This window comes from Sorex fumeus, unplaced genomic scaffold (assembly GCF_029834395.1).
Source record: "Sorex fumeus unplaced genomic scaffold, SorFum_2.1 ptg000029l, whole genome shotgun sequence".
In the NCBI taxonomy this organism is placed as follows: Eukaryota; Metazoa; Chordata; class Mammalia; order Eulipotyphla; family Soricidae; genus Sorex; species Sorex fumeus.
In genome coordinates, this window is record NW_026606086.1 from 9,099,840 (window position 1) to 9,171,556 (window position 71,717).

The following is a 71,717-nucleotide window of genomic DNA, read 5'->3' on the forward strand; positions in this document are numbered from 1 at the left end:
CCTGGCTCATGCACTCGGGAATTATTCCTGGCGATGCTCAGGGGACCATATGGGATGCTGGGAATCGAACCCTGGTAGGCCGCATGCAAGGCAAATGCCTTCCCCGCTGTGCTATGACTCCAGCCCCGAGACTTAGAGGTTCTTTGTAATTCTTTCTAGGAAAATCTTTAATGTTGACGTTTGCTCCCTGTAATTCTTTCGTGCATTGGGGGCTGCCTCTTGAGTCCCTGACTGGGAGAAGGTGGGACAGATAATTTTATCTCCAAACCTTACATCACATTTACACGTCTTTCCCCTCCTAAAATGCCCATAAAAAGTGGCATCTCCCTTGAGAGACTGGACAGTGTATAATGACATTGGCATCCTTAGCTTCCGGGTCCTTGAGCTTTTCTTGTTTTATTTTCCTCTTCAACTTGTCTTTCCTCCAGGGTTGGCAGATGAGACTTGATCAAGTGCTGCCATCTACTGGCCATAACAATACATATGCGTCGAGCCATCAAAAATTGCCTCCCTTTCGTTTCCAAAACACAGTGCTGTGCTATAGTTACAAGTCACTAGGTGGCTGCTTTTCACTTTATTCTCTTAGTAATCTTATTCCTAAGCACAAAGGAAGGGACCACAACTGTTCTTTCAGGAGGAAATTACTGGCATGGTTTTTAAAAAGTTTTTTTTAATTGTTTTTTGGGCAAAGGAGCTGTGCTGGTGATTGAGGGGGTGTCCCTACATTACTCAGGGGGATTCTGGGTGCCAGGATGAACCCAAAGCAAGAGCTCTAGCCTCCTGAGCTAGTTTTTTCAGCCCTGGCAAAGCTGTTTAAATCACTTTTTGAAAATTTCCACATTGAAATAACTTTGGACTTAAAAGTTGTACAAGTAAGACAAAGAGTTTCATTGTCCTTTATACAACTTTTCCTGATAGAAACATCCAGTATAGCCAACTTTAACCGTTGAAACCATAAATTATCTCTACAATACTTCTGTCTACTCTACAGACAACCTGAACCTTTTTTTTCCCTATCTTATCGAATCACCGTGAGATACAGTTACAAGCTTTCATGTTTGAGTTACAATCACACAATAATCAAACACCCATCCCTCCACCAGTGCACATTCCCCACCGCCAATCTCCCCAGTATACCCCCTTTTCCCACTCTCTCCCTGCCTCCATGGCAGACAATTTCCCCCATACTCTCTACTTTTGGGCATTATGGTTTGCAATACAGATACTGAGAGGTCATCATGTTTGGTCCATTAACTACTTTCGGCACACATCTCCCATCCCGATTGATCCCACCAACCGTCATTGACTTAGTGATCCCTTCTCTATTCCAGCTGCCTTCTCCCCCAGCTCATGAGACAGGCTTCTACCTATGGGGCAATCTTCCTGGCCCTTGTGTCTACTGTCCTTGGGTGTTAGTCTCATGTTTTGTTATTTTATACTCCACAAATGAGTGCAGTCCTTTTATGTCTGTTCCTCTCTTTCTGACTCATTTCACTTAGCATGATACTCTCCATGTCTATTCACTTATTAGCAAAGTTCCCTCCTAGCAGCTGCATAGTATTCTATTGTGTAGATGTACCAGAATTTCTTTAACCAGTCGTCTGTTCTCAGGCACTCGGGTTGTTTCCAGATTCTGGCTATTGTGAACAGTGCTGCAATGAACACAGGTGCAGATGTCATTTCTACTGTGCTTTTTTGCAGCCTTGGGATATATTCCAAGAAGTGGTATTGCAGGGTGATATGGAAGCTTAATTTCTAGTTTTTCAAGGAATGTCCATATTGTTTTTCAGAAAGGCTGGACCAGTGGGCATTCCCACCAACAGTGAAAGAGTGTCCCTTTTCCCCCACATCCGTGCCAGCAATGGTTGCTTTTGTTCTTTTGAATGTGTGCCAGTCTCTGTGGTGTGAGATGATACCTCATTGTTGTTTTGATTTGCATCTCCCTGATGATTAGAGATATGGAGCATTTTTTCACGTGCCATTTATATTTCTTCTTTGAGGAAGCTTCTGTTCATTTCTTCTCCCCATTTTTTGATGGGGTTGGAGGTGTTTTCTAGTGTCTTGTATATCCTAGACACCAATCCCTTATCAGATGGACATTGGGTAAATTTTCTTTCCCATTTTGTGGGCTCTCTCTGTATTTTGGTCACTGTTTCTTTTGAGGTGCAGAAGCTTCTTAGTTTGATGTAGTCCCCTTTGTTTATGTTTATTTCCACTAGTTTCAACCTGAATCTTTTTGTTGTTGTGGTTGTTGTTGGTAACTTAGGATAATGTGCAAACGAGACATGTGGCAAACCACAGCTCCACCCATCCTAAATTTTCTTCTGAGTGTGCGGCTACTGAAAGTACTTTGGGAACTGTTTGGTAACAAGTACCCAATCCAGGGCCCCCATAGGCAAAGCATGCCCCCAGGCCTTTGAGCTGTCTCCCTGGGTCCCCATCCTGAATTTTCACTTTCCCCCTGAACATGCCCATTCTCTTGTTCAGGATCCAATTCAGGAGTTCACACTGTCATGGCTCATTCTCTTTAAAGGTGACAGTTTTGCCGCTGGAGAGATAGTACAGGGATTAAACTTGCCTTGCAGGATATGGACCCCAGTTTGATCCCCAGTATTGCGTACAGTTCTCTGAGCACCATCAGGAGTGACCTCTAAGCACAGATCCAAGAGTAAGCCCTGAGTATGGCTGGCTGTGGTCCCCAAATCAAAACAATAAATAAGGGTTTCTAAAAGTGAGAGTTTCTCAGTCTTTTCTGACCTTCTCTGACTTTGGAAGAGTAAGAGTTGGTTAGCTATTTTATATATTCTCCCTGTGATGTTTTCTCAAATGAGATTGAGAAAAAGGATTTTTGGCCTAGGAGAGAAAATGTGATACTGCTATAATTATTTATAAATAGTGGGGTTAACTTTGATCTTTTATACAAGGAGATGTCCACTGGGTTTTTCTGCTGCAGTTACTTCTCCCACTTTGGCATTAATATATTCCTTTTAGGGAAATATGCTTGAAATTTTACACATATCCTACTTCTCATTATGGCTTCACTTAAAATTTCTCACTAGGGGCTGGAGGGAGAGATGGTACAGCGGGTAATGGGCTTGCCTTGCATGTGACCAACCTGGGTTGGTTGAATCCCCGGCACCAAAGATGGCCTCCCAAACCCTCCAGGAGTGATCCCTGAGCACAGAGTCATGAGCAAGCCATGAGCACTGCAGGATGTGGCCCCAAGCAAAAATAAACATTTTTAAGGTGATTATCTTTTTTTCCATCTCTCTTGCACTTTTGTGTTAGAAATCTGCAGTAAGGAAGGGTTATTTGAGTATATATCCAGTTATGTATTTATAAAGGTATGTATTATAAACATAAACATAAAATTATGTATTTATAAAGTTATGTATTTATTTTTTTTGCTGCAGATTATAATATAATATCATTAGTTTTGTTACTTAAACTGTCTAAACAGAGGCCTTTGGTAGATCTTTTTTTTTGGTAGATTTTTTTTTTTTTTGGCTTTTTGGGTCACACCCTGTGATGCACAGGGATTACTCCTGGCTCTGCACTCAGGAATTACTCCTGGTGGTACTCAGGAGACTATATGGGATGCTGGGAATCGAATCTGGGTCAGCTGCACAGAAGACAAACAACCCTACCTGTGCTATCACTCAGCCCCCAATTCACTCTTTTAAAGTGTATCACTTAGCATCTTTTAGTATACACTCAAAACTTATACACTGTCACCACTATTTCTAGAATATCCTCATCACCCCCCCCCCCCAAAAAACACATTTATATAGCATCACGCTATATATCACCTTTCCCTCTGCCGTTAACAGTCAATTCCTCTACTTTTTCTGTGGACTTGTTGGATTTGAACACTTTACATAAATGGAATGGCACAACACGTAGCTTCTGTATCTGGCTTTTTTTTTTTAACTTAGCATAGTGATCTTCATGTTTATTCATGTTGTAGCTTGTATCAGTGCTTTTCTTCACTAAGCAAAAACCTTTTATTCTCTGCTTATTGAATCACCGTGAGATATGTAGTTACAAAGTTGTTCATGATTGGGTTTTGGTCATACAATGTTCCAACACTCATCTCTTAACCAGTGTACATTTCCCACCACCAATGTCCCCAGTTTCCTCCTGCCTATCCCCACCCCCAGTCTGCCTTCATGGCAGACACTTTTCTTATCTCTCTCTCTCTCTCTCTCTCTCTCTTTCCCTCTCTCTCGCTCACTCGCTCTCCATTTGGGCCTTATGGTTTGCGTTACAGTTACTTTACCAATTTTCAGCACTCAGTTCTTGTTCACAGTGATCATTTCCAACATCATTGTCATAGTGACCCCTTCTCTATCCTAACTGCCCTCTCCCCCACTATCACCACTTGTGGCAAGCTTCCAATGGTGAATGGTGGGCTGGTCCTCCTGGTTCTCATTTCCACTGTCCAGACTAATAGTCTCATACTATGTTTCTAATCTCCCACAGAGGAGTGTAATCATTCTATGTCTGTCATTCTATTCCACTCAGCATGATACTCTTCATGTCCATCCATTTATAAGCAAATTTCATGACTTCATTTTTTTCCTGGTGACTGCGTAGTTTTCCATTGTGTAGACGTACCATAGTTTCTTTATTCAGTCATCTGTTCTCAGGCACTTGGATTGTTTCCAGTGAATAGTAATCTCATGTGTGGACATCTATATTTTGCTTATCCAGTTATTCAGATAAACTTGTTTCTACTTTTTTGTTATTCTTGTTAATGCTGCCATGAACATTTGTGTACAGGTTCTTGTGTGAATATATTTTCTTTTGCGTGTGTGTGGAGTGGGGGTGGGGAGGTCACACCTGGTGATGCTCAGGGGTTACTCCTGGCTCTGCGCTCAGGAATTACTTCTGGTGGAGCTCTGGGAACCATATGGGGTTGAGGGAAATGAATCCTGGTCAGCCACGTGCAAGGCAAGCACCCTACCAGCTGTGCTATCTCTCCCAGCCCCCAGTGTTTTCACTTCTTATGATTGTGTGTCAAGATTTAAGTGGAATTGCTGTACTAAATATCTATGACTAATTTTTTAAAAACTGAATGTTTTCTAAATTTTTTTAATTAATTTTTTCAAAACTAAATGCATGCACCTTTCTACATTTCCACCAGCAAAATGTGAGGGTTTCTTTTTCTCTACATAGATGCCAATATTTATTATTATTCTTTTTATTATAGCAAACCTAAAGGGTATAAAAGTAATATATCCTTATGGTTTGATTTGCATTTTACTAATAACTGATGCTGTTGAGAATGTTTTCATGTAAACACATCTGCCTATTTTATTTAATTTCGTACATAATTCCCTTCAACAATTTGTTGAAAATTTTAGTTAGTTTCATTCCAAAATATGTTAATCTTCTGATGCTAGTGCAAGTGGAATTTTCCTTTAGTTTCATTTCGTAGTGTTTGTAGGTAGTGTAATATGATTATAAACGTATATAAATGTGTTTATATATTTAAATTTATGTGATTCTCATATAAACTTATACATAGACACAAAATTAAATATATGTTGTAAATATTTAAATGAATTTATAAATAAATATGGAGCACTTTTATCACTTGTAATTCCATTGCTCATCAATTTGCTCGAGTGGGCACCAGTAACGTCTCCATTCGTCCCTGTCACGAGCTAGTGTAGTTCCGTGGTGTCTGCTCGCTCCAGGAACATGAAGAGCATCAAACTGTTCATTCAGGGTCTTGATGAAGAAGTCCGACCATCTCGTAGGTGCGCGGCCACATGTTCTTTTGACTTCCCGTGAAATCCAGTTGGTAATGGCTCTAGTCCAGCAGTCGTCTCCAAATCGCATTATGTGTCCGGCCCATCTGATTTTTAACACCTTGGCAAAAAAGGCAGTGTCCCTGATCCGTGATCGTCCCTGATCCTTGGCTCCAGGACTTCTCAGGAGGAAGAGAGCAGCATGGAACGCCTTCAAAAGCCTCGAAGAAGTTGTTAAGAGGACAAAGAAACTCCGGCTCCAGGCACATCTTTTTGACTCCACCATTCTTCCTGCACTAACATATGCCTCAGAGACCTGGGCCCTGCAAAAACAGAATGAGAACACTATTTGGGTCTCCCAAAGAGGAGATGAAGAATCACTAGTTAAAGAAATCATAACTAGGAAGTTCTCAGAATTGAAAGTGCATGCACCCAGATCCAAAGGCCCAAAGGGTCCTAGCCAAAAAAACATTACCCAAGTAATGTCAAAAGCCAAATAAAGAGATAGAATATTGAAAGCAGCAAGATCAAGAAGGAAATTACATACAAAGGGTTCATCCTTAAGATTCACAGCAGATCTATCAAGTGAGACTCTATAGACCTGAAGAAAATTGTGCAATGTTGTAAAACAAACAAACGAACTCCTCATTTATATGAAAACCTACCAAGAGACCATGAGTTGCCCCCCCCACAAGTGGCTCTCCAGTTCTGGAACGGCCATGATCCCAGCGGTGCACAAAGCAATATGGGAACCCAGTGGCTTTTGGCAGAAATGTGTCTGGACTATGCATTAAGCTACAGCGCCGTGCCCCCACCCCCCCCTGAGTGGGAAAGGGTGTTTGTCCCTTCCACCTTTTCCCCCCTGGCGGCATGGTGATTGCTGCCTCAGAGACTATTGGACAGCTAGGTATGAGCCAGTGGTGATGGGGCACTTGTGGTCTCATGGGATGGAGGGGGAAATCGGCCCATCCTTTCCACCCTGCCAAGACCATGAGTTGCCCCCCATGAGCAGTTCTCCAGCTCCAGAATGACCATGATCCCAGAGGCACACAAACCAATCTTGGAACCCAGCAGCTTTTGGCAGAAATCCCTCCAGACTTAATTAGTAAAATATCAGAAATCCAAAACCATAAATCAGAATCATAATCATAAATAAAAATATCAGAAATCAAAATATCAGAAATACAATATGATATGCTCTTCATAAAATCATAAATCAAAATATCAGAAATCTAACATCATATGCTCTTCATAACCTGCAATAGAAAACAAATTATCTAACAATGCCTTTTAAGCAGGTCTGATTGTTGGGGGAAAATTCCAAATAAGAATGGTGCATCTTTTGTCGAAATAATGAATGTAATCAAAGTAGAGAGAGAGTTAAGTGGAAATCATCTACCTCACAGGCAGGGGGAGGGGTGGAATAGAGGGTATACTGGGGTTCTTGGTAGTGGAAAATGTGAACTGGTGAAGGGATGGGTGTTTGATCATTGTATGACCGAGACTTAAAACTGAAAACTTTGTAACTGTTCTCACGGTGATTCAACAAATAATTAAAAAAAAAAAAAAGAAAACCTCACCAAGAATACCCAGCAAGACAACTACTCATATTTGAAGGAATGATACAGAGCTTTATGGAAAGTAACAGTGCAGGAATTTCAGAGCATTGAAACCAATTTTTCAAGACTTATTAAAGGGATGTTTAACATTTTATTAAAAATTGCTTTTGAAAAGCTCTTTCCCACTTTAGTTAAACACCACATTTGCAAAGTTTACAAAGTTGCTCACAATGCATTTGTTCCAGGCATTCAATATTCCAACCCCTATCCTACCAACATTGTCACCTTGCCTCCACCATTGTCCCCATTTTTCCAACCACCCCTCAACCCTGCATCCATAGCAGTAGGTCCCAAATAATTTATTTTATGTTGCTTGTTAGCACTAAATGACTAATGGAATGCTCCCAAAATACTTCAGTAAAAGAAAATTTGTAAAAATTGTTGTTTCTCAGAATGGGGACATTAAGTTCTTATCTGAGGGTTTACTAAACTGTTGTTGCTAGTTGAGTCTTCTGTGTTAATGTTTTTGTTGCTCGAGCGGGCCCAGTAACGTCTCCATTGGAGACTTTGTTGTTACTGTGTCTGGCATATCGAATACTCTCGGTAGCTTGCCGGGCTCTCCGAGAGGGGCAGAGGAATCGAACTCGGGTCGGCCATGTTGGCCGCTTGTAAGGCAAACGCCCTACCCGCTGTGCTATTGGCTTCTACACTCAATCTGGCGTGCTCCTACTGGGATGTTAGTATTGTAGAGTTTGGAGATGTGGTCCCAGAAAACCCAGAACATTTAATCGGGCAGTGAGCTTACATGGCAGGGATGATGGGAAGTGGGTGTGGCTGCAGGCTTCAGGAAGTGTGGGGAGGTGGGGGGTTGGTCACCCACCTCGACTCTGGATAGGTCCAGAGTTTTCAGCCCCCAAAACATGGTGTACCTGAAATTTTTGGCAGTTTGACACCCCTGTGGAGCTCAGTCATGAGGTGGTAGGGTCCAACCATGGCCATGGTGGTAGCTGTTGGGGTATGAGTACGCTGCCAGGGCTTTGGCAGGGAAGGAAGTTGGCCCAGCCAGTTCCGGAGATTGCTATAGGGCTTTTTAAACGACAAGACAAACTTCACAAACAGGTATAACTTCTACAGAATGATGGAAAAAAGAACAAACCTCCTCATGCCAACTATCCCAGTCAATGCCCATAGCCTTGTAAAATGATTTGGGGGGAGCAACAGGTCAGTGGCAGAGGGAAGTAACACTTGTGGAGGCAGTGCTGCTGGAGTGTTTTATGCAAGAAACGTTGCCACTAATGATTTTCATGGTGCCTGAAATAAAATGAAAAAAAAAATTAAAAGAAAATAAATTGCATAAATTAAAATGAAAAAAAATTAAAAGAAAATATAGAAAGAATAACAAATGAAGCTCACAGCAAGTACAAGGAAGAAAATAGTAAATATTTGAGTAGGTATAACTAATATAGAGATTAAAAAAAACATAAAAGAAGGTCAATGAAGTCAACAGCTGGGTTTTTAAATTTTGCCCTGGTTGTTTGATTTTTTGGGGCCACACCCAGCAATGTTCAGGAGTTTCTACTGGATCTGTGCTCAAGGATCACTCCTGGCAGGACACAGGAGACTGTATATGGTGGCAGGAATAAAACCTGAGTCAGTGGTGTGCAAGGCAAATACTCGCCTCCCTGTACTGTCTCTGCAGCCCTCAACAGTTGTATTATTAAAAGAATAAGCAACACAAGAAAACCCTAGATTCATGAAGAAAAGCAGAAAGAAAATTATAAAAACTTGAAAGTGAGAAGTTCAAAAAATATTACAGAAATATCATGAGAGATTACAATAAAAAATTTTATGCCACTACATTGGAGAACCTAGAAGAAGTGGACACATTTCTAGAATCATGCAACCTCCCAAAGACTGAATTACGAGGAAGGTAAAAACCTTATTGTATTTTTTTCTCAAGGCTGACTCACAAATTATGTTGTAGATGGAAGAATTGGCTCTCCAAAATAATATTATTTGGCTGCTCGCAAAATTGTATAGCAGATTGCCTGACTTCTGGCTGTGTTACAAAGTGATGTAGGTGACTTGGGTGAAGTGGGAAGCAAGGCAGGTAGGAGCCTTGAGAGAAGTGTGCTTTCACCTCCCTGCTTGACTCACTGTGATCAACTGGGAACTCCCTATAGAGGGTTAGGGCTGACAAAGTTCTGAGCACTTACCCATAGTATCTGCCCAGCATGGCAGGGGCCGTGTCTCACCAGCCCCACTAGAAAGACAGCAGGCTGTGCCCTAAGTTCATTTGATCTACATGACATGGAATCTACCCAAGTTATTAGGGCGCTGTAAACTCAAGCTGGAGTGAAGAACCACTTGGCAAGAAAATGAAAATCAGTCTCAACCTCTGCTTAAATTTTCATTGATTTCTTTCCTAGAAAAGAATTTCAGGAGAAGAAGGGCTTCTGCAGAGCAGAGAGAGCCAAGAGCTGAGAGTACACTTCTCAGGTTGAGGTGTGGGTGAAAGTTCATATAGAGAATGCCCCTCTGATGCAATAATTTTTAAGAGTATTGTGCTCTGATACACAGATTATTTTCCTTCTACCTGATTTAGTGATTTGTTTATGCTCTCTTGTATTTTTCCAATTAATTCATTATTTCCTTCTGCTCCAGAATTTTTGAGTGACTTTAAGGGATATTTTATCAAAGCACTTTGATTTACAAAGTTACTCACAGTTGAGATTTATTTATTTATTTATTTTCTAATGTAGGAGTACTGCTATTTATTCAGCCACTGATTTATTTAGCTGACTGAAGCCAACATGAATTTTTTAAAAAAATTGAATATCCATGAGATAGACCATTCCAAAGCGGTTCATAATTGGATTTCAGTCACACAATGATCTAACACTCATCTCTTTATCAGTGTACATTTCCCACCACCAATGTCCCCCATTTCCCTCCCACCATCCCGCAAATCTCCACCCACCACCCCCACCCTCCCTCTATTTTTGTGCATTATAGTTTGAAATACAGGTGCTAAGAGGTCATCATGTTTGTTCAGGGCATTCAGTATTTTTATCAGTGCGGTAAGGCTGGAGTAGTTTTTTAACTGGGTGTCAGTTTTGGGTGTGACTGCTGAGGCTTCCGGAAGTACAGGGAGGTGGGGGGAGGTAGCCCATCCCGACTTGGAGAAAACCTGGAAATTTAAGTCACTAAATCTGCATACCAGAATTTTCAGCATATTATAGCTCAGTCCTGAGATGATAGAGTCCGGCCCAGGGCATGGTGGTGATTTTGGATTATGGAAGCAAGAAGCTGCTGGGGGCTCTACTTAGGTGGGTACCAGGCTAACCCATCCCTGCTCCAATTTACCCCAGTCTGTTCAGCCTTGCGTGGATCCAAAATTAACTGCTACTTTTGCTCTCTTTTGAGATTTAGTTATGGGTCTCTGAAGCAAGGCCAGCAGAGGCACTGGAACTGGTTCATGGGGGTGACTACCAGTGCTTCCAGGAGTATTGAGAAGTGGGGGGAAGTAGCCCATCCCAACTCTGAGAACGCCTAGAGATTTCAGTTACAAAACCTGAATATCCAAACTTTCAACAAGCTAATATCTCTGTGAGGTCCATCCTGAGAGGGTGGAGTCAGGTCAGGGGCATGGTGGTGACTTTGGACTGTGGAAGCAAGTGGCTTCCAGGGGCTCTGCTTGGGTGGGCACCAGACTAACATGCCTCCTCTAATTTATCCCTGTCTTCTCAGCCTTGTGTGGGTCTGAGATTAACTGCAGCTTTTGATCTCTTTCGAGAATTATTTATGGGTCTCTGAAGCAGGGCTGAAAAATGAGCCTGTATAGCTGAGCCAGAGGTAATTTGTGGGATGATATGAAAGGGAACCTGGGAACATTGGTGGAGGGAAACTAACAGTGGTGGTGGTGGAATCAGTGCTGGAACAGTGTATGTCTAAAACTCAACTATGTGGAGGTAGGTGCTGCCAGAAGGTCAACTTGTACCTGCGGGTGAGTGCATCAGCAGTCTGATGGTGCCTTCAGGCTTCCTGATACCCCCAAATTGCCACTGTGCCTCTGGCAAGACCCCAACAACTTGGGACCAAATTTCCTGAGAAATTAAATGGCCAAAAGTTAGGCATGTGCCCAGAGTCCCTTCCATATTATCACTCCCCCCGCCCCCTGACCCCCAACCTCTGGCAGCCTGCTCTCTTGACAATCACCTTTTTAAGCTCAGTTGTTAAAATTTGGCCTTGCAATTTCAGCGTTGTTGACTTGTCGTTTGGATATTTGGCTTTATCATCCCTTAACACCACTGATGTACCTGAATCCCCTTGACCTGTCCCCTGTTGCTTCTTATCTTTCTCTTCTCCCCCTCGCTTCCACTCTTGCTGCATTCCTCCCCCTCTTTTATTCTGGGACCAAGGGTATACTCTCCCTGTTGAAATACACTGCATACCTTCATCCAGTTATTCTAAATGCCACATGTAAGTGATACTATCCTATGCTTATCCTTATTCTTCTGGTTTACTTCATTTAACATACTATCTTCCAGTTCCATTCATGTTGCCCACTATCACTATCACTATCACCCTGTTGTTCTTCAATTCGCTCGAGCAGGCCCAGTAAACGTCTCCATTCGTCCCTGTCAAGTGCAAGTGTAGCCCGATGACATATTGGGGGCTCCTTCAGTGTCAGGGGAATGAGTACCATTCATTGTTGACATATTGATACTACGGTATCTTGTCAGGCTCTGCTGTGCGGGCTCTGTTGTGCGGGATACTCTGGGTAGCTTGCTGGGCTCTCCAAGACGGATGGAGATGTTGCCCACAAATTGCATAATTCAATCATTCCTTAAAGCAATGGAATACTATGCAGCTGTTAGAAAAGATGAAATCATGAAATTTGCCTATACCTGGATGGACATGGAGAGTATCATGCTAAGTGGAGCTAGTCAGAAAGAAAGGGACAGACATAGGATGATTGCATTCATTTGTGGAATATAAAGTAACATATAGGAGACTAACACCTAAGGACAGTAGGGATAAGTGCCAGGAGGATTGCTCCACGATTTGGAAGCCGGCCTCACATGCTGAGGGAAAAGGCAGCTGGGATAGAGAAGGGACCACCAAGTAAATGATGATTGGAGGGATCTCTCAGGATGGGAGATGTGTGCTGAAAGTAGACTGTGGACCAAACATGATCGCCTCTTAGTATCTGTATTGCAAATCGTAACACGAGAGAGAGAGAGAGAGAGAGAGAGAGAGAGAGAGAGAGAGAGAGAGAGAGAGAGAGAATATGCCTGCCACAGAAGTAGGGTGTGGGAAGGGATGGGGTGGTGGGAGGGATACTGGGAATGTTGGTGGTGGAAAATGGGCACTGGTAGAGGGATGTGTGCTCGATCATTGTATGACTGAAATGTAATCATAAAGTTTGTAAGCCTGTAACTGTATCTCATGGTGATTCAATTTTTTTAAAAAGCTGTGCAGTATTCCAGCTGGAGCGATAGCACAGTGGTAGGGCGTTGCGTTGTGCGCAGCTGGCCCAGCCAAGCTGGGTTCGATTCCTCCGCCCTCTCGGAGAGCCTGGAAAGCTACCAAGAGTATCTCATCCACACAGCAAAACCTGACAAGCTACCCGTGACGTATTCGATATGCCAAACACAGTAACAACAAGTCTCACGATGGAGACATTACTGGGCCCGCTCGAGCAAATCAATGAACAACGGGAGGACAGTGACAGTGACAGTATTCCATTGTGTATATATATCACATCTTCATAGTCCATTTATCTGCCATTGAACATTTAGGTTTATTCTAGATTTTTGCAATTGTACTGAATATGGCATATGTCCTTTTGAATGAGATTTTTTTTTCTTTCTTGGGGATAGATAACCCAAGTGGAATTTCTGGGTTACATGGCAGTTCAATGCTGAATTTACTGAGAGCTCTTCATACTGTTTTCTGTAGAGGTTGAACAGACAACATTCAGTGGTTCTTTCATATTCTTGTTAAAATTCTAATTTTGCTCATATTTTGTGTTCCTGCTTTTATTGAATTTATTTCTGTTTTTTTAATAGTTCATAGAGTTTCTTCAAATACTTATTTTGAATTTTTGTTGCATGTAAAGTGCAGCTATCAATGTTTTTGGAATTGCTTATAGGTGTTTATAGACAATCATTGTGATTCTTTGATGGTGTCAAGTTTCCTGATTTTTTTTTTGTTGTTGCTCCTTTAACTCTTACATTTCTGTCTTCACATTTAAAGTTACAAGCCAGAGTAATAGAACAGGGGTTAAGGCATGTGACTTGAATGAGGTTGATCCCAGTTTCAATCTCCAGCCCTTGTACATACCTTGCCCTGGTGTGATCAAAACTGATATCTAACTCCTCTGAGAAAAGTGGGTCCTCCTCAAATCTGTTTCTAAACAAATGGCTAAAGTGTATGTGGAGTGTATGGCGGAGATGGCTGGAAAATCTGCCTGTGGTGTATCCTGTCTGGAGGGACAGACTGACCTTGCTCTGCATGCTGTTTGCTATAAAGGTACCTCCAATCCTCCAAATCATAGGGTGTGCATATGTGAGGGTTGCTGTGACTGATCATTGATGTCGATGCTGTAATTTGTCTGGCAAAAATCCCTAGGTTTTCTGTCTGTTTGCTCATTTTGGGGTCACACCTGACTGTGTGACCCCAAAACGAGCAAACGAGCACACCACAGGAGTAATTCCTGGTGATGTGCAAGGAGCCATATGGGATGCCAGGGATCGAACCTGGGTGAGCCACATGCAAGGCAAGCACCCTACTCACTGTATCCACTCTGGCCTGCAAAGTCTACCTGCTCTGGCCCCAAAAGTTTACCTGCTCTGCCCCTCAAATCCATTTTTTAAGTTATAAAAACCTGACATTGCAAATGATCAGACATGGAGGTGGTGGTTGCACCTATAATCACGCCAACAGTCCCAAATCATCCCTAGACTCCGTTCTCTGGAGCCTTTATGTCTTACCCTTGCCTGCCATATACAAGGTCAAACTTTGAAAGATCTCTTTTGCTTTCCCAAGAGTGTCGTGAAAGCTTAAATCTGTGGTCTCTCCTGGGATGGTGGTATGTTCAGAATAAATTTCATAGGTGTTTTCCAAAGCTCTTTCTCACTGCCGTTGGGGGAACACACAGAGTTGGGGCTGGAGGGGTTTTGAGTCCTTACAGCTGGGGGAATCCAGAAGGGAGGCATTCCCAGGGGATTCTGAGCTTTGCTTTTGGTAGTGGAGAGTTGGGCCACACCCAGTGGTGCTCAGGGTTTACTCCTGACTTTGCACTCAGAGATCACTTCTGACAGTGCCTGGGTGATTCAGTGTGATTCTGGGGATCAAAGCAGGGTCAATCACATGCAGGGCAAATGTCTTAACTCCTGTCCGACCTCTCTGGCTTGACCATGAAGTGCTGAATGAAGTCCCTGGCACAGCTAGTCAGATCCGTATGTCTTCAATGCCTTCTGAGAATCCTGTTTCTATTCTAGCCACTATGTGCTCCCACTATCCGACCTATTTATGACTCAGTACTCTGGAAAGGGTCAGAAAGAAAAGGGACTCTTCAGCAGTGACTCGCACAAGAAGGGTGGGAGGGGGGAGCTGAGTGTTCACTCACATGGGGGGCAAACCACGGGCTAGGAAGATCTTTCACGGTTCTGAGCTTTGCCTCCCTGACAGAGGGACAATGTGGGTAAGTTCCTCCTACCTTCTCTAATGAATCCAGTGTGTGTGTGTGTGTGTGTGTGTGTGTGTGTGTGTGTGTGTACTCTTCAATAGTGCTCTAGAACTTCTCTCTCTCTTTCTCTCTCTTGCTCCTGAGCTTCCATAAAGGCTATCTTGCCCAAAAATAATTGTCCAAGAGGATGTTTGACAGAGGCTGCTGGCCAAGGCCAATGGACTGGAGTCACTCATAATCTGTGGCTGGGGCCACACAGAGACCACGGCTGACAGTCTGCATGCTCACTCCCCATGCATGGATGAATGAGACTACTCCTAGGTCCCACTGGGAATGGTACTGGTCCCTGCATACCCAAGTGGCACTCGTGCCCCTGAATGGATTCCACATTGTTGCTACTGAAAAGGAAATAAGCATGATGAACTGCTCATTCTCTGAATTTGCTGATGAGACTCTGGGGAGGGGGGTTGGGAGGGGAGGGCAGGGGGGCGGTCAGTATCAACAGCTGTGCTCTGAAGCTGCTGGTAAAGATGACGTATTTGATGACTGAAATTCTTCATACTGTACAGAGATAACTTTTGAGATCTTTTGAGACCTTTCCTTGTAAAAGCAAAAACCTTCAAGATGAAGCCAGAGGCAGCCTCCTCCTGCTTAGTATTCTCCTCATAAACACTAGATTGTTCTCACCATGGGCTGGAGTGATAGCATAGGGGGTAGGGCGTTTGCCTTGCATGTGGCCAACCTGGGTTCAATTCCTCCGCCCCTCTTGGAGAGCCCGGCAAGCTACCGAGAGTATCCCACCCGCACAGCAGAGCCAGGTAAGCTCCCTGTGACATATTCGATATGCCAAAAACAGTAACAACAAGTCTCACAATGGAGACATTACTGGTGCCTGCTCGAGCAAATTGATGAACAATGGGAGGACAGTGCTACAGTTCTCACCAAGACAAAGCAATCAACTCAAATGGAGGCGATCTAGTAACCTGGTTGTGCAGACTTTTTGTGGGCTGTAGCCGAGAGCCACACCTGAGAGGGTGAACTCTCTACCATCTCCATGCTAGGAGCATTGTGCTCTCTATAAATGCAGCTGCTGCACACCCCTAGAGTAGAAACAGGAAAAAAGTTTAAGGGACAGAGACATAATTTAGTGAGTAGAGCACTTGCCTTGAACATGTTGATCTGAGTTTGACTCACTGTACCACATAACTGATTCCTGAGCACAGAGCCAGGACTAAGTCCTGAGCACCGCTAATGTGGCCCCAAAACCAAATAATTAAAACAAACAACAACAAAAAAACCAGTTTTGGAAGCAAAACACTTTACATTTATTAAAACTCTACCATTTTTTATTATGGACAGCATTTTCAATACTTGAATGAAAGAGAAGAACAGTCAATTAGGGAAGGTATATCTGCTCCCAAATTCCTAAGTTCCCCTAGGTTTCCCTTGGGAAGTTTTCCAAGTCAACCGAAATTTGCATTATCACTGACCTCTTCTAAAGACCCCAGGAATGGAAGCCTTTAGGGGATAGTCTGAGATACAGTCTCCTTCCCTTGTTGGGTTCAAAACTAGTCTCTCCATCAAAAATTTTTTCCAGGGCTGCAGCGAACAGAACAGTGTGGAGAGCTCTTGCCTTGCACGTGGCTGACCTGGCATCCCATATGGTTCCTGAGCACTGCCAGGAGTGATTCCTGAGTGCCAAGTCAGAAGTAACCCATAAACATCACTGGGTGTGACTCCCCAAACAAAAGCCAACCAAACCCAAAGAAACAAACAAAGACCTTCTTCCAGGCGGACCCAAGCTTGTGCTTTCTGGCATCCTGCTACTTCATCATGGAACTGTAGATTTTGACAAGGTCAGTTCAATGCCCACTTGTGAAGTACCCACTCCTGTTTTATTCCACATATTTTTCCTCTTGCTTCTAGAGAATATGTTGTTCCTACTGGAATTGTTTCAAGAGAGAAGCCCTGCTCTTAATATTAAAAAAATTACATTTCTGGTTTAAAAATTAGTGATTGTAATTGAAAATAAATAGAAAAGATCCACATTTTAAGATATTTGCTAGTCTTAAAAGATAGCTTGAAGGTGGGAGTCATACTTTGCATTCTGGAGACCTTGAATTTGATCCCGGCGCCATATGGTCCCATGAGCACCACCGGAACTAGCCCTGAAGGTCCCTGGGTGCTGGGAATGGCCCCCAAACCCCATAAGCACTTCCTGAGTCTCTTCAATAGTTAATATCTTATCAAGGATTTGTCATGCTAGACACTGTGCTAAACTTTACTTAGGTTTAATTTCTATTCCTTACAATATTTCTGTAATATAGATAGCCCCATTTTACAGAAAGGAAACAGATTTGGGAGAGTTAAATAATGAAAGGCATTTGCCCAAAGTCGCATGGTCAGTGAACACAGAAGCAACTCAAGTCTTAGTTTCCTCCTCTGGATCAATCACTGTACAACCAACAAGGAAGAAATGACTTTCCTGGCTCTCCCCCAGCTCCACAGACATAGATGGACAGACAGACACACCCTACTACTAGCAGTTGCTATTCTACTGGACAGGACTTTTAAACGCTATCCTTGTAGGCCAGAACAGTGGATAACGCATTTGCCTTGCACTTGGCTGACCAGCATTCAATTCCCGGGACTCCACTTAGTTCCCCTCACATCAGGAGTGATCCCTGAGCACAGGGCCAGGAGGAAGCCCTAAGCACCACTAGGTGTGACCCAAAACCAAATAAATAAAGGTCATTCTTATTAATATTTTTAAAAATTTCTTCCAGGAGTTAGCAAAATTAGTGTCAAAATGGCTGAAATCTACAAACAGAATATCCCAAAGACCTCCTTCTTTCTTTTTTCCTTAATCTTTCTTTGAAAATTAAAAAAAAATTTTTTTTTTGTGGTTCCAGGGATTGAACCCAGATCTCACACATGCAAGACATGTGCTTGCCCGCCAGCCACATTCCCAGTCTTAGTTCATCTCTCTTTAAAGCATGATTTTGATTTCAATGTTCAGCTCCTAACTTTCTTCGCAGAAAATCCATTAGCTATTCTTAGTATGGTGGAGAATAAAAACAAAACAAGGCAAGAGTGGTCTAAATGTAAAGTGCTGGAAAATCCAACATTTTATTTACTACATTTTGGTGACTACATGAATGCTGAAAACATTTTAACACTGAAAAGCATGATGTCGTCATCACTTGATTTTTTTTTTCTTCTTTTTTTTTTTGCTTAGCAAACACAGCAGATGATATTGCACGGCATAAAATGAGAACAGTAGTAAAGCTTAAAAAAATGGAAAGAAATCTTAATGTAGTACAGGGGATACTCGTAAACAAACCAGAATAATGCCTAATGCATTACACTTTTTGTTCTACACACAGGAATACAAAAAAAGCATTGGACAGAGAAAGAGAGAGAGAAAGAGACAAAATATCAGCAACCAACCATAATTGGGTACAATACTTATTTAGTCTGAAATGTAGATGCAACATATAAACTACCACTGCTTTCTAACTCACAAGAAAAATGACAGCAACATTGTCTTTTATCAAAAATCTTCTAAGCCCCCATGGTTAGGTTTTGAAAATTAATTATGCATTTACCTTCCCTCCCTCCCATCCCCAATGCTAAAGAAGAACTCCCTCTGCTCTTGGAAGATTTTCTACTCTACGAACCTTTTTTTAAATTTCATTTTTAATTATTTACCTGATGATTGTCTTAGGCACCCTCCTTACATAATAAACCATCAAGCTAAGTGGAACAGGGGGCTAAGTCACACTGAAACAAAAGCTCGGGTCAGAGGTACACCGACCTTAGCAGGGCAGGGCAAGGGACACGTCTAAGTGAGTGGCAGATGGGCTGACCCAGAAGGGACAAGAAACACAGGTAGATATGAAGCAGTGGAAGACAATGTTTCAAAGTTTATTTAACAAAAAATAGTTGTCACTTGATTCAGACGGCAAATCTAAAATGACCCCACAGTGATTATGTAATAAACGCAGAACATACCATCCCCCAAATCAAGATGAACATAGAAACAGAAATTATGAATGACCTCATGATACAACCTTGTTCAGCTTTTCATTGCTGATGGTAAAAGTTTACTCCCTCAGCCATTTTTTTCTGGGCGTTCCAGAACTCTGCATAACATTTATATTCAAAACAAATAATCAATGTCGACCAACAGAGCACTGGATGATCCTGCAACTCAGAGCAGATTTATTGCCCTTAATACTTAATTGCCCTTAATACTTAACGAGTATAAAAATGCTTCTAAGAAAACTGTAACATTTGACTCAAAGTCTAAGCCCCCCTTTCCTTCCCCACCCAAATATCCCTGTAAAAGAAAATATGGTAAAATTCTTGTCTTGAAAAGGAAAGGTATTTACATCTACGGACTGATGCTGTATAGTTCAGTAAAAACAAAACAGAGGCCACCAGTTCTTCAGAGCAGGCCACAAATCAGTGTGTGTGTGTGTGTGTGTGTGTGTGTGTGTGTGTGTACACGCATGCGCGCGTGCAGACACGCCCACATTCGCTAACGCGAGCCTGTTCTAGCAGCCTCCACAAGAGGGTACAAGGAAAAATAAGGAGTGGGAGGACAAGATAAGGAGTGGGAAGAGGAAGGATTAAAAGCATCCGATCCAATCCAAAAAGATCTGGAGCACATACACTGTGGAGACGTTTTGATACTTGCAGATCATCTAATCTGGGAAGGTGAGTGAGGTGGAAGGGGGTAATTGTGAGCAGGAGATTTGAAAAACATCCTACTCTCCCGTGATAGGGAAGGATATGTAACTCTGAGGCATTTCCCTTAAACTGGGCGCTGAGCAATCATATCTTGGGTTGCTTAGACAAAAAGGGACCAGGCCAGCTCCTCTCTGTCTCGAAGTCTGTGAAGGCAAAAGACATCACTTTACTGTCTTGTCAGTTCTGCAAAAGAACCCACCTTCATGCTCTGCCCTTGCTTGGAGCAGTTCTGAAACTTGGGGAAGGATTTTCAAACCTAAGCCAGCATGTTTCTTTGGAGATTTTAACACTCTTTACTTCTCAGACCTGTGTGAATGCTTAAACAAACAAACAAACAGAAAATAGGGAAGGATTTCACAAATGCCCATGCATTCACACACATCAAACAAGTCTCTAACTCTCTGGAATTTCAGGTCTTAACCTGCAAAGCAATATTTTCTAGGAAATTTAATAAGTTAAAGAAAGAACAAACGCAATGCCTTTTCTCCTAAATAACAAAAAGGACCACTTTGAGACACTCATTTTGGCGTGTACAAGTTTTGGGATGGGGAACCTGGCAGTGTTTACAACACACATTGAAGTGCCTTTAAGAAAAAGCGGAAGATACAGCCTGCAGTTAGAGAGAAGCTCTTGCCTTCAGCTTGTCTTAGCATCAAGAACAGATTGCAACAGAAAACTTTGGCCATTTAAGTTCTACTATATACATTAAAAAGAAGAAACCCACACAGTCATAAATTAGAGTGGTGATTAAATAAGTTCATATAAAATAGAATTAAATTAAAAAGAATCACAGCACATTACAGAGAAAAACAAGAACCAGTTTCACAAAACAAAAGAGATTACACATATATTCATATTTATATTTACCCTGTGGAAACAAATTTACTATGAAACTCAAAAACTTCATTAGTAATCATCAAAACAAAACTTCTTATTCAGTTCTTTCATTTTGTAACAACCTTTAACCCGCCTGGGGGAATACTTCCAGAAATTAAGTCTTCCTTGAGCAACAGAGCAGTTCCGTTAAGAAAATAAAGCCCAAACCAAAGTGGAGGGGAGGGGGGCATCTGGGGGGCGGGGGGAAACACCTCGAACATACAATCTACAAAATAAATAATAAGAATTATAAAGTTTCTTTTAAAAGTAACCTTAACAGTTATCAAACTAGTAAGTTCTGCCTTATCACATAGACTCTCTATACAACATAAGCCTAAAACTTTATTACTATGAGGTATTTGGAGGAATTGGTACAAGTGGTGCACGGCCTGCCTGGGGTAGGGGCTCGGTGAAATTGGGAACACCTCGAGAGGAAAGAGGAGAAGCTTTGGTTTATCAGCAAGAAATTGGGGGAGGGGGAAACGTCATCCTTTGGTATCAAAGAAAGTTTCATTGCATGGTTGCACGGAAAAAGCACCACGGTGAATAATTATTCCTTTTTTTTTTCATTAGTGGCCTTTCTAAGAGGCTGAGGTATTCAGAGTATAAGGAGAGAGAGGTCAACAGCGGTTTAACACTTTGGTTCAAGCAAGGCACTCGTCCTAGGAGTTTATAAAGTTTGCGACATGTTTGCCTAGAGATTTACAAGAACTAGCAGTAGGAAGAGAGTATTTCCTAATGTTGTTGTTATTGTACCATTATCATTAAGAATGAAGACAAGTTTACACACGGAGTGAACAGTGAGAAGGGGAGGGGAGGAGGTGTGTGTGGGAGAGGAAGGGGTGAGTTCCCTCCGCAGACCAGGCCGTGCACGAAAATATCTTTGGTATTCTTTGGTATCATCAATGTGATTAAAATCACCAATGGAATCGAGTGAGGTAGCGTCTTTGGTTCACACTATAAATAGTAGATCTTTACACTTTTTTTTTCCTTTTTTCTTTTTTTCCCTTTTTTTCTTCTTTTTCTTTTTTTTTTTTTAACACATGGAAGTTGCTAATTCTTACCTTTGCTTCTCTGTCTTAACTATTTAGGAAATAGTTACAAATTGTACTGTAAAGCTAACCACACCACAGTAATAATCCAGAAGGCCAAGCTGTTTCAAAATGGCCTGCCAACCCCCTGGGGTTTGAATGCACCCTAAACTACTAGATAGGAAATGGAGTAGTGCTTTCTCTTTGTTTGCTAAATGCATAGTTTTCATCCTTTATGTACAAAGAAGGGAGGCCCTTTCTTAGGGAAAATGCCTTTATAGCTCCTGTGAAAATGTCCTAGGACTCTTTGGTATAGCAAAGTTTACATTTAACCTGCAGAGACAGGTTGTTCACCTGGGATAGCAAAGGGAGTAGCATGAGTCCAAAAGTAGCATAGTGCTTTTATTAATTTCTTCCTAGAAACTTAATTACGATTTTTTTTGGGGGGAAATGAGTGACATATTCGGTTAGAACTTCTGAATCTACCCACACGTTATTTTTGAGTATGGGATTTATTAGAGGTACATCCAGGGACTGGGGTCCACAGTTCCTCACATCCAGAATCCTTTGACCTGAACATCAAATAGCATCTGGACTTTTGTACCCTCCAGACACTATCTCCCACTCTCTCCTTTGGCCACTTTTCAGGGAAGCTTCTGGACATTAGAGAACGTGACTGAGTTAGGGCCAAAAGAATCTTAACTTCCATTCAAAAAAAAAAAAAAGCTCATTTGAAGTGCAGTTTTGGCATAAAAAAGACATGAATAAAAGAGTATGATATATTTTTAGGTGAATTTTCCTCAAGATTTGAGAACTGGGAGGTGAACAAAGGTATATGATATGCCCCATTTAATGTGGCAGGTTAAGAAAACTGAGGTGTAAATTAATGCTATACTAAATGGGAATGGAAGTATCTTCCTCTTTAGGTGCCAACTCAGAAGCAAAAAAAAAGGAATGTTTTCAGATGATGGAGCGATAGCACAGCGGTAGGGCGTTTGCCTTGTGTGCAGCTGGCCGGCCAAGCTGGGTTCAATTCCTCCGCCCCTCTCGGAGAGCCCGGCAAGCCACTGAGAGTATCTCGCCCTCATGGCAAAGCCTCGCAGGCTACCCGTGACGTATTCCATATGCCAAATACAGTAACAACAAGTCTCATGATGGAGGCGTTACTGGGCCCGCTCGAGCAAATCGATGAAAAATGGGAGGACAGTGCTAATAAACATATTGCTTGTTGAGAAGTGGAGCTTGTCTGTAATAATTCTAAAAAAGCAAAGGTTGTAAGGATGCTGAAAACAGGCAAGTAAAAAACTTCCTTTTCAGGCTCTATTTTGTGCATCTGTCTGTGAGAAAATATATCTCTAGGCCCTGAAATTGTACAATGGTACAAATTCAATGCTGGTATAAAAATTATCTTTGGTGTTAGCAAATAGGGTCACTGGTTATTTTTCCAAAAGCCACTATGGTTTGGGGTATTTAGAATGTGGTAACGTTCTTTGAGATGATGTCAATCCAGTACCAAAATAACTAGCTAAAAATATAAAATAGAGCTGGATAAATTTGAGGGATAATACAGATAATAAAAACAAAAGCGAATAGAAACAAACCATGGTTGTCTGAATTCAACTTTTGCTTTTCTTGGGGTATAGAATCTGGTACAACTGTGTGTAGACACAACTTGAATTTCCCTGCATTTAAAATTGTCACGCTTTAAGTAAATAAGGTTCACATTCCCCTGAACTATAAATACATTATGTAGCTGTATCCATAACCCTCTCCAATTCTGGAGAGAAGAGTTAATAATTTTCAATTTTTTTTGTTTGTATCAAGATCATATTTTTATAAAATCTCCCAGGACAGCCATTTAAATGGTCTTCCCTTAACAGCTCAACTATACTTGTGCCGTATTTAGAAGATAAATTTTAAGCTAGAATCTGGGGTGAAAAAAATATGAATATAAAATATGCCAAGACAAACGTGCTATTTCATCAAAGGAGAAGTGGGAATTTGGCTTCCTTTTATTATTTACAGCAGCTATGAAGGAGATGCAAGTGGTTGGTTTGTTGTTTAGTTTCTTCTTTAGTGTTCAGTTTTCTTATTGTTTAGTTTCCTTTTTCATGTTTTGTCTTTTCTAGACTGATATAAGATGCTGAGATTTGGTCCTAAATTTTTTTTTTATGATATAAGAGGTTTAATTGTTTCCTTTAGTGTTTCAGTGAATCTCAGCAAACAACTTATTGTTGAGATGGCATTTAATTTTATGTTTCTAGTTACATGTGGCAACTAACCAAGGGAGCCCAATTATTGACCCAATAGTACAAAAGGCATGAGTTCAATTTAACTGTATTCTGAGAGAAATTTTCTGGGAATCAAGTGATTCACTTGGGTATCACTAGTACAACTGTGTGTTCTGAAGTTCATCTCTAAAGCTGTGATTGAATGACTAGAGAAAGAGAAATGAAGATTTTTGTTTGGAAGCTCTAGTCTAGTCTTTCATCAGTTCTTGTTGGGAAATAGACTCCATCATAAAACTTCCAGATTAATGCTGCAGCAAGAAAGAATGCAGTATGCTATTGAGGCTCCATGTGGTGATACAAAAAGCTTAATCCCTGTCGTACGTCTGTCTTCCATTAGAACTCTGACTTTCTATTCTCTTCCACCAATCCTGCCATTTCTAAATTTCACCTGCTATTTTGATTGATGTCCAAATTGTACAAATGTCTGGGATCGGCAACAAAGTAAATTTGATTGCTTTTTCAGGCTGATGACAAAATTTGGATAATAATGTTGTTGATCTGTTCAACTTTGTGTGTTTGTAATGAATTTTAAAGAAGTAATTGGTCCCAAATGCACACATAAAGTAAACTTTACATCAAATTAACCTAGTGGCATTTTACTGTAAAACAGTACTTTCAACAAATTTTCTAATTGAGTCAACATCCCAGATGAATTAGTTTCCTGGTTTACAAACAGGATCCAATTTTGGAAGAATACCTAGGTCTTCTCAGCTAAGAATAGGTTATGGAACCGTGTCTCATATGTCTTCTTAAGTGACATTTATGCATCCTGAAAGAGAGTATGCCATCTGGATGTACAAGCATACTGCATCGACCTCTGTGTTTTGATATTAATTGCTTCCCTGAAGCTACATTCTTTCTTGCCAGTTCTGAAAACTAATATTTCAAAATGCTTCAAGAGTCATAAGTAAGAGTCAGGATTCTACATGGCATGTGTATCATTAGCGAGATAAGTTCATATGTATAACTTTATATAGTATCTTGTGTAAAAATAGCTTTGGTTATTAAAATCATTGCAATAAAATACCTGCACTATAACACTGTGTTCTTTGGTACCTAGGTAATTTTTTTTTTCTGAACGGATGGACTCTTGTTTAATTTCTTAAAAAATATCTGAACATTTCTTAACAAACAAAGAGAATGCACTGGTTTAGGTGTCATTCAAATTTTCTTTGCTGGGTTTGAATCTGCATTTAGGTTGTGGGCCTAGCAGGTTCAAACACTAGGCTAACTGCTCAAAACCACACCCCTAATCCAAGAAACTCAGACAACCCCATACTATGTTGGTTGCACTCTTACAGCACAACTCTTCCTGAAGACCAGCCCTGCCCGAGTCCCTAACCACTGGTGGTGGTGATGGTGGTGGTGGGGTGTGTGGGGGGTGTGCAGACCTGTGTATATACATAGGTGCACACACACATCCACACACAGTACTGAGACTACACCTTCATGGTGCAGCAGAACTTTGTGAATCAAGAATCACTATGCTCCACACCGGTAAACAGCCGAGCACAGTGAGAATGATCATGGATTGAAGGTGTGATATCCAGTGGTGTAATCCTGCTCATAAGTTTTCTTGCTAAGTCATCACACTGCTGAAGTGCGTGTCTCCAAATAAAGTCAGAATGCAGGTTAGCTAAGTCTTTGGTTTCTTTGGACTATAAATAACACTTTTTTTCTTCAAATATTTCTAAGAATAAACCTGCTATCTTGAGGTCCTGGTCATTAAAAAAACATTTCTTTTTTTTTTTTAATTTAAAGCTTTTCCACCGAGGTTTGAGTTTGTGGTGATTCCTTCATGCTTTGGTACAAGTGCTTGATGAAGAAGATGAGTTGCCTGAATTGGAATTGCCCTCGTCCTGCCATTTATCCAGACTCCTCCTCCTCGCATTCATGAAGAAGTTGCTGACGGTGCTCAGCTCCAACCCCAGCTGCTGGGAGATAGTGATCTGCAATTCTTTTGATGGGCGCTTATTCTCCTTGAATATTGCATGTAGAGTTCGACGCTGGACATCGGTGAACACTAGCCTGGGCTTCTTGGGTGTATTGCCTCTATCCTTCCCGTGTTCTTGCTCTTTTCTTTTGCAGGCTACAAAGAAACAGAGAAGATATTAATGCAGACTGTCAAGGAGAAGTAACAAGTGTCAGGAGACAGAGACGAAAGCCAGGAAAACAAGAGTCATAGGTACGAACTTCTCTGGGAGTGTGGAATTCAAGTTATCTCAGGGATCTGGGGGAGTGGCAGGAGTGGAAATTCTAAGGAACAAAGATGGGGAATGTCTTTATGAGTGCAGTAGTCTCTGCATTTGATCTGCTGGGCACTCCTACAATTCAGCAGGTTATATGGGGCCTGGAGCTCAGAAGAAAAACGTCTGGAAGATGAGAAGGGTTTTAGGGCCCTAGACAGTAAATTTCACAGAATATACACCTATCAGAAAGCCAATAACTCAGCATTGGGTACAAACACAGCTTATTTCTTCTTCAAAAGGCTATTTCCCACATAAACAGGATGAATAACTTCAATGTGTCCCTTGGTCTTTGGAAAGAGAGTGGATTCAGTTATCCTTGAACCAGCATTTTCCATATTGTGTAAAAAGAATGATACTATCTCTAACAGGGGTCCCTTGAAAAGCTTGCATGTCATTTAGAAAACACACACACACACACACACACACCATTTAAAATTGATATGTGGGGCTGGAGCCATACAGTACAGTGGGTATGGCTTGCCTTGCCTCAGTCGAGATTAGATCCCTGGCCCCCTACATGATCCCCTAAAGATCCTCAGGAGTGATTCCTGCATGCAGAACCAGGAATAACTCCTAAGCACCTCCGGGCATGACCCCCAAAACAAAAATAAAGTTAAAACATTCGTTTTCTAAGTTTATTAAACCATAAGCTCTTTTAGATGGGGACAGTCTATTAATTTCTCATGTAGTATTAATCATAGAGAGAAATGTGTAAATATATGCTTCTCGGAGAGCCTGGAAAGCTACCGAGAGTATCCCACCCACACAGCAGAGTCTGGCAAGCTCCCCATGGTGTATTCAATATGTCAAAACCAGTAACGATAACAGGTCTCATTCCCCTGACCCTGAAAGAGCCTCCAATCGTTGGGAAAAGATGAGTAAGAAGAGGCAGCTAAAATCTCAGGGCTGGGAGGAATGGAGACGTTACTGGCGCCCACTCAAGTAAATCTACAGTGATACAATGACAGTATTAATAGGCTGGAGAGAAAGCACAGTGGGTAGGGCATTTGCCTTGCACACAGCCGACCAGGGTTCGATTCCTCCATCCCTCTCAGAGAGCCTGGCAAGTTACGGAGAGTATCCGCCTGCATGGTAGAGCCTGGCAAGCTCCCCATGGCATGTTCAATATGCCAAAACCAGTAACAACAAGTCTCACAATGGAGACATTACTGGTGCCTGCTCAAGCAAATCGATGAACAACGGGGGGACAGTGCTACAGTGCAATAGTATTAATACTGGGGAAGCAGTTTGAGAGTTCTTGCTACAATCACTCAAGTATTGTGGATGTTAAATGTCAGGACCTGTGCTGTGAGATTCTCCTACAGCGAGGAACCTGGTTGAGGTCGTGTGTTGCTGGTCCACTCTGTCAGCGTGTGTGAATATAGGCTGAGGCTGCCCAGTACACAGTTTCTCAGCATCTGAACACTGGGTTGGGGTTTTGTAACTAAATGCATATCACTATATCTGGAGAGAACTTGGCAGAAGCTGTAGTTGTTGAGTAATATCTAGCAGAGAAGTCAGGAGAATGTACTAAATAATGTGGTGGATCATGGGTGAGCTCAATAAAGAGAATGGGAGCAGCAACCCACAGAAATAAAATCAGAGTTGTAGAACTTTGTACAGAACCACACTTACGAGCATTGTTAGAGACTATGAATGAGTTGCAGGAGCTATGTAGTACAGTGGGTAGAACGTTTGCCTTGCACATGACCAATTCAGACTCAATCCCTGGCATCCCATATGGTCCCCCTGGGCCATCACCACGAGTAATTCCTGAGTATATAGTCAGAAGTAAGGCCTGAGCATTGCTGGGTGTGGTCCCCAAACAAAAAAGAGACAATGAATAAAATAACAGTTTATTATTTCCACAGGATCCATTTCAGAACAGAGATTACACAATACAGGAGGAAGCTACCACAACCTAAATGTCCAACAACAGATGAATGGATAAATAACCTGTGGTACATATACTATGCAGCGACTAAAAATAAAGAAAGATACAAAGTCATGCAGTTCACAGCAACTTAGATGGAATTAGAGGGCATTGTGCTGAGTGAAATAACTCAGAGGCAGAAGGTCAAATACAGGATGATTTCACTCATCTATGGTACATAGAGGAAACAAATCAAGGGTGTGAACAATACCAATCAACAGTATTGTACACGGTCACGGTCACGGTCCTCCCGTTGTTCATCGATTTGCTCAAGCGGGCCCAGTAACGTCTCCATCATGAGACTTGTTGTTACTGTATTTGGCATATCAAATATGTCACGGGTAGCTTGCCAGGCTCTGCCCTGCAGGAGAGATACTCTCGGTAGCTTGCTGGGCTCTCCGACAGAGGCGGAGGAATCGAACTCGGGTTGGCCATTTTGGCTGCTTGTAAGGCAAACGCCCTACCGCAGTGCTATCGCTCCAGCCCATTGTACATTGTCACTGTCACTGTCCTCCCGTTGTTCATTGATTAGCTCGAGCGGGCCCAGTAACATCTCCATTGGAGACTTTGTTGTTACTGTGTCTGGCATATCGAATACGTCACGGGGAGCTTGCCAGGCTCTGCCGTGCGGGCGAGATACTCTCGGTAGCTTGCTGGGCTCTCCGAGAGGGGCGGAGGAATCGAACTCGGGTCGGCCATGTTGGCTGCGTGCAAGGCAAACACCCTACCGCTGTGCTATCACTCCAGCCCATTGTACATTGTACAATGTATAAAAAAATAATATTTTTTATAATCAGAAGCTACCAAGGAAGTCAAGAGAGTCCATATATACATCTTGTATACTGGATTACAGACCAGTTGATTGGAAATAACACAGGAACTTGAGAGAGGGTATCCAGCACAAGGTGATGCCAAGGGAGGAGGAACGAAACCCATAACTGCCAATCAACAGATAATGGGGTGAGGGACGGGAGGGAAGGAAGGCTGGACTGGAGGTGACAAAGGGGCAGGTGTGGGGAAGGCTGTAGGCAACATAGAGGCAGGGGTCTCGGGCACAACAGTGATGTCAGGCAGGTGTTCGTGAATCTCTAAATCACTAGAGCGGACAAAAATGTAAGCATGAGAGCAAATTACAGCAATTAAACCAAAAAATGTCTCTGTTAAGAGGTAAGTTGGGAACTCGGGAGGGGAGGAGGGAACGTGGGGGACATTGGTGGAGGGATGCGAACACTGGTAGTGGGATTAAAATTAGAATATTTTATGCCTAAAACTCTATTACTGACATCTATATAAATCACAGTGCCTAAATAATATTTTTTATAATCAGAAGCTACCAAGGAAGTCAAGGGAGTCCATATAGGTTTGTAAAAGTAAAGAAAGAGACAAGGGGCAGGGGTGGAGCAACAGTTCAGTGGGTAGAGCACCTGCTGTGCATGCAGTCACCCCAGATTCTATCCCCAGCACCCCATATAGTCCCCCAAGGCCACCAGGAGTGATTCTTTTTAGTACAGAACCAGGAGTAAGTTCTTAGCACAGCCAGGTGTGGTCCAATCCCCCCTAACACTGGCCCTTCAAAAAGAGGCAAAGTGAAGAATGCCAAGAGGTACCACTGCACAGGGAACAATACAGATCTGTTATCACTCTCATCTTCTCTCTGATTTTTCATTATTTTACAACATTACATAATTTCATGAATATAGTTTAGTATTTCTCTACATGTGTAGAACTCACCATTCCTACCACCAAAGTAGCCTCTTTCTTTACTCATTCTCCCACCTTTTTTTTTTTCTCTTTTTGGGTCATACCCGGCAATGCACAGGGGGTTACTCCTGGCTCTTGCTCAGGAATTACTCCTGGTGGTGCTCAGGGGACCATATGGGATGGTGGGAATCGAACCCGGGTCAGCCGCATGCAAGGCAAATGCCCTACCTGCTGTGCTATTATTCCAGTCCCTCATTCTCCCACCCTCTCCCTCTGGTTAGTACCATAGTTTCCATGGATTTTAGGAGTTAGTTTGGTTTTCTTGCTAATTTGTTAGATTTGTTAATATTTCCCACATGAGTGAAATCATCTGGAGAACTGTATTTCACTTCCTTGTTTATTAGCCTTATCACCTCAACTTCCGTCCATTTAGAGACTGGGGGATGGGAGTTCCCAAATAGTGCTCCGGGGTCCCAGGGATGCTTCTTAGCCAACTGGGCAAGTGGATCAATGTCAGGGCATAAGGATGTGGTGATGCTTGGGACCTTTGGTACTGGGGATCACATGGGCCACTCCAGAGACTAGAGGTTTCCAGAGCCGCACCTGGCAACATTCAGGGACCACAGGAAATGAAGAGGGGTCAGCTGCATGCCAGACGTGCACCTTAATCCAAGTGTCCATCAGCCTAACCTCATCTCAGGGAATGTGAATCAGAGAAATAGAGAGCATGGACTGCACAGGGATTAAGATGCTTGGCTGGCACACAGCCAGTCCAGATTCAATCTCTAGTACCACATGAAGGCCCACGAGCCCTGTGCAGAGTGATTCCTGAGCAAAGAGCCAGGAGTCAGCCCTCTGCCCCACTGGGTGTGGCCCCCACATCCAAAACAAACAAAAAACCCATTGATTTAAATTTAAAAAGTGAGAAAACACTATGCCTTTGAGGGCACCATGAGACTGTGTTGCCATCAAGAGAGAGATTATTAAAGTTTGAAAGGGTGCGGCTGGAGACACAGCACATTGGGTAGGGCATTTGCCTTGCACGCAGCCGACCCGGGTTTGATTCCCAGCATCCCTTATGGTCTCCCCTGAGCACCGCCAGGAGTAACTCCTGAGTGCAGAGCCAGGAATAACCTCTGTGCATCGCCAGGTATGACCCAAAAAGCAAAAAAAAAAAAATGTATGAAAGGGAGACCCCATGTCTTTATCTAAAGGCCAATGCTGGTACTTGTAGCTGCAATCCACAGAACAGCTAAGCCTGTAATGTCCCCAATGATTCAGCGGGGGTCTGGCCACGACCTGAGAGATGAAGGTATAGGTAATGGCTAAGTCCCTTAGCTTCTTGCTGCTCTGGTGTCCCAAGGACAGATTGGGTACCCTGGCAAGGAACACCCTGAATCTCGATGCCTGATGACCTGGCGGGCTTGTCCTTGCACACTCTTATAAGGAAAGTTTAGAGCTCTGGGCCAAAGAAAGAGTACAGCAGGTAGGCACTTGCCTCACGTGCTGCTGTTCTGGGTTTGATTTTGGGCATCCCATACAGTCCCCTGAACCCTCCCAAGAGTGATCCCTCAGTGCAGAGCCAGGAGGAAGCCCTGAGCACTATAGAGTGGGACCCCCCCCCCAAAAAAAACCCACATTTCACTGGGAAAGGGAGAAACTGCAGTAAGTATAAAGTTCCTGGGAGTGGGATCGGGAGAGAATGATGAAAATGCTGTAAAAGAGATTTCAGCTCTTTGTTAATAGTAAAAGCCACTGAACTTCATACTTCAAATGAATAACTAGCAAAGTATGTAGATTCTACCTCAGTAAAACTGTTGAGAAAGAAGTGGCTGGATGAGCTACTGTGTGAGCTCATCTGAGAAGGACCAGTTGGGAACAGTGCCATCTCCCAAGTGTCTTCTGACCTGGGGGATTTTTTTTCTTTTCTGGTTGTGACTCAAAATCTCAAAGGCTCAGAGCTCCTAAAAACGATCTTGATACCTACCTTCTTAATAGATTTTTTAAATTGAATCACTATGAGATAGCCCCTTAAAAAGTTGTTCAGAATTAGGTTTCATTCATATAGTGTTCCAACACCCATCCCTCCACCAATGTACAATTTCCTGCACCAGTAAAAACTGTAGCACTGTCCTCCCATTGTACATCATTTTGCTTGAGTGGGCCCAGTAACGTCTCCATTCTGAGACTTGATGTTACTGTTTTTGGAATATCAAATACCTCATGGGTAGCTTGCCAGGCTCCCCGTAAGGGACGGAGGTATTGAACCCAGGTTGGCCGCGTGCAAGGCCCTACCCACTGTGCTATTGCTCCAGCCCAGTACAAACATATACATTTTTTTAACAACTGTAAATTTAACTTCTCCTTAAGTCAGTTTCTACAATTAATTTCAAATTAGTGGTTCTGTTTGCATTCCTCAAATTACTCTGTAGAGTGGACTGACAAATTTCACTATTCTCCCAATGAGACTTCAAGGAGACTTCAAAAGGAAAGTGAACCTCAAAAGGAATTCTGAAAACTCGTGAGAAGAATTCTGAAAACTGCGGATGGCAAATTGGATTGTTAATATTAGGACCTTGGCCATCTGACCCCAGGCACACTTCCCACATTTCCTACCATACTTCCACTCCTTCTCACTACAATCTTTTTCAGAAGCGCACTTGCTGTGCTTTTCAGAAGTCATGCCTACATGCATTATGAACTTTCATACTCACTCCTCTTTGGCTCAGCTGTCCTGTCCTTCGCTCAGAACGCCCTTCTTCCCACATAGAAGCTTCTTTACATAATCAAGGCTTAGCTCAAGCATTTCATTTCTTGCTGAGCCTCCTTCATCCCTAAGGCTCTTCAAGGCTAACTGTGTTCTCCTATGCCCATAGCATCCCGTGGATAATTATTTACCTACTTATCTCTTTCACTGATGTATTCTATAAGATGATGTATATTCTATGAGAGTACACATGGATTATTTCTCTGTCATACTAAGTATTTTATTTTGGGGGACATGGGGGGGTCATACCCAGTTGTGCTCAGAGATCACTCCTGGCAGAGCTCGATCATTCAGGGTGCTGGTGATCAAATCTGGGTGGGCCACATGCAAGGCAAGCATGTACTTCTCTCTGTACTATCTCTCCAGCCCCACACCTAGCATTCTAGTTAGATCAACAAATAGTTTGTGGTCCCATAAAAAATGGAGACAGCCAAGACAGGAACCTTTTTCTTTTGAAAATGTACACAGGATGAAGTTGCATGAGACCTCTTTCATTTCGCTGGGAAATTATTTTGAAGTTATTTATGGTACTGTAGCGATAGCACAGCGGGTAGGGCGTTCGCCTTACACGCGGCCAACATGGCCGACCCGAGTTCGATTCCTCCGCCCCTCTCGGAGAGCCTGGCAAGCTACCGAGAGTATTCGATATGCCAGACACAGTAACAACAAAGTCTCCAATGGAGACGTTACTGGGCCCGCTCGAGCAAATCGACGATCAACGGGAGGGCCTTTACCTTTTACCTTTTATGGTACTGTGGGAATATATCTGAGAAATGAGGGAGGGGACTGAATCTCTGGTGACAGATGCTGGTGTTGCCATCACTCCTATGACTGAGTTGAAGACGGTTTGGGATCAGCTTGGAAGAAGGCGAGAGAAGCCATGATAAAAGAGCCGAGGTCTGGAATTGCTGGATTTTGGGATGGAGCCTTGAAATTAGCCTTGAACAGGGCCCCCAGTCCCACCCAGATTAGGTGCCTAGGTGAGTGGGGACACCGAGTATCAGATGGAAGAGGGATCTTTGTACATCGTTGCTAAACATGGATGGACACAATATGCGTCTATTGGATCATCTATGCTTTAGTCAAATACTGAGTCAATCAGGATCCCAGTTATAGGAAACACCAGCAAGTAACCACAAGAGCAGGGGGGTGGAAACCCTAACAATCAGGGAATGAGGTTACTTTCAAAATCAGGGGATGTTCCCAGCTGCAGCCCTTCTCCCCAATGTGGAGTTTCAGAGCTCCGGTCAGTAGATTTATTGCAACCAGCCATGGCAGGGAGCACCACCTTGGATATTCCCTGCCCTGATACAGTTACCATCTCTCCCACAGAGTCCCTATACAGATTATTCACTCAGTCATTTCAAAAAGGCCTGTGCCTCATACTAACCTACATGTCCATACGGTAGGGAGTATCTTACAGGCTGGAGTAGCACTGCACTGTAGCACTGTCATCCCGTTTTCATTGATTTGCTCGAGAGGGCACCAGTAACATCTCCATTCGTCCCTGTAGCATGCTAGTGTGGCCCAATGGCATCTACTCACTCCAGGAACATGAAGTGAGACTTGTTGTCACTGTAGTTGGCATATCGAATATCGAATACACCCCAGGGAGCTTGCCAGGCTCTGCAGTGCGGGTGGGATACTCTTGGTAGCTTGCTGGGCTCTCCGAGAGGGACAAAGAAACTGAACCCGGGTTGGCCTCGTGCAAGGCAAACGCCCTACCTGCTGTGCTATCACTCCAGCCCACAGGCTGGAGTAAAAAGTATTGAGTACCTCAAGATTTTCATGTGATCGCTAAGACGTGCTTAAGCCCCTCTCAGTACATGCAGTGGGAATGAGAATGGAGAGAGGAAGGGCTTGAAGAAAGAATGCTCATAAACAAGGTTTGCCTCTTCTTCTCTGGGAGCAGTCAGGTCACTGGGCTTTGTGAGCAGGAACTCTAGCAAATTTATGGCTGGGGAGGCATTCCTACCTGGCCTTAGGGGGATACTGGGAGGCCTCAGAGGGTTTCGGGCCTCAGGAAGTATAGATGCCAGGACTCATCTCCTGAAATCCTGACAACAGAGTGAAGGCACAAGATCTTCCAAATCTCTCCAGGTGTTCTGAAACACCTTGCCACAGAGTTCCCTGCTACTTCCCTAAACCTGGATGTGCAACCAGAACCTTCTGGACAACTCCTGAAGATGGATGTTCTGACTCAGCAGGTGAGAGCCGGGCCTGAGTTTCTGTGTCGCTAACAGGATGAGATGCCCTGCTGCTGGTCTGGGAACTCATTCAGAACAACCAAGGATGTTCCCAAGAAACCTCTCCTCTCCCTCATCCCCCTCCTCTGTCTCCTCCTCTCGCCTCCTCTCTCTCTCATTTGCACCATAATTGCTTTTCAAAGTCATGCTGTCTAATTTGTTGCTGTGCTTTACTACTCTGGTTGCTCAGATGGGTCTCAACTTGACCTTTGGTCCTTTGAATCTGGCTCTCATGCTCTGGCATGATATGCCACCTCCACCCCTTCACATTTTTATTTTAACTTCCTGGCATCGTAATAAAGTTCAGGCTCCCATGTTACCTACCTTGCCCCACCCTAGATTATATCCCTCCTAGATAATCCTGGAAAGAAGACACCTGGACACCGAATCTGGACACTCTCTACTGCACCCTCAGAGAAATCTAAGAAAAACATGCATGTGTGTTACATGCCCACAAATATACTCATCAACACATCATGGACGTACACACATAAGCATGCTTATCTGAAAGCATATGGACATATTTTTAAAATGATTTTACACCATTATCCTTGCATCCACTTCCAATACCCCCAGAAATCCCCCCTTTCCTTTCCCACTCCACTACTACTTGTCCCTTTGTGCAAGAGCATCCAAGAACATTTACTTATATTATTAATCCTACGTGCATCTAAAATATCTTTGCTCAGGCCTGTACAATCATCTTGCCAAAACATTTTTAAAGACTCATTTGCAGTTCTTTTTCTTTTTTTTCTTCTTCTTCTTTTTGGGTCATACCCAGTGATGCTCAGAGGTTACTCTTGGCTCATGCACTCAGAAATTACTTCTGGCGGTGCTCAGGGGACCATATGGGATGCTAGGAATCAAACCTGGGTTGGCCGCATGCAAGCCAAATGCCCCACCTGCTGTGCTATCGCTCCAGTCCCTCATTTGCAGTTCTTTCCCCGTGTAGACACCCAGTGTTACTTGGTGGCTGGTTAGAAATCTTATACATGGTTGAGAGATAGCACAGTGCATAGAGTGTTTGCCTTGCATGAAAAGGACCCAGGTTTGATCTCAAGCACCACATATGGTCCCCTGAGCCCTGCCTGGAGTAAGCACTGAGCACTGCCACATGTGGCCCCCAAACCAGATTCTAGTGCATGCCAACATTGCCATAAATACACCATGGGGACGTGATATGTGTTACCTAAGATAGCGAGCATTCTGTAGTTAACAGCCACCAGACAGGTCCAGTTACATAATGGGGTCCTTGTGTCTTAAAGAGATGGGGGGGTCCCCAACTACCAGCCTCATGGATGCCCAGGAGGAGGAGGAGGAAGGCAGTGCCCGCTGGATGGGTGGGGGGGCTCTCCAGCCCCTCGGCTCCCACACAGCCCCACACACATAAGGTGCAGGCGAGAGGGAAAGAAAAGGTCAAGGAAGGATGTCTGGGTCCTGCTGCACAGTACAACTGCTGACTCCTTCCTTTCCCTCCCCACAGTTCCTGCCTCTTTCTCCTAAACCCCAGTACACCACAGACGCCCTTCCCCCGCCTGCCTTCCCCCACCGCTCCAGCCCAAAGGTCCTGCCTTTCCTCCACTGTCTGACCTGGAGTGTTTGAGGGAACTTCACTGTGGAAGTGGGGAGGTGGGTGACCTGATGGGTGACCTGAGCTTTCCAGCCCCGAGCCGCCTGTCCTAGATTAGGGCATCTGATGTGCCTCCTAAAAATATGTATTTCTAGGCTGAAGAGATGATACTCGGGGTTAAGTCCGGGGTTAAGTCCAGGGTGTTTTCACAAGTGTTCAGGTAACTCATTAGATGTTTGATTTTGGGGTCATACCCAGTGGTGCTCAGGGGTTCCTCCTGGCTTTGCAACTCAGGAATCACTTCTGGAGGGCACAGAGGACCATATGGGCTGCTGAGGATTGGACCCCAGATGAGTTTGTGCAAAACAAGTGCCCTACCCGCTACTTTTAACTCCAATCTTCATTTGATCTTGACCAGTTTTGAAACATCTGTTTTTTGGTATCTAAATTACCTACGAATTCATTTAAATGTATACTTGAGAATCTCACTTTCTTGAAGAAACCAGTTGAATAGTACCTTAATGATAAAAAGATTCAAAGGATCTTATTTTAAAAAGGAAGGCTTTCCTTGTGTGCAAGTCACTGTCCCTGTCCTCCTGTTGTTCATCAGTTTGCTCGAGCAGGCCCAGTAACATTTCCATTGTGACAACTGTTACTGTGTTTGGCATATCAAACACGCCACGGGTAGCTTGCCAGGCTTTGCCCGAGAGGGGGGAAGGAATCGAACTCAAGTTGGCCGGGTTGGCCGCGTGCAAGGCAAACGCCCAACCCACTGTGCTATCGCTCCAGCCATGTGTGCGGGTATTATGGATTATTCTTTCTGTTTGTTTTGGGGACACACCCAGCATGCTCACAGCTTACTCCTGGCTCTTTGCTCAGGGATCACTTCTGGTGAGGCTTTGAGGACCCTAGCGGGTGCTTGGGAGCTGTGTAAGGCAAGCACATTACACTATACAATCTCTCCAGTCTGTATTATGAATTATTCTTATTGTTTATTTTTTAGTGTATCATATTTTTACAAGAAGTGTTTTTTTTTTTTGGTTATTTTTTGCTTTTTGGGTCACACCTGGCAATGCACAGGGGTTACTCCTGGCTCTGCACTTCAGGAATTACCCCTGGCGGTGCTCAGGGGACCATATGGGATGCTGGGAATTGAACCCGGGTTGGCCATGTGCAAGGCAAACGTCCTACCCACTGTGCTATCACTCCAGCTGCAAGAAATGGCTATTTTTAAGGCATCAAATTAAACATACAAAAGGAAAAAAATAGGGTATAAGGTGTTTGGACATAGTAAGCATGCAACAAAAGTAAAAAGTGTTTACTAGGGAAAGTGCCATATAGTGTGGTCCCCACATTGGTTCCTGATGGCATTTTGTGCGTGCAGAGCAGGTCGCTGAAATGAAAGTGCCCTCTGCTGCCAACCACGCAGAAAGACAAACCCAGATCTGAAGCCTTAGCCCTGTGCTAACATTGTGGGCCCACCCTACTGCCATGTACCTATGAGATGGAGACAATCCACCTGCTTTAGGTCTCAAATAGCTTCAGGGGCTACAGGTCCTACTTCACTTCCTAAGAGTCCTGGGTGGGCCTGTCAAGGACAGAGAGAACTGGGGGCCGGAGAGAATCTGGAAGAGTGGTGGAGGGAAGCTGATCATGCTGGTGTTAGAACTTTGTCTTCCTGAAACTCTACTAGGAATAATTTGATAAATCATGGTACCTTAATTAAAAATAAAATGAAAAAATAAACCTGGCTGGACATGAAAGACGGTAGGTACAGGGGCTCAGGCACCTGATTCTCACATTGGCAACTCTCATCTGATTCCCATCTGGACCTAGCCCCTCACGCACCGCCAGGGCCCTTGGTCCCAAACTAAATCTGATATGTGCAAGGCTCTGAGTTTGATCCCATCATACTGCATGTCCTCTCACCTTGCCTCCAGACTACTGGTGCTGTGGCCCCTATGGAAAAAGAAACAAATATGTGACTATGAGATAGTCTGAACATTTATCTGTTCATTCAACAGAGCCTCTGTGGGGGTTCATGTCTTCCCAACAAAGTGACGGGATTCATTTGTGTCATGTTTACGACCCTGACCCCACCACTGATGTCTCCCTGTCTTGGATTTAGAAATTTCTCTTGAATTCTGCCCACCCCATTTCTCCACCTTGCTGCAAATGACACAATCTGTCGTCACTCCTCCTGCTTGGTCCTCTGCTATTGCTTCTTCTCCGATCATCTCCCCTTCAATCTTGCTTTCAAAAGCTCACAGCTGGGGCTGGACCAAAACGCCCAGGCGATAGGGCGTTTGCCCTGCCTGTGGCCAACCCAGGTTTGATTCGCAGCATCCCACATGGTCCCCGAGCACTGCCAGGAGTAATTCCTGAGTGCATGAGCCAGGAGCAACCCCTTTGTGGTCCAAAAAGCAAAAGAAAATTCACACCTGACCAGGCTCCACTTCCTCCCACTGCTTTAGTTAGAAGCCAGGACCCCGGACTCACAGGAAAAATGGAGCATTTGTTGTCCTCTTTCGGTTCTCCAGCATTTCTTGCTGCTCCCACAGACCTGTTTCTCTCCCTCTGTCATAGCAGGAGTGCTCAGCAAGCTACCGAGAGTTATCTCGTCTGCACAGCAGAGCCTGGCAAGCTCCCTGTGGCATATCCGATATGCCAAAAACAGTAACAATAAGTCTCACAATGGAGACATTACTGGTGCCCGCTCGAGCAAATTGATGAACAATGGGAGGACAGTGCGACAGTGCTACTCAGGTTTGAGCCTAGCACGTCATTATTCCCCAGAAACTCAGAGCAACACAGGAGACACTCCTGATGGTGTGCTGAGCTAGGAGGAACCCCCAAGTCACTGCCACATGTGACTCCACCCCCAATTTTCAAAATGTTTCTGAGATTCATCTATACTGAGGCTTAAAGCTGTGTGACTCATTCATTTTCATAATGGTACATTGTTGTACCAAAGTAGAGAGAGAAAACGAAGAAAAGTGCCTGCCCCAGAGAGAGGCAGGGGTGTGGTGGCAGGAGGCACTCTGGGTACATTGGCGGTGGGAAACGTGCACTGGTGGAGGGATGAATGATGGAATATTGTATGACCGGAATCTGATCACGAAAGCTTTGTAACTGCCTAACTCATGGTGATTCCATTTTTTTTTTTAAAGTACATTATTGTGGCGGGTAGGGCATTTGCCTTGCACACGGCCGACCTGGGTTCGATTGCCAGCATCCCATATGGTTCCATGAGCACCGCCAGGAATAATTCCTGAGTGCAGAACCAGGAGTAAACCCTGTACATCACCGGGTGTGACCCAAAAAGCAAATAATAATAATAATAATAATAATAATAAGTACATTATTGTATCATATAACTATACCACCATTCATTTATGTGCACATTTGGGCTATTTCTGGTTTTGCAAGAATAAAAAATTTTGCCAATATGTCCAGGCACACCTGTGAGTTCATGTCCTGTGTGGATCAAAGATTAGTATTGCCCTACAATGTGTTGGTTCAAGTTCACAGGATAATGCTGAATCACCAAATAACCCATTTGAAGTTCAATGATGCTGATTTCTCAGGACTGTGTGAGTTCCTGCCGCTCCAGGCCCTCACCCACAGCTTGCTTTGTTAGGATATCAGAGGTGTGATCTCTCTTTTTGCTAATTTATTTGTTTTGCGGGCCACATCCAGTGATGCTCAGGGGTTACTCCTGGCTCTGTGCTCAGGAATCATTCCTGGCAGTGCTCAGGAGACTATATGCGGTACCTGGGATTGAACCTGGGTTAGTATGTGCTAGGCAAACTCCTTACTCCCTGTACTAATGGCTCTGGCCTCAGGATGTGTCATATTAACTGCAGTATTTTTTTAACATCAGTTTTTAAATTTTTAATGATTAATTATTTTTTAAGTTTCTTAATTGAATCACTGTGAGATAGACCCTTACAAAGTTGTTCATAATTACGTTTCAGTCATACAGTGTCCCAGTACCCATCCTTCCACCAGTGTTTGTTTTACAGCATTAGTGTCCCCAGGTTCTCTCTCATCACGCCTCCCCTGCCTCGATGGCAGGCACTCGTCTGTCTGTCTGTCTGTCCGTCCGTCTCTGTGTGTGTGTGTGCGCGCGTGTGTGTGTGTGTGTGAGAGAGAGAGAGAGAGAGAGAGAGAGAGAGAGAGAGAGAGAGAGCGAGCTGTGGCACTGATTAGCTAGATTGTTTCCTTCTGACCATCTGACAGGACAGCCCTGCTGAGGCTCTGTTTCAGAGAGCCTTGGCCTTACACCCTGATGAATCCTGACTCTGGCATGGGTCACTGAATGGAGATGAGATGAGAGAGTGAGAGAGTTTGTTTTGGCGGTGCTGGGAATTGAACGCAGTGCCTCACGCATGCAAAGGCAATGCTCAACTGTTGGGTCACATCCCCAGCCCTACACTGAGGCAAGACAAGCTTTTGCTGTGGAAACAGATCATTACAGGTGGCAATTAACTGCAGCGTGGAACCCGGCAGGCCCTGAAGGTCGAATCCTTCACTTTACATTTAAGGCAATTGAGGCACAGAAAGGTTAACTGACTAGACAAGTTCTCTGAGTTAATTACTACACCCTGCCTCGAGGCCTCTTGATTCTTAGTCCAGTTTTGTTTCCTCCAGTAAATTAAGATACCGTAATATGATCTATCAAGTTAATGATTTACCTGAAAGTATTCAAATAATTGTAAATTTATTTTTAAAATATGGTTGTTTAATTAATTGCCTACCTTTAGCTTCCTTGTTTATAAATTTGACAGGTATGATATTGGATTTCAAATATCCAGCCTTCAATATGTAAACAGAGTAGTATTAAAACACACCAATTTTTTTGAGAAAACAGGCCTCAGTTTTCTTAGGATCACCCTGGTCCTGATCATACCCCTGAGTTTCCCGGCCTCCACCCAGGAGGATGCTGCTTTGAAAATCTGTGTGCTTCCAGCCACAGGTGTGGAACCTGGAAGGGTGTTTGCTGCCTCTGTTGTTTGCTACCTTCTCAATACGGTGTTTGTGTGAAGCAAAGTGTGTTTGCGTGAAGCAAAGTGGCCCCTGTGTTGGCCATGGAGATTTTCAACTGTCTCAAACTCTCTATCTCCCACCCCTGTACATCTGTCTCTTTCTCTGAAACCCATGATTCATGTTTAAAGTATTGTTGAGGGACCAGAGAGAAAGTATGGGGGTTAAGGCACTTGCCCTGCATGGGGCTGACCCCTGTTTGATCCTTGGCACCAGGTGCTTGCTAGACCATCGTCAAGAACTAGGAGTGACAACCCTGAACCTGGAGCCAGGAACAGTGCCTGAGCACCTTTGGGTGTGGCCTAATCACCCCACCCCGAAATATATGTATTTGTTTTAATAATGTCCTTAAATTGGCAATAAAAGTTTCCTAGAATTAAATCTTCCTAAATTAAGAGGAATGAAAGGCTCTTCAACCAAAGACACAGGGAAAATAAGTTAGTTACAACAAAGAAATTAAGTGGAGCCTCTATCTCATACAGTATACAAGAGTTAATTCTTTAAATGGATAAAGAGCTACTCCCTATTACACAGAATTCATAAAGTAAATTAAGGAAAGCATAGGCAGAACTCTCCATTATATCCACTTCTAGAGGGATCTTCAATGATTAGACTCTGTGGGCAAAGAAAACAAAAGGAAAATTAAACACATAAGATTCTATCAGACAAAAAAGTTTCTGCTCGGTGAAAGACAATGATTAAAATAAAAATACACCTTACTTAACAGGAGGAAATATTCATTCACCATACAGCTGACAAAGGCTAAAATCCAAGATATATAAAAACACTCACAAAGCTCAACAACTTTTAAAAAATACCAAACAACCCCATCAAAAAATGGGGAGAGTGGCCATCATGTTCCATCTAATACCTATATTGCAAACCACAACACTCAAAAGGAGAGAGAGAGAGCAAAAGGGAATGCCCTGCCACAGAGGTGGGGTGAGGAGGGGTGGGGGGCTTGAGGGATACTGGGATCATTGGTGGTGGAGAATGGGCATTGGTGGAGGGATGAGTACTCGATAGACTTGTAAGACTTGTAAGACTGAAAGGTAAGCACGAAAATTTGTAAGTCTGTAACTATTTCATGGTGGTTCATTTAAAAATGAAAAAAATTTTTAAGAAATGGGGAGAGAAGATGAACAGACACTTGCTCCAAAAAGACATACAGATATACCACAATAGGTATATGACAGATGTTCATTATCACTGATTACCAGGAAAATATAATTAAAATGACAGTAAGATACCACTTCCTGGTTATGGGGATAGGTCAAAGCAGAAAGGCTGAAACCAGTCGCGTTGGCAGGGATTTGGGGGAAAGGATCCCCATTCGCTGTTGGTGGGTGTGCAGGCTGGGTCTGCCTCTGCAGAAAACAGTGCATTGATATCTCAGAAAAGTTAGAATAGAGCTTTCTTCTGAACCAGTGATTCCACTTCTTCACATCTACTCCAAGAACACAAAAAACATTAATTCAAAAAGGTCTATGCATGTTTCTGTCCACAATTGTATCATCATGTACAATTGTTGGATACGGAAGCAACCCAATTTCAATAACAGACGAATGGTTAAGGAAGTCATGGCTACCCAGCTATAAGAGAAGATAAAATCTTGCCTTTGCCCTATTTGGATGAAATGAGAGGGTGTCCTAGTAGGCAAACTAAGTCAGAGGGAGAAGGATAAATAGCGGATGATTTTACTCATTTGTTGTATGTAGAAAAATAAAGCGAGGGGCTAAAACAGTATTTGATGAAAGCAAACCCTTGGACTTTGACAGCAAAACTGAGGCTATGGGGTAAGGGGTTGGGAATTGGGGGACTGGGGAAAGAAAGGGTGGGCTAGAAATGATTTAGGAAGGGATAGGAGGTCTTTGGCATTTGGAGGAGGCGGCTCATCCTTGGCTGTGCTTATTCCTTGCTCTGTGCTCAAGGTCAGTACTAAAAGCGCTCAGGAGACACTAAGTGGTTCCAGGGATTGAACCCAGGGTGGCTGCATGTAAGGCAAGTGCCTTACTAGCTGTACTATCTGACTCTACAACTAGCCCCCTATATCACTCGTCTGGGGACAAATTTGGCAGCGCTCAGGAACTACTCCTGACTCTGTGCTCAGTGATCACTCCGAGTGGTACTCAGGGAGCCATATGTGGTTCTGGGGATCAAACCTGGTGTTTATCCATGGGTATTTGACATTCTGGTGGTGGCAGAGGCACCGTAACTTTGTATACAAAAAGTATAAACATGAATACTACTGTAACCATGTTTCTTCAACATGGTTGGAGCGATAGCACAGCGGTAGGGCGTTTGCCTTGCACGCAACCAACATGGCCGACCCGAGTTCGATTCCTCCGCCCCTCTCGGAGAGCCCGGCAAGCTACCGAGAGTATTCGATATGCCAGACACAGTAACAACAAAGTCTCCAATGGAGACGTTACTGGGCCCGCTCAAGCAAATCGATGAACAACGGGAGGGCCTTTACCTTTCTTCAATAACAGGATTTAAAAATAAAACAACCTTTGAGGGCCAGAGAAATAGTACAGCTGGAAGGAGAACCACCTTACATGTGGCTGATCCAGGTTTGATCCCTGTTAGCACTTGGTCCCCCAATCCCCATCAGGAGTGATCCCTGAGCACAGAGCCAGGAGTAAGCCCTGAGCTCCTCTGGGTTTGGCCAATCCCTCCTCCCCCAACTTCTTTGAGCCATCCCTCTATTTTTTTGGCGGGGGGGAATGTCACACCCAGCAATGCTCAGGGGTTACTCCTGGCTCTGCACTCAGAAATTACTCCTGGCGGGGCTTGGAGGGACCATATGGGATGTCGGGGATCAAACCCCAGTTGGCCGCACGCAAGGCAAACACCTTACCCGCTATACTATCGCTCCAGCCCTGAAATCCCTCTTTTAATTCCAAGTGAACATTAAATGAGCCATTTACTGCTTTGGGTTGGTGGGCCAGGAGGGAAGGAACACCCAGCAATTCTGCTGACAACGGCTAGCAAATGGTACAGATATTCTTGGTTAAGGACTTCCTCCCAGGAACCATTGTAATCAGCACTTCCCCTATTTAATGAGCTTGTAGTGCCATTACATGATCACCCAGCTCACCGGATTAATGATGAAAAGAGGAACTGATTTTTCTAGTTGCATTATTTGAAGTAAATGTTAACTTTCTTCTTCTGAGTCCTTAGTTAACCACATTAGTGTGACAAATATGTCTTTGTCTAGCATAAATAATTAGAATTTAATCACTTTAACTGCATCTTAATTACCCCAAATGAATTAAAAGGACATTTAATAGCAAAGATTAAATTGCCTTAATGAACGATTTTTGTGACTCCATCAATACGGGAATTGTCTCAGCCACTTTACCTGCGATGAGCACAAGGGCCACTAGGTGGCACACTTCACACGTTTATTTATTTAATTTGCCCCCCTGCTCTGTTTTAGAAGACAGAAAAAAGTGAAAAACGCAGAGTTGATGGCGTTCCTTTGATAACCTCTCTTCAGGACTATGAGGTCATCACCAGCATGACAAATAAAGCAGTGATTTCAGAACCTGATTCTGAGCACCCTCCAGCATATGCAAAGGAAGAAAAGAGGCACATGGGTAACTGGAAACCAGTGTTGGACAGAAATTAAAAGAAGTTGCCCTCTGGACGATTGTCAAACATATAAACGGACTTTTAGTAAATTTATTATTTTTTGTAGTGCAGAGTCCTAAGATATAAGTAACAGGCAAACTCTGGAATAATAAGAGGCAGTGCTGTGAAGCCAAGAATTCTAATTACTGAGTGCAGACCAGAACACCAATGCCTGGAAGGCTTGTAGGCTGGGCCTCTGGGTCCTTCTCCAGATGCAGTTCCCAGGGGACCAGTTCAGCCCACAGAACACAACTGAGGAGATGGGTCTCACCCATCAATAACTGTTTAAGTGAACAAATGGATAAGACTTCGGCTCTATTCCTAGACCTGCTACTACATTATATTTCCTCTGGTTGGTTCTTTTAAAGAGAACAATAAAAAAAATTCTCTTTGGGCCTGGAACTCGGTGGCTTCGCGAGTCTGGCTTGCAAACGACTGGTGACAGGTTCCATCCTTGGTGCTGTTGTGTGAAGCGAGCGTGCTCTGGAAGCTTGGCTGTCTGTGACCCTGGGTACCACAAATGATTCCCAGCCACATCAAGTCAGGTGTGGGCAAGCACTGTAGCTGAGATGGGGAGCCTCGGGCATGCATCACATCTCAGAAAGGCATGCGGCACCCTGGGTGGGAGGGACAAGCTAGGACAAGTGGTCGAGCAGCCACCCGCTGTAGGAGCAACCTACATGAATATGTGTGCCCTGGCCAGAGTGTGAGCCTGGCGAGCATGTGTGCCAGCACCACAACTAAGGAGCGCAAACCTTTGTGAGCTGAGAGGGTATTCCCCTGGGAAAGCGATTCCAAGTGACTGCAACAAGGGATGGAAGGGGTCTAGGGGAGGGGAGTTTACAAAGTCTCTCCAGGGGCTGGAGCAATAGCACAGGGGCGCAGATGCACAGGGTACCTGATACTCTATGGTACCCTAAGCACTTCCAGGAGTAATTCCTGAGTGAAGAGCCTGGAGAAACCCCTGAGCATTACTGGGTGTGGCCCCCAAATCAACAAACAAAATCAAATTAAAAGTCTCTTGTACATAAGTCTTGAGGGAAAAGAAACTATTTCCGTAAGTGACTCTTTGAGAATCCCACCCATGAATACACTCTAGCTACTGCCCAAACACTTCCTATACAAGGAACTTCTGACCATTTAACCAGACAATTCCATATCTGGTCAATCGACTAGTACTAGCAGCAATGTAACAGGTGGAAGTGGGTTCTGGGCTTTAATCTGGTATAACTGAGTTCAGTGCTTCCTCAGCTTCCAGGCTTGTGACAACAGCCAAGTTCATTTAACCTCATTAGACAAAGAAATGGGAAAGAATGCCAACTACCAAGTAACTCTGCCAGGAAATCCCAAATTTTGTGACACATTAAAATCGATTCAAAGTTTAAAACAAATAAAAATTAACCAAGGCTAGGTCATTCCCAATACCAAACATAGCAGAATATCTGGCATATTTGGGGGGACGGGGTTCGGGCCACACCCACCGGTGCTCAGGTATCACTCCTGATAGGGCTTTGGCTACCATTATGTGGCGCCAGGCAATGAACCAAGGTTAGCTGTGTCCAAGGCATACCCCCTTCCTACTATACTCTCTCTCCAGTGCAAGGCATAATATTTTTAAGGACACGAAGTGATCCCAATATATAGCAAAATTTGGGAATCACTGGCATGGACAGTGAATATAAAACAATGAAAGTCGGGGCTGAATAGATAATACAATGGGTAAGGGATTTGTCTTGCATGAGATCAACCCAGGCTCAATCCCTGGCATCACATATGATCTCCTGAGCACTGCCAGAAGTGATTCCAGAGCAAAGAGCGATGCATAAGCCCTAAGCACAGTCAGGTGCGGTCCCAAAACAAAACAAAAAAGTGAAAGTCACCTGCCTAGCAAAGAACCTAGTGGACAGACATAACAACAGACAAGCTCCTTCTTTATCAATTGTCATAACAAATTTGATTGGCTATAACTCAGGACTGTCATCTGTTGTCTCATCACAACTGCCTTATTTAAATAAAGAGACAAACTTCGAGGTTAATTTGTTATAACTTTATGGTAAACTGCCCCTTTTTGAGAAGCTCGAGATATAGTACAGCAGGCAGGGCACTTGGCCTTGTATACAGTGACCCAGGTTTGATCCGTGACATGGATAGGGTTTCCTAGAGCCTTCAGGAATAATTCCCGAGTGCAGAGCTAGTAGTGAGTCCAGAGCACAGCTGGGTGTGGCCCTGAGAAGAAACAAAAACACCTTTTGAGAGAAACATACTACAAATGGGTCTTAGCAAAGGTAAAGGTAAAGGTAAAGGCCCTCCCGTTGTTCGTCGATTTGCTCAAGCGGGCCCAGTAACGTCTCCATTGGAGACCTTGTTGTTACTGTGTCTGGCATATCGAGTACTCTCTGTAGCTTGCCGGGCTCTCCGAGAGGGGCGGAGGAATCGAACTCGGGTCGGCCATGTAGGCCGCTTGTAAGGTGAACGCCCTACCCGCTGTGCTATCGCTCCAGTGGTCTTAGCAAAAGTGTCATAAAATATAAATTCTTATGTTCGTATTAAAGTATTCAGATTGGACTGGAGAGACAGTACAGTGCGTTGGGTGCTTGCCTGGGACGGGTTGGTGGGTTGGGTGCTTGCCTGGGATTTCGATCCCTGGCACCACATATGGTCCCTCAAGCCCTGCCAGGAGCGACCCTTAGCACAGACCCCGGAATAAGCCCTGAGTACCACCGGGTATGATCTCCAAACCAAAAACAAATTAACTAAAATTCAGTTTATCTTGTGGTTGGTCTAGTTCTCTGACCAATTCCTATAACTTCAGAAGGAATTTAAGCTTTATTAAGATGTAAACTTATGTTAAGATAAAAGACCATACAAACTTATTGATAGGGAATGGAATTTGATTTGCAATAAATTCATTCACATTAGAGGTTTTTATTCTTTTACTGAATTCTACAAAATTGACACTTTTGGTACAGAAATAATATGGCCTTCTTCTCCTGAAAGAACTTATTCATTTTATTTAGAGACATGAAGAAAATAGTATTTATGGTTAGTGCTTTTGGTGGGGCTGAAGCGATAGCACAGCCAGTAGGGTGTTTGCCTTGCACGTGGCCGACCTGGGTTGGATTCCTCTGTCTGCCTTGGAGAGCTCAGCAAGCTACCGAGAGTATCCCGCCCGCATGGCAGAGCCTGGAAAGCTCCCTGTGACGTACTCAATATGCCAAAAACAGTAAAAACAAGTTTCACAATGGAGATGTTACGGTGTCTGCGCAAGCAAATTGATGAATAACAGGAGGACAGTGCTACAGTGATTTTGGTGAGTGCTTTTATCCACAATTATAAGAATAGTAGCCTCGAACCAGAAAAACTTGAACAAGACTTTTCTACTGTTGCTGCTTTATACTGGGGCCCACTAAATCTTACCCAAGTGTAGCAATTCTGCTCTTTGGGGGCCATTTATGGGGGTTTTCATGAAACCAGTCATTTTTAATCCAGCCCATAAAACCCCGAGTTGACTGAAACCACTAAGCTGATGTTCATTTTAATGGGTGGTATCAAGTAAGCCCTGAGCACAGTGGTCAAAAGCTGAGACCTTTAGCTATGGATTCTGAGGAATAAAACACCCAGGGACCAGCTTCTGAACTGTCTACCTCTGTCATACCACAGATTTTTTTCTTATAGAGAAAGCTAGAGCCCTCTTTGCCAAAAATACACTGGAGAAGGGTCTCTTCTAGGAAATCAAGCTAGCAGTATCTTTGGGAGGAGCTGGGTTTGCTTGGAATGTGGGTAGGATGACATCAAAACAGCTTTCTTAAAACCCGAGTAGATCAGAGACGGCTAGAGACTTCCCCCAGAACGGATCAAAGGGACCCAACTGAACGTTTTTGCTTAATGATGCGACCCCTGTCACTCTCAAAGGAATGGGAATTTGGACTCGGAAGCAGGTGTAAATGGCCATGGAGCGAGCACCAGGGCAGGAGGGACAGCTAATCTTCTCCCTGGCTCAACTGTGCCTGGGGAAATTCCAGGTGGGACCTCAGGATGTGGGACGGTGTGGGGTGGCACAGACTTGGGAATATCAGCTCTACGATTTTTACTTTTCTCTTCCCAGAACTCTTCAAAAGCAGCTGAGGCCCACCACCCCTTCCCCCCACCTGCACGGCCAGGGCTGAAGGGAGAGACTAGTCTCTGTGATGACTTAGGTGTCTGTCCAGGGTCCTGGCCATGACCAGTCTACAGTCTCCGCCCCCAGGGCCTCTCAGGAGGGGACAGTTCGAGGTCTCCCCTCTGTCTCTTGAGTCCAGGCAGTGGCTCAGAGAGGAAACAAGGGAAAGAGCTCAGCACCCCACCCTGGCCCCTCACCTCCTACCCAATTCACCAGAGGCACTTTCTCTACCCGACCCTGTTATTCTGAAAAACAGAAGAAATTCCAGGATAGGTAATCCAGACACTGGGTTAGAGCCAGAGTACAGTGGGTAGGGCCTTTGCCTTACACACAGCTGACCCAGGATCAATCCCTGGCATCCCAATCGGGCCCCTGAGCTCCTCCAGGAGTGATCCCTGAGCACAGAGCCAGGAGTAAGTCCTGAGCACCGGGAGGTGTGGCCCAACAACCTCCTCCACCCAATCCAAACACTCATTCATTTGGACAGCTTAGATTTGGAGGGCATCACAGTGCTCAGCAGCGGGGGAATACCCAGACACTGGCAGGACCCTGGATCCAGTAAACCTCCTTCCTTCCTCCCCTTGATCCTCTCCCAATCAGGACATTTACCATTTTGAAGACCTTCAGGGAAATCACTGTCTACAAAGTCAAGTACGTTTCCTCTCTAAAAGGGATTTAAGCAGGAGGGGTGCTGTGTGCCTTGCCCCAGGTGGCCCCCAGAGGGCGCATGCCATCATGAAACACAGCCTGTCCCCCACCCAGATAAGAGGAGCTGGCCCAGCTCTCTACTGAGAGAGCCTGAAGGTAAAGAAAGCAGAGTTCAAGTTTTGGAGCTGCTTGGCTGCTACCACCCATTGTTGGGCTCTCTGTTCCAAAGTCCAGTTGCAAAAGGGCACGGGCAGAGTTGGGACTCGTGGCTAAGGAGCATCGATGGTGGGGGGGGGGGGGGCAGCTCCAGCCTGTCCTGCGAGCTCACACAGCGCTGCACCCAGCAGGATCTGCTTCTGGAACTGGAGTCATCATGGGGCCATGAGCCTGGAGGCCCCAGGGCGCCCCCACCACTCCCGCCAAACACTAGGCTCCACGCACACTTCCCACTAACCACATGCTGGCCGTTTTCTGGGGGTTGTGCTCCCTCATGGGGAGGGCCAGGGGATGTTGTCCTGTGCATTCCAGAGGTCAGGCACAGGCTGTGAGAAGGAAGTGCCCAGGTGGAACCTTCTGAGATTTGTCTCCTACCCTGAGAGCTTTTGTGTTCTTATTCTGTTGGTCTGTGGGGGGCTCCTGAGTCTCCCTGAGCTGCCTGGCCAGTGACCGTGCTGCACTGGGAAGAGGCCTTTCCAGGATGCTCCCTGCACACAGCACCCTGCTGGCCATTTGTTCCTGAGCTGGAGAGACCTGCAGAGTCAAGGTAGGAAGAAGCCTGGCCCTCGGTGCCTTTCTTCCTACTCTTGGGCCCAGGAACTCTCCCAGCTCCTATATTTCACACACCCAACCACCAGAACAACCTTCCCCCCTCCCCCCAAGCTCCTCCCAGCCTCATGTTCAAGTGGCAGGGAAGGTCCTTTCCTAGGGCCTAGCATGGTTGTCCCTCTGCCTGGGTCCCATGCCCCAGGGGAAGTAAAGGGACAATCAAAATGTCACCCACAGGGATAAATATTAACAAAAAGCAAATGGACTTGCGCAGGGTCCAGTTATCAATCAACCAGGACACAAGGCCACTTAGGGCAAACATGGCCCAGGTTGGTGCAGGAAGACTTTCTCATGGCCTGGACTCTCCCACACTGCAGCTCAGGGCCAAACCCCGGAATGAAAAGGAGTGAAGTCTCGAGTGTGGCCATTGCCCCTGGGGAAGCACACTGGTCTCTAGCCCCACCAGATCAGAGTGTCTCTGTACCTGCCTGACCCAAAGCCTGGGCTTGGTGCCTGCGGGTGCCTGCGGGTGCCCGGGGCTGGGCCCGAGAGTGGCACTCTGGTCTCTCCTGCTCTGGCTGAAGTATTCTGGAATCTAACTGAAAGCTAATCTTGCACTTTAGATGGGGGTTAGCTTTGAGACACCCCAGTAGTTTTCAGGAGTCACTCCAGGCAGTGATCAACACATGGTGCCAGGTATGGACCTGAAACCAGGTCAGCCACATAAAAGCCAAGTGCCTTAACCCACACTTTCTCTCTGGCCTTTCTTAATGAGCTTGACTTCAGAAGTAGTCACCTACCAACCAGAGTAGCCCAGGCCACCTAACCCTTGGGGACCAAAAGCAGCTTGAGAATAGTTATGCTGCACTTCAGTGGGGTGGCAGAAAGTATTACAATGAGGTAACATGTATTGATTTTGTTATAATCTGGTGAGAATTACCTCCTGATTCCTGTCTTCCACGGGCTGGTGTGATTTCCTAAGGGAAGGTGCCTCCCCAAACATGCTGGTGCCTGGGCAGGGCTTTGGTTCACACAGACACAGCCAGAGTCTGGAGTCCAGGGGACAGCATGGAGAAGCCACTCTCTTGGCCCACCAGGCCCTCTGTTCCTGGAAATTCTTCAATCCAACAGCACGCAGAGGTGCACCTCCGTCAGATTGTTAAGTCGACTATAGTCAGGTCTGCAGGCAATGCAGAGGAGATTCAGGACACAAGCCCACTTTTTAATTCTTTTCCCAAATGAAAATTTATAAAGGGAGGAGTCGATGCTCTACAGACTTAAAAACAGGTCACAGGTCTTCTGGGTTGGGGATGATAGAACAGGGGCTTAGGCGCTTGCCTTGTGCACTGCCAATCCATTTGATTCCTGTCACCTATAGAGTCCCCTGAACATGAGCTAGGAGTAAGTAGGCTCTGAGCACTGAGCCAGGAGTCCCCTGAGCAAAACTGTATGCACCCCCCCAATATATATGAAAGATTGTGGTTTGATAACCTTAGCACTGGCTACTGGCCTATATCCTTATCTCTCTAATTAAGTCAAAGAAAGGAAACACAGAGGGTCTAAGGTGGCAAAGTTTGGAGCCAAACCCTCGACTTGCCAGACGTCAATTTTTCGACTCTCCCACCCACAGCTGAGGGAAAGGCCAGGTGCCTTTGGCAAGCAGGGCCCAAGACCAGGTGCCAGGGACCCAGGCTGGCGCCACTAGGATCACTTCTGGGACGGGCAAGCCGGGCCACTACTGCCTCTTCTCCATGGTAGGCAGTGCTCTCTTCTGAAGGTTAGGGGACACCCCTGCAAGGCAGGGCTAGTGCCCAGGTGGTGAGGGAGTTGCTTTTGGACAAATTCTGTTTATCCTTAAGGAGAGCATGGGAGAGGGTGGAGGGAGGGGGAGGATTATTTAAGACCGAGCAAGGGCTTGGCCAGCTGGGGGTGGGAATGTGCATCCCAGGGGCACCCCTTGGCGGGATCTGCTGGGGCAATGCTCCGTGCCTGTGCCAGGCCTTGGTGCGGGTACATGGCACAGGCCCGCACTACAGCACCTCTCGAGTGCAGGAGACAAGGGCAGTGACACTTGGAACTAGACAGTGTCATCTTAGGAACCTACAGCACACAGTCACCCTTCCTGGCAGCAGGGGCTCCACTGTGTGGGCATGAGAAGCCGAGGAGGGGGTCAGGGGTGCATGCGAGCCCCTTGTGGGCACCTCCCTGCCTGTTCCTGGCTCCCTTTGGTCACAGGAGCTCAGAGCCCGGTTCCCGCCCGCTTTGATTTTAGCCAGTGAAACGGCTCAGTGCCCCCGGCTTGGCGGGATTGACTGTCTCTTGTTCTCCCGGGACGAATTAATAGAGAATGACCAGTTAATTAACACCCTCGTTTGGCCTCTCCCATGGTTTTCGCTGCCACTGAGCTCGGGGCACCAGCTGAAATTCTGGTGGGGATGGGATGGGGGGGGTGGCAGGACCCAGGAGTCCGTGCCGGAGACCCCTGGCTCCCCTCCCCGCCAGCCCAGCAGGCTACTGCAAGTCCAGGGGCAGATCCTGCTGGTGCTGGCCCGTGTCGGAGATGCCCGGCACCGTTTTTTGTCTATTGGCCGGTAGCAAAGACCTTTCCGTTCAAACCGGGAGAACCACGTCGTGGGCTTCGGGCCTGAGCCCTCAGCCTGATGATTTAAGGCCCATTTCCACACCCCTTCCCGCCTGCACTGGGATTCAGACGAAAAGAAAAATCAGATCGGAGTCGAAACAAATCAGAGCAAGTGCGATATCTCCGAGCGAGCCGCCCCACCGGCCGAAAGTGCCGTCCCGGCTGCCCGGTCGCTCCCCGTTACTCCGCGGCAGAAAGACTTGAGAGCCGCTGGTCCACACCGCAGCGGGCTGTGCGCGCCGTGGGCAAACCTCTTGCACCGCTCGCTCGCTCACCAGCCGGGTGGCCAAGAAATCCTCGGCCTCTGCGCTCCCTCCTGCAAGAGCTGGGTGTGAGCGCGGGAGGGAGCAGACACGGCCGAACAGTGCGGGCAGTGCGGGGGCAGCTCCCCTCGGCGCCAGCCGGAGTAGGTGGCAGCCCCGGGCGCTGGCTGGCGACAGCTGCGCGCAGTTCCTGGGAACGCGCGTCAGTCGCCTTGCTCGGCTCCAACGGAGTGTCCCTCTGAGAAGCGAGACCCAGACCTCACCCGGCTTGGCGCGGGACTTGTCCCTACGGCTGACCCAGGGAGCGAGCGTCCACACGTACTTCCACACCCGAACGGCCGCGGCTGGTGCGCCCCGGAGCTTGGCGCTGCGCAAGTGACCGCGTGCCCGAAGCGGCGGCGGCGGCGGCGGCGCGGCTCTTCCAGGCCCAGGGAACCCCGTGCCCCGACGGGCCGGGCGGCCCCGCGCTTCCTCCTGGCCCCGTCCCGGCTCCCCCAGGCTCCCCCGGCCCGCGGGCTCCGCGACCCCGTTACCTGCCAAGCGGAGCGCAGACATGCGCTGGAACTCCGGCTCCTGCAGCCACTTCCACATCCTCCGGAAGGTCTCCCGACCCGACTTGAGTTTGCTCCAGGGCTTGGGGTTACGCAGCAGGTCCGAGAGGGTTCCCTGCGAGCGGCAAAGCACCCGCTGCGCAAAAATGGCCTGCGGGATGCTGTAGCGCTTGAGCTCGGTGGTGATCCGCTGCGCCACCTCCTTGGTGTTGATCTCCTCCATCTGGCCCGAGGTGCTCCCGTTGCTGACCGGCGCCCCCGCCACCGAGGGGTTGGGCTCGCGCGCCGTGCCCAGGAGCTGCCCGTGGCCCTGCGCGTTCAGGTGGGCGTGCGGGTGGTGCGGGGCAAGGCCGTTGAGGGGCACCATGCCGGCCGAGGTGGGCGTGAGGTGCTGCTCCCCGTGCCGCCCGAGCATCGCCGGGTGGTGCGCGTCGAAGCCGTTGGGGGCGAGCATCTTGTCGGCGGGCACGGCGGCGCCCGGGTGGGCGTAGTGGGGGAGCCCCTGCTGGGCGCCGTGGATGCCGCCCAGCCCCGAGCCGGACAGCGGGGACAGGCTCTGGCCCATGCCCGCCACGTCCTTGTGGTAGGGCGCGTAGAGGTTGTTCACGGAGGCCAGCCCGCGCTCGTCCCGCATGAGCGTGAAGCTGCCGCTCACGTTGCCCGCCAGGCGCTGGTGGGGGTGCGGGGGGTGGTGGTGGTGGTGGTGGTGATGGTGGTGGTGCGGGAACTTGTCGGAGACGGTGGAGATGGGCGGCAGCGGCTGCAGCGGGGTGAGGGTGGTGTAGGTGGTGGGCATGCTCATCCCCGGCGGGGTGTCGCAGGCCATGGTCATGGTGGGGTGCAGGGGCCCGGCCAGGCTGTGCTCGGGGGCGCGGTGGTGGTGGTGGTAGTCGCCGCCGCCGCCGTCCAGCAGGGACGCCATGCCCATGGAGCGCGGGTGCGCGGGCGGCAGGTGGCCGCCGCGGTGCGCCACGGAGCCCCGCGCGTGGGGGCTGCCCGCCAGCAGGTCGGCCGGCGCGGGCACCGGCTCATGGCTCACCGCGTGCAGCTCGCCGATCGCCTCCATGCTCAGCTGCGCGTTCATCGTGATGCGGCCGCGCGGGCGGCGGAGCCCACATCGATGAGGCCGGGCCACGCGGCGAGGGGCGCGCGGGCTCCGCGCTCTCACCCCGGCCCGCCGGCCGCGCGCGCTCGCCCTGCGCTCGGCGGCCGCCGCCGGCTTCGGCTTCGGCGAGAGACGCGAGTGTCCCGCAAGCAGCCGCGCCGCGGGGCGAGCCCGGGGCCGCCAGCCTGCTCGGCCCGGTGCCCCCGCGCCCGCTCCTCCTCACGCCCGGGAGGCGCCCCGCGCCCCTGACGCAGCCCGCGCGCCCACGGCGGCGGCCGCCTGCCCACGCCGCTGGCCAGCTCGAGCCATGGCCCGGCTACTGTTGCAGAGTCGGGGACCGCCGCGCCGCCGCCGCGCCGCCGCCGCCGCCGCCGCCGCCGCCGCGCCGCCGCGCCCGCCCGCCCCGCGCCCGCCCCGCGCCCGCCCCGCGCCCGCCGCGCGCTCTGCGCAGGCGCGCCTCTGGCCCCGCCCCCCGGCCCGGCCCGGCCCGTGACGTCCGCGCGCGCGGGGGGCACCCGGGGGTCCTGCCGAGCGGCCGCCGGGGACTGCGGGGGGGGACGCGGGCCGAGGCGCCCACGTGCGGGAGCTCGGAATCGAGCCAGCCCAGGGCCCGCCGCCAGCCACCCGCGGACTGTCCGCTCGCCCCGGCTCGCCGGCTCAGCGCTCGCGGGGATCGCATCCCGGGGGTCGCGCTCCACCGCGGAGCCCGCCGCACGTCGCCCGGTGTCACCGTCCTCATCTCCTTCACGCCGGCCCCGACGCTTCATTCCTCAGCCCCCAACCGGGGCTTCCCCCGGGAGTCCTCGCGGTCCCCACCCTCGGGTGCAGGACCTTATTCGGGGAAGGGGAGCAATTATCTTCAAGGTCTTGGGCTGCCTGGGGTCTGCAGACCCGGCACTCCCGGGCCCCCAAGTCATCCCTGGTCCTCCTCCGCTCCCCGTTACCTCTTCCCATCCCTGGCGAGGAGCGCTCAGTGCCGGGGACCCCGCCCGGCCGGCCGTGCCTCGAGGTCCCCTACCGCTGTCCAGCTGATAACTAAGGCGGCGGCCGCTCGGCCAAGGGCGAGTGTGTGCGTGTGTCTGTGTTGGGGGAGCGCCCCGGGGGGTTCCCGTTAGGGTCGGGCCGTTTCTGCAGGGTCCCCATCACCCCCTCGCTAAAGCCCCCCGAGGCCGGCTGCTCGCGGCCAGGCTGCACCAGGAGCGCGTGAGACGACTCGTCCCGGCGCCCGTTGAGAAGCCTCCGGCTCCGAAAATCAATTCCGCTCGGGAGTCATTGTCCGCGTCCCGCGATCGCGCTCCAATCCGGAATCGAACCTGTTTCTTGGGCCGGTTGGGGAAGCGTGAGGACCTCAAGCAGGCTGCCTCACGGGGCGACTTTCTCATTTACAAAGGAACGGAGGGAGTGGGGCTTAAACGCGGGGCGGGGGCTGGTGGTGTTCGGAACAAAAGGCAGAACCCCGGCGTTTAGGTGCTTTCATCCCTCGGAGAAAGGACAGATGTGCCCATTGTCTGTCCGTGGCAGTTATGACCCGATCAGCGCTGAGCCTCAGCCCTGGGCGCACGGCAGTCTCTATGGGGAACAGCCCCTCGGGAGCTTGCACACCCAGACCCTCGACCCGGGCACGGGGCAAAGTGTGTGTGGCCATCTCTGTGCGCTCCTGTGCTGGGATCTGGGCCAGGAGGCCAACCTAGGTGTCTTTACTAGAAATATCCCCAGGCCGTTGAGAAGTCAAGGTAGGGTGATGGTAAAAGTGCTTCTGGCTTCCCTAGACAAAAGCTTAGGCTGTTGGGGGCACTTCGCACCAGCTGCTGCTGGACATCACCGCTGTGCCAAGATCCGCGTGGGCGGGGCCAGTGCTGACCTGACTTCCTTGAGATTGGCTGAGCAGAGACGCGCTTCTCTTGTTCTAGCATCGCCCGTGCAGCTCTTGGTAAAACGGTGTCTGTCTCAAGGGATTTAACATCTACGAGCCCAATGAACATTTTGGCATTTCAAGCTTGCAGAGATGAAAAGCTCTTTGGGGGCAAGTACCTGGACATAGATAGACTCATAAGGAATTCAGAAAGCAACGTTACTCTCTTTTAAACTTAACTCTACGTCTAGCCGTCCACCCATACACACAGAAATGTAAGGCATCTGTTTTCTACCTGGTAGATGACAAAATGCTGGTGGGAAATCTCATCCTTGGTGCCTTATTCTTTCTGTTCTCTTTTCTTCCAGCATAGAGCCTGTGCTCTCACCGGACACCAAACAATGGGTGAAGACAGTAGGGAACCTTTCCGCTAAACTCACTACAACAGTTCAGTTACCCCCAAATGATTAATTTGCCCTTTATGACAAGTCTCATCCCCAAAGACAGTTTGTTAAAGAAAGTGCAAATACCACCGCAAGTGCACACATTGTTCATGGTTTTCTCTTTGTGTGTTCAACTGGGAACTAGACCCGGAAAGCCTCTTTCAAGTGTGGTTCTGGCTGAGTCCCTGGATGCTCCTTGAAGTTGAGGGGGGGGGGGGTCTGGTGAGCTCCAACTGCATCCTTTCCCCTTTTTTTCTGAAAAGGGAGCTGCTTCCATTATCGGTTTCACTACAGAGGGGCTAAAGGAAAGATCTAGATAAATATGCCGGGTATTTAGGGTACTGTGTGTGCACCTCTTGCTTTGGTTTACGAATCTCCCTTGTCATCTTCACAACTGCATTCGGTAAAATTGAAGTGATCCCTCGTTATTCAACTTCTCAGGATATGTTCATTACTCCTGTCTGAGTAGTGGGTGAAAAGGAGGCTATGAGGCCTGGTTCAGTTGAATGCATTATGTGCGTATGTGTGTGAGCAATAAAATGGATTGCCCCAGCTGCTAGAGAGGTAGGGTTTTGTTGTCTTTGTCATCATATTTTGTCCCGTTCCTCCTCCCTCCTTCCACCCCAGGACCCAGGACTGTGTTTGGCACCCATCAGGTGTGCTGTGGGAAATGAACCAAGCAAAGTTCAAGGAGTGGGCTCTTAAAAATTCTTGGCTGACCTGCATTGTGTGATTACATGGCGTGGTGCAAATTCTTTACAACAACCCAAATGTTTGAGGAGTGGGTCTTATTGCCTGAAACCTAGATTTTGTGCAGCTGTTTGGAACATAGCAAGGAAGACAGTCAGTCACTGCCACACTATTACATGCGTGTACATATTTTGGAGGAAGAGAAATAAGATTACTGATTGGATGTTTATTATTGCTGGCATATTTCCAGTGTGGAGACAGAATTTCAGGCAGCTTATTTGGAAAATTTTGGGGTAGTAGTGTTGGTGGTCGTTGGTGAAGTACAATCCTTCCTATGCCAGGTGACCCTACAAAGCCTAGAAAACAAAGTGAGAATAGGTCATTCCTCCAAATACTGGTCACATGGAATTCTCAGAGAATTTCCATTAGTTTTTGAGTTACTGCTTTAGTTCTCATTTTAAGTAATAGAGATGTAACATAGGGCCCATTATTCAGGACAATTCCCAAAAAATGTAGCTCACTCCAGTGGGTCATCAAATAATTTGTTGATGCACAAGCAGCAGGCCTGAGTGTCAGGAGCCCAGGCCCACTAGGGGCCCAGGCAGAGGGTGACTTCTTGGCCTGGGTCTCAAGAAGAATATAACTCATCAGCGTTTCTGATGCCCATAGTCCATCTACTGGTGAGGAAGCAGTTCTTTGGTGTCTGATGTCTGGTACTGGTTTAGAGAACTTAATAACAGCAGGCCAAAGAATTGAGACTCCAGTATTTCCTGCCAGACTCCCCTGTCTTCCTCTGCAGAAATTTTATCTAAAAAAAAAAAAATTCACTCTTGGCTTATAATAGAATACCAAGACACTCAAAAGGGGAGTGATCTGAAAATTCAGTCTTGCAAAGCACTTTTTTAAAAAAGAAAAAAAAAGAAGTCAAATTATTCTTGCCATTTCTGGGGCTGGGGGCGTGGTAACCTGTTTGCCAGCTGCCTGTTTAGCATACACTTTTTATTAATCTGCTTGCTTAATATTTCCTGTCTACCCTCTTTTACTTTTAAACCTCAAACCAAGTCTGCCCAGACCATGATTTTTTTTATGCTGTATTTTTGCACTCTCCTTTGTTGAGTCTCATACCTTCTCCTTCCAAATCCCAAAGAGATACTCTGCTGAAGGCACTTTTCATAGCTGTTTAGCAGAAACAAGCCCAGCTGACTTTCTTATGTAGGGGTGGAAGGCTGGGGGGGGGGGGTGGGAGGGTGACTTGCAGAGGCCCCGAGATGGTGAACCATTTTTCAAACATCTCCAGTTACTTCCTCTCCTGGGCCTGCCAGTAAACTAGAGGCATCTCTACCTGGGTTTTGCTCCCCTTAGGTGGTTGCCAAGAGCTTTGCAAAGCTTCAGGTCCCAGCAGAAGAATGAAGCCACCTCAATTCCCATAAAACTTCCCCACTCAGCCCCTCCTGAGTTTTGTTTCTTAGCTTGATCTGAAATAGATGATAAAAGAGACAAATGTGTCCGGGTCTCTGGAGTGGGGCCTGGGCTGGGCTGGGGAGGAGGTGGGGAGCCCAAGTCTTTCAGCCTTGGGCCTTAGTTTCCACCTTAGACATGACACAGTTAAGCAGTGAGGGGGTGGTAGCTATTGAGAGAGGCAGCATTGGTGGCTGGTCAGGACAGGGACAAGGGACATGGTCCGTCAAACTTTTGAAGTTCAGAGCAACTTAAAATGAGGAAACCCCAAAGGTGCGAGGTGCATCCTCTTCTCTCTGAAGGGTGGAAGTGCTCAGCGCTGCAGGGGGGAAGGGTGTGGGTGTGTGTGTCTCAGGCCCACGGGATAGGTTCGGACCAGCCACAGGGACCCCAGGCACAGGCCCGAGAAGCTGGGTAAACTGCCACAGCCTGAGAGCAGCTGCTGCACTTGGGAAGGAAAACTCTTTAAACAAATCATTTTGGTGTCTAATCAATTAGCGTTTGCGTAGTCAAGTACCATAGATTTAACAGAATAATCGTTACCGCCCTTGTCTTTATTTGACCCGAAGACACCTAGAAGATTTAAAAATGGAACGGTGCTGTTCTGGGCTCCCACGGTGGCGTCTCTCAGCCTCCAGCCAGGCCTATTTGGCCTTTTGTTTCCCCTGCAGTCTCCTCCCTCCACTCCTCTCTCCTCTCTCCCATACTCTCCACACTTTTCCTTCTTTTCTTTCCCTCCCGGTCTAGTTCATCTTTCCAGACTTGTCCTTTCGCCATGGGGAGTGTTCGTCATAAATGCAGTATCTCAGGGGGCTTGGCCCAAAGATGGGCTGGAGACGAAAAGCAGAGTTGAGCCCGCCCCCCCCCCCCCAGGTCAGAGCACTGTGGGGGAGGGAGTTACCCTCCCCAGGACCAAAGTGTTGTAAAGGGCTGCAGGTCCGATGCTGGCTTCTCTGAGTTGGGCCAGCACCCAGGGTCCAGGTGGGCTCTGTGCCTACCAGATCCTGTGTCTCACACCTTTACCTCATGGCTGTCTTGAAAGACCTAGAAGTGTAAGTGTTTGTGGGGAGAAGTAGGCAAATGTTAGTGTAAGCCCATGGGTGGCGTCCTGGGTCCTCAGACTATTACCCTCAAACTGAATGGGATCCCAGAACATGATAGGGTTTGTCACCGCCAAGAAAGAAGTCTAAAGGAATTAATGCACTGTGGGGACAAGGATGGGGAGGAATTTGGGTCTGATGATGGCTAAGCAGCTCTCAGTTTCTGGTTTAAGCAAGCAGGGGAACGAGTGGGCTGTTAAGAGCTGTGATGCTCATGAGAGGGAAGCATGAGCTGAGGAGAGAGTGCTTTCCCGGAGAAACAGAACAAGGTAGCCGGGGATCTAGATCTGAGCCTGGAATGAGCCACAGTCCTTGAACTGCCCGTGTCTTGAAGTCTCCCGCACTCTCCCCGCCCTAAGAAACTTCGCCCTCAACAATAGATGATTATAATGTACTTGATCAGTGCCCGCATTTTCATGTTTCACATACATTAATCCAAGTAACAAAAAAAAATCAATATTGCTAACAATATTGCAAACAAATCCTGATCTCTCACACAAAAACCAAGTCTCATAGTCTTGTTTCCGGTTATCACTATGCAGTTTAATTTTTTATTTCCCCCAGACCACTGGTAGCTTTTGGTCAGCCTGGAATCCAGTTCTGGCTTTCAACAGCCTGCCTTCCAACCACCCCCTCACCCCCCAAATCCTGACTTTTCTCCCCCTCCTTAGGTGAAACCTGGGGTTCTGCATCAGAAAACGTCTAAAGTCACCATCCTAAGACTTTGGTTTTTGTTGTTCTTCCTCCCTAACTAAAGCCTGGGACCTGCTGCTCCCCCAAATCCCCCTCAATTAGTTCCCCCGGTCCTTCCAATGTCTCCGTCGTCGACACCCCCCACTGAATCTCAGTGGCCAGTTCTTGTTGAGAATTTAATATAATCTTTACTTTAAAAATCTGTGTCCTCCCGGCCCCCAAAGGAGCGAAAAGGAGGGGTTGGCTAATGAAGAAACTTCGGTTTGCAAAAAACACTGTAAATAATTTAGTATTGTATTTCAAGGGGAAAAAATAGCTTTCTTAAATCATCCCCACAATATAAATTGCAGACTTACAGTATGGTCCTGGTAAGTCTAAATTTTTAAAGGAGCAATATTCAAAGAGACATAGATGTCTGTATTAATTATTTATTCGCCGGTGCCTTCCTTCGTTTCTAACTTATTATTAATTAGGCGCCTCTAGTCTTTCACAGAGCCCTCCACCGAGCCGGTTGCAGCTTTAAATATGAATTAAAAGCAAATCCAAGCTACTGTAATGCGAAAATTATTCCGTGTCTTGCATGGCAGAGATGAATAGCCCCGTGGATCAATATCGTGAAACTAGGCTCCGAACGACAGGGTTATTGATAGCTTATATTAATGATGTTAATGATGGAAAAAGGAAAACAACGGCCCCACCCGACGTAGAAACTTTTTAGCCGCTGAAACCCCGCAATAAAAAAAAAAAGGAGAAAGGGGGGCAGGAATTAAGTGTAATAAGAAAATTATTTATGAAACCGGATAAATGACTTCAGAGCCTCTGATTTGAACCTCTCGCGCTCGGCTGCTGGCGGCCTCGGCTCCAGCTGGGGAGACCGCGAAAACCCCAACCTCGGGAAGCCGGTGGGGGCTGGGGCGCTCTGCCGGTCTGGGCCGCCGCCGCCGCGCCTGCAGCCTCCCGCGTCCCCGCGGGGACAGCCCCGTGGGCGCCGTGGCTGGCGCTGATCGAAGGCAGCGGGACGGGGCAGGCGCAGGGCTGGGCCCTGGTGTCCCTCCGGCCTGATGCTAGGGCGCGTAGCCCGCAGCCCGGATGGGGACCCGAATTCTCGGCTCGTCCCGGGAGGTTCTGCCTCCTTTACGCTCCAGAAAAGGCCTCCGAACGCTTCGAGTTTGAGCCGTCCCCACGCCCGGCCTATCCCGGACCCCTGCCTAGCCGAGAATCGGGAGCTGCCGACGCACACTGGAGCTTGGACGGGGAGAGAAACGGTTTAAACCGAGCCTGGGAGCTGGGAAGACGCCCCCCTCGCCTGCCGGCCCCCTCGGGTTTTCCCGGGCGCGGGTCCGACTGGGCTCCGCGTCCAGGACTCTCCGAGCTGGGTTTTCTTGGACCCCGGGATGGGTCGCGCTAGATTCACGCGCTAGATCCAGACCCAGCCCACTCTCAGTAGGGCTCCTTTCCCGCCGCGGGTCCCACCTGGCGGGGAGCAAAAGGTTAAATACTGAGCCCGGAGGACAGAGGGAAAGGTCCGAGCCGGGGGTCACTGGCAAACCCGCCCCCTCGCCCTGCAGGACACCGAGCCGCTAGGACGCATCCCCCCCCAGCCGGGTCCTGGGCCCTCGGTGCGGAGCGGCGGGGTGCGGGGAGCGCCTCTCCAAATAGCGGGTCAGGATCTGCAGCTTGGCCCATGCTAGGGGACCCGCTGCGTCCTAGCCTATTACGCTTCTGGCACGCCCCGAGTTTAGTCTTTTTTTTGGGGGGGAGGAAGTGTGGCTGTGGTTTAATTCATGCTCCAAGCTATCGTCTATTCTGCCATCCCAGAGGCAGGAAAAGTCCCAACCACCTGACTGGGTTTCCTTTTTCTTTTTTTCCAATTGGGACTTAAATCTGTTTTCCTTTTTTCTTTTCTTTTTTTCCCCCTTCACTATGCTTTCCCTTTTATTTCTGTCTTTCTTCATTTTATTCTCTCCTCTTGAACTATTTTTCTCTTCCTCCCTTTTCTAGATCCTTCCTCTCCCCAATCCCTTCCCTTCTTCTCTTCCCCCTTTTAGGCGAAGGCCCGCCTCCCCCTCTTCATTTCTAGACTTCCTCATTAAAGCAGCCAACTCCACTTAGCTTGGACACAGAATACTATTGGGGGAAGGGTGGGGGTTAGAGCCACAGTGGTTGTGCTGGGGGCTGTTCCTGGCTCGGTGCTCATCAGTGACCCCTGGTGGTGTTCTGGAGACCATATGCGGTGCTCGGATTCTAAACAGGGTGGTTGGTTGCAGAGAAAATGCCCTGCAGGATCTCCCAGCTCCCTGGAACATATTCCTGATTTTAGGAAAGGGAAGAAGCTGAGTGAGCATCAGGGTACAGAGGGAACACCAAACCCTGGTGTTAGTTGCTCTAAACCCTGGCATTCCCCGCAGGGCCTTTGCATCAATGTGTGTGTGTGTGTGTGTGTGTGTGTGTGTGTGTGTGTGTGCGCGCGCGCGCGCAGCCCTATTCAGAGTTGGGCCTTTCTCCAGAGCTGGGCATCAGAGAAGTTTGCTCCCCTGATTAGTAACCGATTAATAACCCCCAACGTGCTGCATGAGCCCCTAATGGACATCAGCAAGAGGTTCTAACTATGAGGGGGAAGAAATAAGAGGCCATAGCTCCTCAGAGCACTGGCTAATCCTTTAGGTCTAGGACACCAGGCTGCCTTGTTGAACCGATTCTCTGTCCATGGGAATAGGGGACTCTCCCTCTCAGCTACCATGCTAGTGTCCACAATGAACGACATCTCACACTGCGGCTTGTGGAGGCGTCACCGTCACAGATCCTACCAGTCAAAAGGCTCTTTCTCAGTCTGGAAACACGAGTGAACACTGCACAAAATCACTCAACTCTGGGAAAAAAATCAATATTGAAATTAGGTTTATTGTGTTGCTTATATGATTAAAAATGACAGAGCGTTGCCTCTTATTTTCATAAAAAGACAGAAGTCAGAGAAAAGCAATTTACTATCGAGTTCTGCTGCTTTTATTTGCCTGGCAAAACGTGGAAGCAGCTAAAAGGGGAAGAGGAGGGAGGAGCCAAGAGGCCCAGCCGGGGCTGGAGCTGTCCCAGGAACTGTGTGTGCGCTGGAGTCGCTGGAGTTCCGGGGCCCTGTGATCGTAGAAGTCCGTTCCTGAAGTATGCTGGCCGGGACCTGCTTCCTTCCCAAGAAATCTTGGGCTACCTGCCTTTTGCCCTCACTTCTTTAGCTGAAGATCTTGTTCCCCAGGTGACTCTGAGGGCGGTGTGCTTTAGTTGGGTGCAACTCAAACAACAACAAGCAACGAGAGAGCTTGTCTTCTGAGTCAAGATCTCCTGGATACAGTGCCACTCTTCGAACCTTTGCTGCCTCAAAGCGCTGCTTTTGTCCCTGTGCACGTGTGGTCGCCTTTGTGTGTGTCCCCAACAGGCTCTTTAGCAGGGTTCAAGCTCACTTTTCTGAGGCTTCAGGGTCCCAAGGTCTAGAGTGCAATCAGGTCATTTTGCAGAACCTCGGTGTGGTATTCTCCAAGAGAGGCGAGTGCTGGGCACGTTCGAGTAATCTGACTGCGTTGGACGTGTGCAGGTTATAACAACCCTATGGCAGGTTTTATTAACATCTACATTAAAAACACAAAGAAGAACCAAAAATATCCACTTTGTGAATGCCATTGCAAAGCCCCCCTCGATGGTCCATACCCTCACAAGCCCAGTTTGAGTCTAGCCCCATCCCACTTTTGTCCAGCGGGCACACAGTCCCCTGCTACCACCTTCTAGAATAAAGTTATTCTCCAGGATTTCAGGGTTCATGAGAGCATGCAGCCTGGGAAGGAGTGAGTGAAAGCAGCACTGTGCGCATTTAAAATGCACCAGTAGGAAAAGAACAAATCAGCCCTCAGATGCACCTGTTTGGCGTTTTTCCTGACCTGTGCCAGCCTCCGCTTCAAGGGTTCAAAGCCAGTCCTGGGTCCTGCTTTTCCTCCAGAACCGAGTGGGTTTATGTCTGGGATGAAGGATGAAGAACCCAACTCCACGGAGACACCTGGGCGCTGCTTCTTGGCTGCTTCCTGGGCTCTTGGGCTTAAGGAGAAGCAGGCACTAAACGTCGACATCCAGGCTGGGCAGCTTATAGTTAGGCTTGATGTCTGTCTCTTGGTCTGGGTCTTGCTGAGCTTCCAAACAGAACCGGAGCCTCCCCAGCACAGTGGCCCCAGAGCATGCTGACCAGGATGCGGGTTGAGTGAGGTGAGCATCCTGCTTCCTTCCATGGGAAGGCAGGTTCTTCATCAACTTCTCAGGGAATCATAGCGGCTTCTTCTCCTGGTTTCTCACTCCATCATCTTTTCATGTTTGGTCTACAGCTGCCAGAGCCCCAGCTGCTGGCCTGAGGGTCAAAGGTCAAGCTTTCAGTTGGTGGAGTGGGGAGGGGGGCTTCCAGACCAGCAGGAGGTGTGTGTGTGTGTGTGTGTGTGTGTGTGTGTGTGTGTGTGTGTGTATGCAGGTGGGTATTGGCCAGCCTATCATTCTCGGTTACATGCCTACTGCCAATTAAAGAGAAAGCCACTGATCAGAGTTCCTGCCTTCCTGCTGTAGCCCTCTGATGGCAAAGAATCTGAGGTGGGGGCAGTTTAATAAAAGGAATTATGTCAGTTAATTATGTCACTCACTCTCTGGGTATTTTAGTTTTTCATTGGGGGGTGGGGTGAGAAGAACATAATGGTTTATGAAGGTATCCAAACTGGGGTGACTGTAAGGACAGGATGGACCATTGGACCAGGTATCCAATTGCATGTTTTCTGTTGACCCAACCTGGCCTGTGCTGGAAAAGGTTGCCAGAAGGCATCTCGGGAAAGCCCAGGAAAGCCCAGCCATGTAAGTAGGCAGCTCTGTTCCAGAGGGGCCGACCTTTCCCTGAGTGGGGGCAAGGATGACCGAGTAAAAAGCAAATTTCTATGCATGTTCACGTGGCCCCGTGTAATGAACACATCTCCATCAATTCCTGGAGGCAGAAGGCTCAATTTTTTTTTCTGGTTTTCATGGAGGAACTCCCCCCACCCCCCCAGCCTTTGCTCGGTCTGACTACTGAGCAGCTGAGTAGTTAGAACTCTCTCTCCAACGAAAAACATGGTCAATAGAATTCTTGGTATCAAATGAGCAATAATTTGCTGTGGCTACATGCTGGATAATGAAAGATGTTAGGAGGATCAATAAAAATGAAAACACTTTTACTTACATCTTGAGTTACTGTTTTAAGAGAGCAAGAGGGATGCTGCAAACCCAAAGCTAGGATCACAGCTTTCCCATACACCCCTTAGACCCACAAAGCTATCCCCATCCAGGGACTCACTGGCCGATTAAGGTTTCTTGCCCTGGACCACTTACTCCCCACCCCACTGCCCACTGCCTTCAGTCAGCATAGGTGAGATGGTTATTTGCCATTGGTTTACTCTTAGAAGCCAGGAATAATTTAATTGTTAGGGTTTTCAACATTTTATTTTTTTCTACGGCAAGATATACATTTCAAATTGTTTACCATCAAAACGAAAGGTCACCTAAATGGTTGTCATTCATTGAAAAAGTAAGAGGAAAAAGCAGAACGGTCCATTGAAATGCCTGAAATGATATACTTGGCCAGATGAGGTGCCCAGGAGGGCTGTGTTCTTTGTGCTCACACAAGCAGTGGAATACATTTAATTCCTTTTGAATTGTTTTGTGTGGCCGCTGCGTTATGAACATTCAGACCTTACAGTGAAATTTCCTAGGTTAGTTAGTCCCTTTGTCCTTTTCCCTCCATAATTAATTTGTCTTTTCAGTTGGTATCAGTTTTATTTGTTCCTTTCGAGCCTACTTTCTTCACCACTCAATTCCAGCGCTCCCTCACCCTACATATCTGGTCCTTTGCAAACCTATTTTGAAAGGATCAGAAATGCATTCTACATTCAACACACAAGACAGACAGACACAAACAAATCAAGACTTTAAAGAATGAGAAGAAAGAAAAACCACCCTGAGTGCTCTGCCTAAAATAGGCACAACGAAAAAACTCACAGCTTATAGCACCCCAACCAAAAATCAACGAAGGACATTAGGACATATGTATGATTGCATCTGTGGATTTAAGAAGTCCATAGTCCCTCATCACTTAGGAAAAAAAGAGAAAAAAAACAAGAATTTGGTTTTTCCCCTGTGCTTTCCAGCCAGGGGAGTTGACTCCGCCACGGAGATAACGGTTCATCATGACAGAGGGCCGTGAGCACTTTCTGTCGGGTTTGGATTAAATTTGGAGGTACAGATCTAAAGATGCGTCTCAATCCCAGCAGCTGGAGAGAGGAGAACCAGCACAGGGAAGGGTGGACAAGCTGGACTCTGGGGTCTCCTGGCGGGAGTGGCGTAGGTTGCGTTAGGACAACGCGCCGGCGGACAGATGCACGCGGTTCCACCCAAGCGCGCCGCTGGCTCTGAGAACCGCGTGCAGAGCGCACGAGCGCGCTAGCGATCGGGCCACCCAGCCGGCCGCGCGGCGTCTCCACGCCGGGCCCGGGGCCTTCTGCACGCCCTCCCTGGCCACCGCGAACTCGCCCGCGGACGACCTGTCAGCGGGTGTGGCCCGGGAGGACAGACATCGAGGGGGACGCCCCCGCTGGGCTCATCAGCTGTGACACGGAGGGCGCCCTCCGTCCTCGTCCTGGCCCACGTTGGCGTGGCCGGCGTGGCCCGGCCCCCGGAGCGCCAGCCCCGGGCGGCCCCCTCCCCTCGCATGCGTCCGCCTTACCCGGGTGGGTGAGTCGTGGCGCTCTGGCCGATTTCATGGCAAGTTGCCTCTGTGACAAGCCAGCAGGTTTGCCTTTGAGGATTTGGCCCCCTAGGAAGGAGGGAAACGAGAGTCAATCTGCATAATTTCCAATGAAACGGGGAAACGGAAAGGAACACGAGAGTGAGCCGAATTCCACCCACTACCACCCCCTCCCCCAGGACGTGCCCCCCCACCCCCCACCCCCAGGCCCCCAGACACCGTTAGAAGAAACAATCCGAACGGGTCGCCGGTGATACCTCTTATTGCACTCATTTAACGCCCGGGACTGGACGGAGCCCTCGGTGCAGCCTTTCTTGGCGACCAGGCCTCGGGCAGGTGGGTCACGCCGGGTGGCTCCTGGGCCCGCGGGTTCCTGCAGGCTCGCCAGGTGCGGGATGCGGGGGAGAGGGGCCCCGGGCTCTGCGCCCAGCGTTCCCCTTCGGCTCCCAGCGTCGGGGCCAGCCTCGCCAACCCAAATTCCCTGCAGCGATTTCGACTCCATCTTTTTAGTCCAGGCAAAGATCAATGTCTCTCTGGCGAGCGCACACATTTGCAGCCGTAAACAAACAGCTCCCAGCTCCATCGGGAGAGCGGAGGAGAGAAAAAGGAGAGAGAAGGAGCGGACGACAGGGCGCGGAGCGGCGCTCCCGAGGGCTCCGCGGCCGCTGGGGGCTTAGGCGCCTTCGCCTTTGGGGTTGCAACTTGCATTTGAATGGCTTCCCGGGCTGCACACGGACGGGGCCCGCTCGGGACGGAATCACTATGCAAATCGCCCCAGTTACAATCGAAAGGTTCGATCTCCCGGAGCAGCCTGACGGAAGTTGATGTCAGCTCTCTGTGCATTAGGGTTGCATTACCGCGTCGCCGGCCCTCGCAGCGCTCACGCCTGCCGGGAGCCTGCCTGTCCCCCCCCCCACCCCCCCCGCCAGCCCCCCGCCCCTTCCCTTCTTTTTATGTGTATATTTTCTCTCAGTAATTAAAAACAAGGAGGGGGAAGCGGAGGGCTGGAGGTGGCTGCGAGGCCGCCTGCGGCCTGCGAGGCCCAGCGGCAGAAAGGAAGCGGCGGCGCACAACATCAGCACCCCGGGAGGGTGCGGGTAGGGGTGCGGCTGGGGGTGTCACTGCTGTCACTGCAGCAGGTGTGGACGGTACATCGGAAACCAAACATTTAGAAACCTTTCTTTCTTTCTTTCTTTCTTTCTTTCTTTCTTTCTTTCTTTTTTTCTTTCTCTCTCTTTCTCTCTTTCTCTTTCTTTTTTTAAGGAAGCGCCTTGCAGGACTGGGCGGCGAGGCGGGGCGCTGATGCCCGCCTCCCCCGGCGCTCTGGGTCCCTCGGTGCCGGCTCGGATCAATACCCGCGCGTCGTAATCCCCGTAATTGCAGGGCTCGCGGCTTTTATTTTAAAGCCATAGGCCGCGCGCGGGCGGGCGGACGGGCGGGCGCCCACGCAGCATCCCTGGGCCGGGGACTCCCGGGGCCACCCGGGCCTTCCGGGCGGTTCGGAACTGGGGCGCGTGGCGTCGGGCCCGGCGGCTTCTGCTGTCCCCGAGCCGGGCCGCGGGCGGCATCGCGGCTGCCGTCAGGCCCGGGGAGCGAGGCGCGGCCGGAGCGCGTGGTCTGGGCCCTGTGGCTCGGGGCAGTTGTCGCGTCTGGGCCAGCCGGGGGGCCGCGGGCGCCGGGACGAGCCGGAGATGCCCCCCGGGTCGCTGCCGCACGCTCGGCCGAGCCCCCCAGCGCGGCCCGCAGCCCCGCGGCTTCTGGCGCCCCCGAAGATGACCATCTGTCATTCAATTAAGGTTTCAGGGCAGCTGATGGGAGAGCCAGGGTCAGCGACCCCAGGACAAAACGGCCTGCTGCCTCGGAGAGAAGTTCAAATGTTAAATGCAGGACATTGTGCCCGCGCGCGGCCCGGCCTCACCCGCCGCCGGCCGCGGGCCAGAGCCCGGGTGAAGGGCCGCGGTCATTAGCACTTAGATTTCAGCGCGGCCCGGACTCCTTCTGTTGGGTCATTCTGTCCGGAGCACCTTTAACCCTTTCCCGCCGGCCTCTGCAGGATGAAAGCCCCCGGCTAGAGAGTCCAGCTGTTCGTCCCGGTCACTGCGCCAGAGCAGAAGGAAACCCAGCAGACAGAATACCAGGTGCTCAGGGTCCAGACAAAGCCAACGCCTTCGTAAAGTTTTAACTTTGACATGTTCAGGGTGGGAGAAGCCTGGTTTCATTAAATGGGGCCAGCGCGAAGAGAATGAATGGGTTTGGGGAAGGGAGGGAAACAATCCAAACGCACCCCCTTCCGACCCCATGACTGTGCTTATCCAGACGTAGGAGAGTGCTAAGGCGCTTCTGATGCTCTCGAACGCGTTGGCGACGAAGACTCTCTTTGCAGCCAGCCTCAACTCTGGCTGAAAATAGACTGGACAGGGCCAGAGAGATCTTTCTACTCGGTAAGCATTCGCTTGGGCATGCTGGGTGCGACCGGGTGTGGCTCAAAAGCCAGAAAAAAAGAAAGATAATAGGTCGGGCAGTTGGCCTTTCCCTTTTGGAACTTTGCCACGATGAGGTAAAAATTAATTCTAACCAACTGAAGTCATAAATACTTTATTGAACTCCCGGAGGTGGTGGAGGTGCTAATATTTTTGGCTTCTTTACACTCTGTGGAGGGAGAAACAGCCACACACTACAGTTTTCAGTGGGAGATGCAACTGTTCCTCTCAATGATTAACCATGAAGCCAGAAACACGTCTCTAAACCGGGTATCTTTCCAAGGTTTGGAACACCAGGTCTTCCAGCAAGCTATTTAGCAATAGAGGAAGAACCCAAGGCTGTTGGCTCCCAGCTCCAGGTCTGAACATTAAACCTATTCCCTATTTTTAAAGAAAACAACTACGAAGCGATTTGTCAGACATTCAGCATTAAAGCACCTTAGCAAAATTTTCATGGCTGACAATGAATAATGCACGGCCCTTTAGTATATTGACTGTGGTAAACAGTCTTTAAGGTGAGGTGCTGCAACAAGTACCTTTAAATAAAATCAAAATAAAAAGTACACCACAGTCATAATAAATTGTTCAGTCATCTTCCTATTGACTCACATAGCATCTTTCTTCGGGGGCATTTGGAGTTATTTTTTCTCCCTTGCAAACAGACCAGAACAAATTGATGAATTGAGCTTTCACTATGCTAATTTAGACATTATAAATATTTAATTAACATCCCTAATAGCCAGTCATAGAGGGCCCCCTCTCTACTTTACACTGTTCTTAATCTAAAGTAAATGCTTTCCCCATTAATAGCCTAATGCCATATTACCAGCTTCCTCTGTAAAAGGGCCCCATTTAGTCCAAAAGGAGGGGGGATGGTACTGAGTCATCTGCATAAGATAGGAACTTATCTCTGGAAAGAATCCTGGGAGCATCATCAAACCCTGCACTATTAAGGATAGGGGCAATC

The 71,717-nt window shown here is 47.4% G+C and overlaps 1 protein-coding gene across 2 annotated transcripts; it reads right to left on the reverse strand.

Moving 5' to 3' along the window:
• Positions 1 to 18,117: 18,117 nt before the first annotated feature.
• Positions 18,118 to 55,263, reverse strand: ONECUT1 (one cut homeobox 1). 2 transcript variants are annotated; one of them, XR_008792615.1, is made up of 3 exons: positions 54,122 to 55,263; positions 25,410 to 26,053; positions 18,118 to 18,387 (listed from the first exon to the last, which is right to left on the reverse strand). XR_008792615.1 is itself a non-coding variant. In XM_056115708.1 (2 exons), the coding sequence occupies exons 1-2, from the start codon at positions 55,221 to 55,223 to the stop codon at positions 25,761 to 25,763; spliced, it is 1,395 nt and encodes a 464-aa protein (XP_055971683.1). In that variant the 5' UTR covers positions 55,224 to 55,263; the 3' UTR covers positions 24,528 to 25,760. The 2 variants fall into 2 exon arrangements, 1 of the variants encoding a protein (XP_055971683.1); XM_056115708.1 differs by lacking the exon at positions 18,118 to 18,387 and having other exon boundaries at positions 24,528 to 26,053.
• Between the last annotated feature and the right edge of the window lie 16,454 nt (positions 55,264 to 71,717).

Bases quoted from the DNA above. Each gene is read 5' to 3' on its own strand.
- ONECUT1 (XM_056115708.1), bottom strand. From the start codon at position 55,223: ATGAACGCGCAGCTGAGCATGGAGGCGATCGGCGAGCTGCACGCGGTG. The intron at 26,054-54,121 runs GTAACGGGGTCG...GTTTCTTTGTAG, and splicing joins GTCTGCGCTCCGCTTGGCAG to CCTGCAAAAGAAAAGAGCAA.